Genomic DNA, 72,089 nt, shown 5'->3' on the forward strand with positions numbered 1-72,089 from the left:
GATCGGTAAAACTAGAAGGCGAATCCGGCTCAGTTAAGGACTAGATTCGTAGTCCTAGCAGAGGTAGGACTGATTGAGGTAACATTAATCCGGAGAAGGAAACCTAGTTCGAATAGGATTAGAACTCGGGCTCGGTGTTCTGCTTCTATAAATACAAGACATTCAGCAATGGAAGAGGCCCCACAAACATCAATACAAAATTGCCCTGCGCAAACTCTCACAACTTGAGATCTTTTTCTTTTCTTTTTTCGCTGACACATCTTCCGTTGGCATCAACAGCACTGTGGAAGCAACCGGTGATATCTTAAGTCGGCATAGATAGCTCTGTCACCGTAGAGTCGGTCGGTCTCGCAGTATCTTCCGTTGGCATCAACAGCACTGCGGCGAGAACGGTCGATTGCCTATCCAAGTCTCGGTCGAGAAGGGTTTTCGAATCCTTGTTGGTCGAGGTCATCTCATTAGCCTTCTCGGCGAGGTGAGGTGTTACAGTTATTACATTCGGCACATTGTAAGCCGAATTCGGTTCGTGAACTTTGTAAGAAATAGCAGCCTTGTCTTCAGGCTCGAGAACCCAAGAGGCCGAGACGCGTTCCTTTCTCGGCCGCAATCGCAAGACGCAGAAGTCAGTAGCGCGACCCAACGCAGCATCATCAAATTTACTCCTCGGCCGAGCCTCGGCCGACGAGTTGGCACGCCCCGCAATCACCGAAGGACGTAGTTAGCTTAGAATATATTCGGCCTGCGCGCCACGTAGGCTTTGTAATTTCTAGGGTCAACAGCTTCATAACCAAAATTGCTACAATTATGTGAATTTGATATTTGCCATGAATTGAATCTTACATATGTACATGCATTGAAACTATTATTTGCATATGCATCAACGTAAATATGTGATTCATTAGAATTATACAATATTTTTTGCATATACTTGTTGCATATTTGTTTGCATATATATTTGTGTTTGCCTGCAGGAATATATGAACCTGAAGTTCATAATTACTTTGAAACCCGAAGTTTCTTATAAACATGCCTTGTTTGAAAACCTGAAGTTTTCTCTTAAACATATCACCCATGAAAACCCGAAGTTTTTCATGCAAAATTAAACCAATACATGTCTATTAGAACTTGTATGTTCTACTCCTATGTGAATGGATTGATTTTTCTCCATTACACTAACCACATCTTGTCCATCTATTTGTGATAGGAACATGTCGAATTTGAACAAACTCAACTTCACCGCTTTGGAGGTCTCTGGAAGGAACTACCTCAAGTGGGTTCAAGATGTGAAGCTCCACCTCACTGCCAAGAACTTGCGTCCTGCTATTGAAAAAGCAACAACTGAACCTGTTGGCGAAGCTGAAAAAGCCACTGCTATGATCTTCATCCGAAGACATATTCATGACACTCTGCAAACTGAGTACCTTGCTGAGTAGGATCCACGTGCATTATGGGTCACTTTGGCTGATCGTTTCGATCACCAAAAGGACATATTCTTGCCTGAAGCAAGACACGACTGGCAGCACTTGCGCTTCCAAGACTTTAAGTTTGTGAATGAATATAATTATGAAGTTTGTCGAATCCGATCACTTCTCAAGTTTTGCAATGAAACTTTGACTGAAGAGGATCTCCTGGAAAAGACCTACTCGACCTTCTCTGCTTCTAATATTGTCCTGCAGCAACAATATAGAGCTCAGAAGTTCACTAAGTTCTCGGATTTGATCTCTGTTTTACTTCTTGCTGAAAAGCAGAACCAGCTGTTGATGAAGAATCATCAAGCTCGACCTACTGGGGCTACTGCTGTGCCTAAAGCACATTATAGCACTAATCAGCACCCAAAACGCCAAAAGAGGCGTGGTAAGGGCGGCCAGAAGCCATCCCACCAAGGTCAACAAAGTCAAGGCTCATCCAAGGGAGGAAACAAAGCCCAGAAGCGCCCAAACCTCGCTCCTAAGGCCCCGAACTTCAAGAATAAGGGCAAAACACTTGCCACAATGAATGACGATATGTGCTATCGTTGTGGTTCAAATGACCATTGGTCCCGTATTTGCCGTGCTCCCAAGAAGGTTGTAGATGAATATCATTCTTGTCGTAAGAATTTTGAATCAAACTTCATGCAAGTGGACGAACCGGAGAATACAAAGATGGAGGTTTCTGACTTTCAGGAGGATACCACTCCTATGGAAGATTAGAATCTTAGACATAGACTTTTTTTTTAGTTGAAATAAGACAATTGGGGCCGAATTCCACATAGTGGCCGCACCCCACCTTGTTTTTTGGTTGATTTTGAACAATTTTCCTTCATGTTTTGGATTATTAGTTGGCGATTTATTTTGGATATTCAGTTTTAGTCCTTGAATAAATGAACTTATTTTGAATTGATACTTGTTTTTATAAACTTTTATGCATGTGACAAATTCAAATTAATTTTTCATTCTAGGTATGACTAGTAGGAAAGTTAGTTGTCTGGCAGATAGTGCAACCACGCATACTGTTTTGCGTGAACGCATCTATTTCTCTAACTTCGTACCTAAGAATGCACCTCTGACAACCCTCTCAGGCCCATCCAACCTGATAGAAGGATACGGTAAGGCACGTATAATGTTGTCCAATGGTACAATCTTGACCATTGCTGAGGCACTCTATTCTCCATGTTCTGGAAGAACGTTACTAAGTTTCAAGGACATTAGAGATAATAATTACCACGCTGAAACCCACGTAGAAAACGGAGTTGAATTTCTGTGCGTAACTTACTACGAATATTGCCAGAAGCGTATTCTAGAGAAGATGGAGCGTAACCCGAATGGTCTGTATATTACGACCATACGCCCCATCGAATGCCACTATGTGGCCGGCCCTACCACAAGGACCGCGCACGAAATTACACTTTGGCATGATCGTTTGGGACATCCTGGATGAATAGCGATGCGCCGTATCCTCAAAACTTCACACGGGCATCCACTAACCCGAAGCTTAGGTTCGATCCATGAAATCGCATGTCAAACATGTTCTATTGGAAAGCTTATTACTAAGCCTTCTTATGACAAGATTCGTTCGAATCCTCCCATTTTGACTTTGCATTTCTCACGCATTTTTCCTTAGACTATGGATTTTGTCCCTACTTGGGTTTTTGCCATAGCTTTAGGGTTTTTTTTTAGTGAGACTTACTACTTATGCAAGTTCCTACCTTATTGAGAATAAGCGTTGTTACTTGGAATCAGTGCCGACGAGTCGACTTCCTCAACTTCTGCATGATGCTAAATCTGCCTTAAGTATTTGCACACTCAAGGGGGAGTGTTGTAAACATTCCTAGAATAAGTATGATTGTGTAAATCCTAGATTAGATTTGATTCTAGTTATCCTTTCCTATTACAACTTGTATTACTTGGAAGAGAAGGAATATCTTCTCTCCCTTTACTACTATAAATAAAGGTACAATGTAGGAGAGATAACAACACACACATTCCCCTACAATTCTACAAACACACATCTCTCTTCTCTCTCCCACTACCGCCGGCCCTCTCTATTTTGTCAGATAAAAATAGACCACAACAAAATGGGTATTAAATGGTTACGGTTAAATGGGTATGGTTAACCGTTTATAATCGGTTATGGGTATGGGTAAACGGTTATGCTGGTATGAGTATAAACGGTTATGGATAAATAACCGTGGTTATCTGCCACCATAACCGTTGCCCATCCCTACCCAGAAGTGGGGTTTGATTCCCTATGGCTTTACTTTGGAATTTTAATTTTTTTTGCATATTATAAATTTATTGAGCAAACAAATTTACACAAAAATATTCACCTTGTTTCGAATTCAAGACCCTTTGAAGATAGAAAAAAAAAGTCCTATAAAACAAACTTATTTTTTATTCCCTTATTTGTAATATTTCAATTTTATTGAATAAATTGAAAGTTAAGAAATAATATAAAAAAAATATACCGTTAGAAAATGAAGGCCCTTGTCTAAATTTTGCACAAGGCCCCTAAATTTTGCACAGGGCCCCTAAATTTTGCACAGCTTCCTCATAGATTTGAGGGTGCAAGGATCTTTGCTGGGCAATTATAATATACATCTGCCATGACATTGGATCATTGATACATGTTATCTACTGCACAGAGTATGCATGTAAAGTTGCATGGCAATTGGTACCTAGCTAGCCAATAAGGTTGCTCTGTGAGGACTTTTTACTGGTTTTTAATGAGGGATTAGTTTCATTTTTAATACGGATTATGATATTTTGTAGCGGTTCGACTGGCTACTGTTTATTTTAATTTGTACCCTTTAAGAGCACTCTCTATGATGTTCAGATTCGGAAATGCTTATTAATATGTTCTAATGTATGATGTCTCTCATTCTAAGTTCTTATTTATGATCCCACTAGAAACTACTTTTATTCTAGATAAGTTTAAAAAAAAAAAAAAAAAAAGTTCTTTGTTGATTGCATTTACTGTAAAGCTTGAGATAACGAGTGTTTCGTATTCTAAATTGTATATTTTTTCTTAAAAGCCGAATCGAAACCGTTTGAAACTACTCCAAACCAAATAAACAGTTTGGTTTCATTTCGGTTTGGCTTCAAAACTGCACTGAATTGAACCACAAAAAGTTTCAGTTTCAATTTTGAGTTTACTCAAAACCTCATTGAACCGAACCATGCCCACCCCTAACTTAAACTCGGAGCATATAGTGGTGAGCCCCAATCCCCAATTGCGATGGTGGTGGGCCTGAGCTTGGTCTCATATCAGTGATTCGTCCCCATATTTTTTATTTTCCACTCACCTCTAAGAGCTTTTCAGTTTGCTGCACCAAGTTTAAATTTGTCCCAAATTTATGCCTAATCCCTGACCCAAGCAACTACTTAGATCACCTTTCTTTGAGCATCACATGAGAACTCTCCTCTACCATCCCACTCCTCCGCCTACAAATCCCCAAATTGCCTGCTGGATTCTTGCTTTCGATTGAGAAGCCTCTATTGGCCACTGTGTTTGCTACCCACCTCGAGAGCGAGTAGTCTCTCACTTAAATAAGCTGTGCAAAACCGCTTTGAAGTTGGTTTGGGTCTATGCGCAGCCTCCTTCTACGATTTTGATGGTGTTTTGTCTTCTTGCTTTGTTGGCAGAAAATTATTCCCTTGTTGGTCCTCGGGTGGTGGAAGCGGTTGTTGGCTTTAGCTGCTTTTATCTTTTGTTGAGCTTTTTAGAGGCAAATTTATGTCTTCATTGTGCATCCTTGTAGTTGCTAAGTTAGGTATTAGATCTGTTAGTTTTGGTCTTGTTTGCATCTGTGGTTTTGTATTTTAGCCCTTGTGTTTTGTCGGTGCTGACCGCATATCGACTTACCCCGAAGTGCAAATTGGTGAGGTACATAGTGGTAATTGGGCCATCATGTGCTTTGCATAGGACTTTTTTTCCTAGGCTTACTAGCAGCTTTTATTTAATTTTATCACTTGTAACATTTACTTCCATCAATGAATGTTTGACGAAAAAATGGTTTATGGATTTTAAGCGGGGTTTGTGTTATTAAGTTGTCAAATATTTTAAGTCTTTGGAAGTTGTCAAATATTTTAAGTCTTTCGATCTAAATTAATAGTCTTATGAGCAATATGAATTTGATCGTCATGTGTCCTCAAATGAAGACCTTAGGTAAGCATGTAGGAGCTAAGGTTATCAGCTTAAATCCTCCTTATTACACACTTAAACAAAATTCTAATCAATTAAAAAAAAAGAAAAAAACAGAGAAGAAGGTTGCAAACTGCAAAACCCATCATCCTCGTTTGCATATCTAAACAAACATAGAACTAATGAAACAGAGTGTAAAAACCCAACAATCCCAATTCCATAAAACTCCAATAACTTTGCAACTCATTTCAATCGAATACTTCTTCAAGACCTAGACAACCCAATTACACAATTCAACCAGTTTCAAATAAACGCAATCCCAATCCCACAAATTCAATGAAATTCAAAACTCAGCACACCAAAAAAAGATTGGGATTGCTGAGTTTTGAAAATTGCTTTGCTCTTTTGCATCACTAAATCCTATTGGACTGTGTAACGCCACATGTATCTTCCCAATACGTTGTCGTTGAACAGATGAACCGTATTTAATCTTCAGTTTAGAGTGGAGAAACATGAGATGGGTTGCCACCAAGGTATAAAATATCGATGATATCGGAAATATCGGTAGTCTAAAAACACGGAAATTTCGATGGAAATATCAGGATATTATCGATATCGGTAAAAATTGAATAAAAACCACGGAAATTGTAAGAAAAACTTGGAAATTTTTATTGAAACTATGCAGGATGTTTATTTAGTCAATTATCTATTAGTTTATCACAAAAAAATTGAAAGGAAATGCATTGCAGGATAGATATAACTAATTTAAGTTGATTATATAGCGAACTGGCAAACATTGTGAGTATAGAAAATATGTAGTAATTAATGAAAGAAGTTTAAACACACCATAATCATTTATATATAATGAATTAGTACAATATTTTACACTTTATACATTGCATGGTAAGATACATGAGTGATTTAGTAAGGTTTAAAATATCGATGATATCAGAAATATCGGTAGTCCAAAAACACAGAAATTTCAATAGAAATATCGGGATATTATGAATATTTTAGACCATGGTTGCCACTGAATCTAATATATGAGTATGAGCCAAAAATCCAGTAGATACGAATCTAGTTACAAATCAAAAATCCAAATTGATACTTCCTCTTCTATAAATTGATAGAAGCCAGGTTTGTTGCAGAAATTAGATGACCAAAAAATAAACTCATTAAGTCTCGAATTTTAGTGCTTGCAAGTATACGATTCGGATGATAGTATAGCATATAAACACAGATATCATCCCACATAGATTGAATTGATCCAAGAAATCTTACTTACTATATTGAAACACATTATAATTGAGAAGCTTTAACGAAAAACATAGAAAATTTTGAATTAAAATGTAAATTAAATTAAGCATGAAACTAAACACATGGAAATAATAAAATTGAAAACATAAGATATGATATAGAGCTTCCGAATTCACCGTATACTTAATCCCCTTAATATGTTATGAACAAGTCTCCATATTAATGGTTGATTTTCCCTAAATTATTCAATGGCCATGTCATCTGAGTCATCAAAAGTATTCCTACGTGTCAATTCTCTATGGCATATAGACGAATTTAAACAAGTAAGAATCCATGTGCTACGAAAAAAGTGTTGGAGAATCACATAAACCTTCAAGTAGGAATTCATGGTATCGACTGTAAGAAGCTAAAACCCAAGATAAGTATGCATCTAATCTAACTTGCATCAAATCAACTTAATTAAAACCTAAACGATGATCAAGCATCTAAATAAAAACCAAGCACATAACAAATAACAAAGGATGCTCAATAAAGAAGAAAAACTTGATAATGAGAATGCCAAAAGAAAATTAAGTATTCATGATCAAGCCACATTGTAGCCTTAGCAAAGAAAAAAATTTGATCCCTTCCTCCTTGCCGCAACCTTCCTTTCCAATATGATGTGTTTGGTGGTTCCTTCCATCACAAGGATAATTAATCAATCTCCTTATATAAAACCTATGGCTAATGGGCTAGCAATTATGTAATTCAAATTCAACTTGGGCGAGAATCAAACTTAAGATTTAACACTTACCAGTGAAAATGAATACCGCTAAAACATAGTACTAAGTGGCAGGTACAATGGGGATCTTTTAGACTCACAAGTTTATTTATCCCTATATTAATCTAAGGGTCTGTATGAAATATGTCCTCACAGGTACTCAAAATGAGGACTTAAGGTGAGCACCATTGTACATTAAATATTCCTCTTTATTTTATAAGTTTGTACCCGTAAAAATATGCATACAAATACAATGATTCAATTTGAAAATCTTTTAGTTATTCATATGCATAAAACAAATAGATGATTTATCAGGAACATGCTACTTGTTCCAAAAAACTGTTGATTGATTAATACGTATGGATGACTAAACGATCACTAAATAAAATGATTTTTTGCAAGTATGAATTTTAAAATGATGATAAGGAGAATTAACAGTTCAAATTATAATATCCGTATTGTAAAGATACGCTAATTATAAAAGATGACAAGTAGGTTTCCCATTGGGGAAACACAAGTATTATCCTGATTTTTTTTTTGTGTTGTCAAACATTAGATTTTGTTAGATTAAACACCAGGTTTGAACCCACACTCTATACTCAACACTTTTTCACCATTGTGGTAAAGAGCCACTTTCCAAGTATTATCCTGATTTAATTACCTCAATATCTTCATCATATTTATTTACTAAATATTTTACGTTATATTAACTTATCAGTCTCCCCTGCAACAGAGAGATGGCAGCAACGGCGTCATTTAGGTGGATACTGCGGCTGCACAAGGACGTACCGAAAGCTGCTCGGTTCTATGCGCAAGGCTTGGACTTCACCGTCGATGTCTGTACTCTTCGCTGGGCGGAGCTGAAATCCGGCCCACTCAAACTCGCTCTCATGCAATCCCCCAAGTAATGCACACCACCTGTTTGATTATTTGCCTAGCAGAGTTGTTTCTCACTGGGTTTTTCCTCTGATCCAAAAATGTTTTCACTTTTTGTGATTTAATTTTAAAATAATTACGTTTGTGGAATTTATCTGCAATTAAAAGAAGGGGGAGATGCTAAATTGCTAATTCAAGTTTGCAGTGATCATGTAATGCAGAAGGGAATGGGAAACTCTTCACTTCTGTCTTTCACAGTGACTGACATTAATCAATCAGTGACGAAATTAATGGCATTAGGCGCTGAACTAGATGGTCCTATCAAGTACGAAATCCTTGGCAAGGTGATGACCAAAATTCCAACAACAAATTTAATATAAACTTCAATTTTCTACTGTTGTTACGGTGGGTGCAATGTGTGACCTAATAATATCTCCTGTCCAGGTTGCGTCCATGCGCTGTATTGACGGGCACATGTTAGGCCTCTACGAACCTGCCTAGGAGCTTCATGTCTGATTTATGCAACTAGATGTAGGTAGGCTGCTTGAAGCATTTGTTATGGCATCTTGAAATCTTCCGTGCACGTAGAGAAGATGTGAGAGATTTTTCCTTTTCTCGGGTTCCCTTCAACTATCGACAGTGTTTGTTCGTCCAAGTCTATCACGGCCGTGCATAGTGTATAAAGCAATGGACCTGGAAACTCGGCATGCAGTGTTACCACGAGTGTTTTGGAGGGAAGGAAAAAAAAAGGTTTTAGTTTATGTTCTAGATTACCTATCATGTAGATTGGATATTTCGGGTCATCCGTATCTCCTAGGAGAGATAGGAAATTGTCTTTCGATCTTTTACGTAGCGCAGCTGCTCTGCTTTGCCTTGCTATTGAGTTTTCATCTAGCAACTTCATTGAAACAACATGATTTACTTTGTAAGAACTGAAGAAGGTTGAACCATCAGTTTTATAATCTTTGGTGACCCTTCTGTGTGCTAGAATCTACTGCATTACACTGCCGATGCAAGTAAATAAGCTGAGGTTCAAAACATAGCTTCAAGCAATTCTTACCTGATTAACTTGGAGATGGAGATACATGTTTGCATGGAAGAATGGTGTTGCTCCAACCTCATAAATCGAAACCCGTTTTCTTGAAGCAGTTTCTACGTTCATAATTTTGCGTGTCCTCGTCTCGATCAAATTGTAACTATGTCCAACAGATACTTCTGATGATTTAATTCTCTGAAAGTGCAATCCACACTATTAAAACCTCGGATAATCAAGTGAACATGGTTTTGCAAAGAGCACTCAGACTAATGCGTCTTACACATAATGCGTCGTCGATGCTTGATGCTTCAAGGAGGTCCCGTGAAACAAAGTTCCTCCCAATGCCTCCGGCAACAATCTCATTTTCCGACGGGGGAACTGAATTCAGCGTAAAAGCCTGCAGTTTACGCATTCGTTTTTCTTTAGTACGAACAATTTTATTTAACTGATGCTGGAACAATTTGTTTCGGTCATTTCTTACCAGTCCATGAGTGTTGAGCCCAAATGCACAGCTAGGGAGCTCTCCTGCATAAGTGTAAGCCATGAATGATATCCCATTTGACAGAGTCCCCTTTATCAAGTAGCTGCAAAATTTCGAAAATCTCATTAGCTTTGCTGCTGCAATTTCCATTTCTTTTGGATAAATAGTTTGCTGAGATTTTAGAAGTGCAAGAGAGCATACGTGTGGCCAACCAGGGCAACATTTGCATCCTCATTGTGTGCCACAACTGCCATGGAATCACTAACAACAAGAACATCCGAGCAGTCATCCAGCGTATCAATATTCTGATTCATCGCCGTGGTCTTTGGGAGAAGCGGAAGAATCTCCTTTCTGAAGTTGATTAGTATTATCTGCACACATGATAATCAAACAATCATAATGCCACCAATAGAATTAATGGGACAATTAAAATGCTACCGACACTCCAAAATAGTCATTTTTACTCTTTCCATGAAAATACAGGTACAATTACCCAGCGAAAAAAAAAAAGAGATGAAAGAGTTGGAGAATAAGTGCATAACGAATATTTTGGAGCACCAGTAACTACTTTTATCCTCAGAACTCGCCCAAGTGTGTATTGTTATTACATCAAGAACTGGAACTCCACTTCCATCCGCAGTGCCAACGAGCTCCTCCCAATATCTCGGAAACTTGTTTCGGTTATTTTCTGTTAGAGACTGGAGAAGTGGCTGAAACTCTGGGGTTTGAGCAAAGGGGAGGAGTTGGTTGTGAAGAATGAGGTCTGAGGCCAGCCTGCTCTTTATCATGTCTGAAAATCTCTGGCCAATTAGGAATCCCATTGTGTAAGCATCTTCACAGGGTCCAACTTCAAACATCTCCAACCCTAGTTTTGCAGAGCTCCCCATTTTTCCGCTTCATGCAAAAGACGATTTTGGGAGGAGATAGCAAGTAGCTAGGGCCTTATCTTCTTTGATTTTCAACCCCCCACGTCGTTTGTTGGCTTTGCAGTTCCATTGTCGTATATTTTCTTTCCTTGTCGTACAGTCACCGTGTAGAAACGACATTCATTTAGGACAGTAGTTTTAGTGTGGAAAAGTACAACAAAAGCGTTATTGAGAAAACAAGAGAATCAAAATGTGGTTTCGATTAATAAATAATTTCATATTTTTCGTAAATCAATGAATACCTTATTTGCAGGATCTGGATCCTCTCCTGAGCTAATGGAGAGGATCCTCCTGATCAGTTATCATGAACCATTGGATTTTTATCCAACAGCTATAAATAAGGGGTTCCTTTAAAGTTATAATAATTATAACCGTTGGATAAAAAACCAACGGCCCATGATAACTGGTCAGTAGGATCCTCTCCATTAGCTCAAGAGAGGATCCAAATCCTTATTTGCAAACACCAGATCACTTAGAACAATATTTTTCCTCTTCAACTATAAATTCAGTAGTGGCCAAATTATTTCTTTATTGCCGTACGCGTTCCTATGTAGCCAAAGCTGATGACTTAATTCTAGTATCAATGAAGTTTCCCATGAGAACTCTCGAGTGATAAGACCAAATGATGAGCATTTCTAGTGTCAAAGGCTTTTGTTTCAGCCATCAGCAAGGGAAAAGTACAGTCTATAGCAAAGTATAAGATCTTGAGCCTCTCGATTAAGTTGACTACTTTCAAACAACACACTCACCAATCTACCCAGGATCATACGTCAACGAATTCATGGGATTAATGTGACTCGACGGACATGTCCAAGACCTCATGACCGAGGCAAACATGGTACATGCTAAATGCCGTACTGTTAGTGCATATCGATTGTAATTGGCATTTTCCTATCCTAAATCTTTATGATAAAGTTGAGTTTTAGATGTTAGGATTGGTTCTTTCAAGTTGTTGTAGATCGCACTAGGAAAAGAAAAAAAAAAGAACCTTTCTAGACGAAATAACTTTGTTGGGCCAAATATGTTTTCATCACTCTAATTTTGCCCGACAACATTCCGTCAGACAAAGTTCATCGCTCAAAACTCGTCGCTCAAATGCTTGCCTGAAGAAATTTTAGTATTTGTCTGGCAAATGGTGTTTGCTCGACAAAATAATATCATCGAGCAAATAGTGTTGACTGACTTGATCCGACGAATGAAACTTACCCGACACCATTATTAATTTCGACAGGTTTTTGAAAATTAAAAAATATTGGTTTCGACGAATTATTCATCGGCCAATTAATTTAAAGATAAAATATAAAAAAATACAAGAAATACATGCTCAATGAATGTATTCTCGAGCAAAGTGTTTAAATATTTTTTAAAATTTTGAAATTAAAACAATATTTATTTAAATAAATAAATAAATTCTAATTATATTAACCTAAAATGTTAAAATAAATCACAATATTAAAGAAATTTATTTATTTATAACAACTACCAAACCTTATTCTACTAAGTGGGCTTGATTGTTGTTAATTATATTAAAAATAAAATATTTGTACAATTGTATGTAAAACTACTAAACTAATTACGACTATTTGGGTAGCTGGTGGGTTAGCGGCTGAAAGTAGGTCAGAGGATCGTGTAGGCGAATGATAGAAGTTGACATTGCGTGGGCTATCCCAAAATGTACCGTAAAAGGCCCTTATCTCGTTGGCGCACGTCTACTTCCCAAGCTTCACTAGTACAAAAAACAATTTGCACGACACAAATACTTTCGTTGAGCAAAGTCAAAAAACGATGCCAAAAAATTAGCCCAATGATATCTTCGTCGCACGCAAACCGTCATGCAAAGGTCGTGAAAGTAAGGTATACACAACGTAGGTACCTACGTCGCACAAAAGGTCTTTGCGCAACGCAAGTTATTTCTTCATCACACAAACCCTTTTTTGTTTTTGACAAAAATATTTTCCATTTAATTTTTAAAAAATATTGTAATTAAATTATAAACAATAATTAATAAACCAAGAAAAAGTATTTAATTATAAAATATATGAAAATGTACATACAAGATGTCTGAACATAAAAGAAAAACTACAACAAGTAGTCGTCTAGGTTTGATGCATCGGCAAAGTGCCTAGAAGGTCGAAAGTGAAATAAGATCAGGTACTGGCATCGAGATTTGGAAGCCGAACATATGTAAGGCCCGTAAGATCATACTCATTTTCTCGTCCTGGATCGAAAACTAGGCTGCAATCTGGGCTTTCCAGGTTGCAATCTTACCCTTTAGGGTTTCCAAGGCACTCGTCTCACAAACCCGCGCCTTCCCCATACCCCAAACAACCTTGCCATGACGACGACCGAGCTTCTAATCCAAGATCTTAGTCACGATCTGAAGATCTGCATCCTCGGGTACAGTGACGTCCTCGATTGGGGTCTCCAGGGGAAGTTGTGATGCTGCTTCTTAGAGAAAGAAATAAGTGCAAGAAACGACGGAGAATTCTGCACCTTAAGAAAATAACAATCTAGAACGCTTATAAAGAGAGAAACTCTCATTGCAGGGAGGAGAAGATACCAACCAAGGTGGATTATTAGACTCTTACATCCTGGACCCACACCCGCCCCCCAAAAAAAAACACGACCTTCTCCACCCTAAGACCATCTCCAACCGAGGGCTGGCCAGAGGGCTCGTTTTAGCCCTCTGGCCCTCCAAGATATTAATATTTTAATGAACAGTACAATGTCATATTTGCCTCCGTCTCCAACCGAGGGTCAAAGGACCATAAGGCTCGTTTTAGCCCTATCACAAAAAATCGTCTCCAACCGTGGGCTAAGGGGTCAAACATAATTTATTATTTAAATTTAAAACTACAACTTAAATTCAAAAACTACAACTTATATTTAAAAACTACAACTTAAATTTAAAAACGACGAATTAAATTTAAAAACTTCAAATTAAATTTTAAAACTAAAAATAAAATTTAAAAACAACATTAACTTGAATTTAAAAACTACAACTTAAATTCAAATCCTACAGCTAAGTGACGTCAGCTAGCCGTTGGATTTGAATTTTTTTTTTTTTTTTTTTTTTTGCTATAATGGCTTAGGAAGTTATAGGAAAAAAATATAATTTAAAAAAATGAAACAAATTTTGTATAATAGAAGTTATAGGAAAAAAATATAATTTAAAAAATATATATAAAACAAATTTTGTGAAATAGAAGTTATAGGATAAAAATAGAATTTAAAATAAAATAAAACAAATTTTGTGAAATAGAAGTTATAGGAAAAAAATAGAATTTAAAATAAAGTAAAACAAATTTTGTGAAATAGAAGCTATAGAAAAAATGGAATTTAAAAACAATATGAAACAAATTTTGTAAAATAAAAGTTATAAGAAAAAAATAGAATTTAAAAAAAATATGAAAAATAGTAGTTATAGGGAAAATTTTGTAAATAAAAAATAATAATAAAACTGTCAAAAAAAAAAAATTCAAATGCAACGGTTAGCTGACGTCAGCTAACCGTTGCATTTGAATTTTTTTCTTAAGCATTCCTGTAGGTTATAACCGACAGGAAAGATGATTTTTCTGGCCAGCTTCGGGCTGGCTGGCTGGCTGCATACAACCAGCCCTCCAGCCCTCTTCGATTCCATGGGGCCCTCTCAGGTTCCACAGCCCTCTGGCCTAACCCTCAGTTGGAGATGGTTTTCGGGCTATTTTTAGCCCTCTGGCCCTCTGGACCCTTCGATTGGAGATGGCCTAACCCACTCTGCCCTTCTCAACCCCAAAAAAGATACAAAAAATAAATGTAAGGTGTGTATAGTGTGTGTGTGTGTGTGTGTGTAAAGAAAGATAGAGCAAACAAGGAGAAATGTTAAGAAAATATTTGGATAATCCTCTGCAGTTCCCTTGCCAATGTTCTGTGCTTCAAAAACATATCGATAAAGGCCAATCTCAAGTTTTTAACTTCATTTTTAAAGTCAATTGATGTCTTCTGCCTACTTGTGCCTATCAAAAGGGGCAGTATACAGAATATATGAGGAGTAAGTTTCAAAGGAACTAGATCATAACACATGACATTTGAAAGACATTTAATCTAAACTCTCACCATCTTCTAGAAGCTCTTTCTCAAGTGCATCATACAATGCATCCTTCCTTGCATTTGAAACTAATCAATTAGCAGCCAAAGTAATATCATATCCTTTCTTGCATTTGTTCACATATATATAAAGCAGTATTGCAAAGGTAGAAACAATACTAATTCAAAAGTAGTTTTTGTTGGTCAATTCCAAACACATGTTTTACTTGAAATAGCTGAAACAATAAATATAAAAATATACACACGTGTATAGTTTCATATCCTTTCTTGGCAACGGCAAATCAAAAGGACACTTAACAAAAGTGAAGAACCTTACCCCCAATCCCTGAATTAAGCTAATCAAATACCAATTAAACTCTAACAACCTCAATTAAGCCAAAGAACATGAAAAGGATGTACTACCAAAGCCGATGGGATTATCATATAACTCTCAAACTCCGTGGATGGCTATTTGAAGGTTCTAGATTTTAGTTGGGAAGAAAATTGTTAAACAAAGCAATCAAAATTTTAAGCCAACATTAAAAGCCAATAACGTATACGATTTTGAAATAATATACAGGGCAGGCAAAACAAACCCATTAGAAAACCTTAGTGCAACACATTTAACTTTCATACGAAATTCCATTAGACTGTATAATCCACTTACATATGAAATATAATAATATTCTAAAAGCATTCAATCAAGTGAAAATGAACATAAAAGCATTCAATCATCTGATTATTTTCACTTCCAACTTGCTCAGCAACCAAACAGGAAATTGAATACGTTGTCAAACAAGGTTAGAAAATGGCATCATATTTTTTATTGTGCACCAACAGAAAAGGGTAAGGGAGGTCGCACTTGGTGCGATGGCAAGTGCCTTCGCCCATGAGCGGTAGGTCTCGGGTTCGAGACTTGGGAGCAGCCTCTCCATAAATGGGGGTAAGGCTAGCCGACATTCACCTCTTCCAGACCCTGCGTAAAGCGAGAGCCTTGTGCACTGGTACGACCTTTTACCAACAGAAAAGGGTAAGCATTATGTCTTGGGCACGTTGTGCTCAGTTTTACCAAACACGGGCCAAATAACAAAGAAACCAATTACCAATGAACAGGCTCTAATTCTGAACATTCTACAATCTCACTATCTTCACCAAGAAAGCAGTCTCCGACTGGCTTCCACATGAATTTTGTTTATTACACGAACTTTCATATCCACCATAACCGCAGCCTTTGTACAAAGAAAGCTAAATAACAAACAAATCAAACTCGCTGCCAAAACCAGAGTAGAAATCTCAAAATTTGTCACTCTATCAACCGAAACCACCCCAACTACTCATATTACCAAATCCCAGCTCACAAATCTCACCCTAACAACAAACCCACCATTACCCACTTCCCCAAATCACAAAAATCACCCACTCTACCAAAATCAAAACCCTAAGATGTCACCAACAAAAAACAACCCACCAATTAAAAAATTCACAAATTTGCAACCATTCCATTCCGAACTAAATCACAGATTTGCAACCAATTAAAAAAACATTGGGAGAGAGAGATGTGAATGGACCTTCGGAATTGAGGAAACAGCGAGGAATTCCGACGGAGGTTGGAGCGGAGGAGGAGCAGATGGGTGGGTAGTGGCTGTTGTCTTTCTTCATCTTTGTCTTTGTCTAACGGAGGGGCAGAAAAGAGCGAGACGGAGTGAGAGAGAGGGCAAGATGAGCGAGAGGAATTTGGGAATATTTAAAAACAGCGCCTATTTTCTTCGATTGCACGGCCAAAATTTTAACAAATTGCACGACGCGTATATACATTATGACGCCACGCTCTTTGCGCAACAATCATAATATGGCGTCGCGCCAGTTATATATATTTTTTAAAACAATTATTATAAAATTTATTGAAAATATGATTTTACTCCCTTCAAATTTAATTTTCTTTTTTTACATAAAACCTACAATAATATATTTTTCTAACAAAAATCCGTTCCGAACTACAATAATAAATTTAAGCAAATTTTAACAAAAAACTCCCGATATTGTTCACTTTAACAAAAAACCACATTTTTACACTATAAAGTTAATTATGATACTATTCACTCTACCCTTTATTTTATCATTATCTTTAAAATTCAAAATTTTTAAGTTTTTTTTATTAGTTTTCCTTAAATTTAAAGTTACTTAATAAATATACATATCATTCAATTTCTTAAGTGTTATATTTACAAAATAAAAAAAATTTAAAGCTACTTAATAAATATATATACCGTTCAACTTGATGGGATATGCATTCTACAAAACTAGTTTCAACGATCCAACCGTTAAACTTGTTTGTATATACTTTGAGATCGCATACGCCAAAAAATCGCAAAATACAAACATTTAGAGATCAAGCAACTGGAAAAAAAAAATTTCGACGGTTATTTAAACTCTAATTTTGATGATTTTTTATAGCTATACTCTTTGACCCTATATGAATACAATAATTGTATTCGATCTTCAATTTACAATATTTACACAAGTGGATACCACAAAATCTTATGTTATACTTAATAAAAGCATAAATAAACTCCCAAGTGTTAGTGAATATATTATTTGATTGGATACGCTATCTACGAAACTAGTTTCAATGATCCAACCGTCAAACTTGTTTGTATATACTTCCACATCGCATACGCCAAAAATCATCAAAAACAAACCTTCAGAGATCAAGTAACGGGACAAAACTTTTCGACTGTTATAAACAAAAAATCAAGATTTAACGGTTATTTTAACTCCGATTTTGATGATTTTTTATAGTTACACTACTTGACCCGATATAAATACAATGAACGAATTCAATATTCAATTTAAAATATTTACAATAGTGGATACCACAAAATCTTATGTTATACTTATGAAAGTATAAATAAACTCCAAGTGTTAGTGAATCTATTGTTTTGATAGGATACGCATTTTACGAAAATAGTTTCAATAATCCAACCGTCAAACTTGTTTGTATATACTTCGAGATCACATACACCAAAAATCGCAAACAACAAACATTTAGAGATCAAGTAACGGGACAAAACTTTTTGACAATTATAAATGAAAAATCACAATTTAACATTAGTTTTAACTCTGATTATGATGATTTTTTACAACTACACTATATGAATACAATGAATGAATTCGATCTTCAATTTAAAATATTTACACTAATGGATACCACAAAATCTTTTGTTATACTTAATGAAAGTATAAATAAACACCAAGTGTTAGTGAATCTATTTTTTTTATGGGATACGCATTCTACGAAACTAGTTTCAACGATCCAACCATCAAACTTGTTTATATATACTTCGAGATCGCATACGCCAAAATTCGCAAAAAAAAAAAAAAAAACATTCAGAGATCAAGTAATGGGACAAAACTTTTCAACGGTTATAAACGAAAAATCACGATCTAACGGTAGTTTTAACTCCGATTTTGATGATTTTTTACAGCTACACTCCTTGACCCTATATGAATTCAATGAATGAATTCGATCTTCAATTTAAAATATTCAAACTAGTGGATACCACAAAATCTTATGTTATATTTAATAAAAGCATAAAGAAACCCTCCAAGTGTTAGTGAATCTATTGTTTTGATGTGATACGCATTCTATGAAACTAGTTTCAACGATCAAACCATCAAACTTGTTTGTATATACTTTGAGATCGTATACGCCAAAAATCACAAAAAACAAACATTCAAATATCAAGTAACAGGACAAAACTTTTCAACGGTTATAAACGAAAAATCACGATTTAACGGAAGTTTTAACTCCGATTTTGATGATTTTTTTACAGCTTCACTCCTTAACCCTATATGAACATAATGTACAAATTTGATCTTCAATTTAAAATATTTACACTAGTGAATAAAACAAAATCTTACGTTATACTTAATGAAAGTATAAATAAACTCACAAGTGTTAGTGAATCTATTGTTTTGATGGGATACGCACTCTATGATAATAGTTTCAACGATCCAACCGTCAAACTTGTTTGTATATCATTTGAGATCGCATATGCCAAAAATCGCAAAAAAAAAAAAAAAAAAAAAAACAAAGATCAAATAACAGGTCAAAACTTTTCGATTGTTATAAACGAAAAATCAGTATTTAACAGTGGTTTTAACTCCGATATTGATGATTTTTTACAGCTACACTCCTTGACCCTATATGAATATAATGAATGAATTCGATCTTTAATTTAAAATATTTACACTAGTGAATACCACAAAATCTTATGTTATAATTAATAAAAGTATAAATAAACTCCAAGTGTTAGTGAATCTATTGTTTTGATGGGATACACATTTTACGAAACTAGATCCAACCATCAAACTTGTTTGTATTACTTCGATACCGCATACGCCAAAAATTATAAAAAACAAATATTCAGAGATCAAGTAACGGGACAAAACTTTTCAAGGGTTATAAACGAAAAATCATGATTTAACAGTAGTTCTAACTCCGATTTTGATGATTTTTTACAACTACACTCCTTGACCCTATATGAATTCAATGAATGAATTCGATCTTCAATTTAAAATATTCAAACTAGTGGATACCACAAAATCTTATGTTATACTTAATAAAAGCATAAAGAAACCCCCAAGTGTTAGTGAATCTATTGTTTTGATGAGATACGCATTCTACGAAACTAGTTTCAACGATCCAACCATCAAACTTTTTTGTATATACTTTAAGATCATATTGTAAACACGGGAATTCCTGCGATGAACAAGACAAGAACACGTGTACAAAAAAATATTTGTATTAATGATTTAAGGGTTACAATCTCTTCTACAAATTTAGCCTCTGATTCTATCTTTGTAATGGGTAGATTTGATGTTGTTGATCCAAAGGGTCGTCGGGGCTTGATCTTTAGGATAAACAGATGATGAATGATGAACACTTTCTTCAAGGGCCATTGGGGCTTGATCTTGAATTAGTGAAAGTTTCTTCAAGGGCCGTTGGGGCTTGATCTTGAAAGAGGATTTTGACGAAGAACGAAGAGGGCTTTCTTGATTCTTCAGGATTTGCTTGAGAGCTTTAGAGTTTCGAGGCTTCAAGGCTTTGGTGTGATGTGAATTCTCTTCCAATTTGGGAGTAGAGAGAATGTATGTAAAAAATCCTCCCTCCTTTGCTTGATGGATAAACCTATTTATAGGTTTTGAGAATGAATCACCACCATCCATTTGTTTGGTGAAGTAAGTGGATGTTGTAGGTGGGATGAGTGTATGATGTATGTGAAGTGAGTGTATGATGTAGGTGAAATGAATGAGGGGTTGTAATTTTAATACAATTGTTAATACTTATTTCACCGAAATTTCAATGTCTACACGTATAGACCAAAAATCGCAAAAAAAAAACATTCAAAGATCAAGTAACGAGACAAAACTTTTCAACGGTTATAAACGAAAAATCACGATTTAACTGTAGTTTTAACTCCGATTTTGATGATTTTTTTACAGCTGCACTCCTTGACCCTATATGAACAGAATGAACATATTTGATCTTCAATTTAAAATATTTACACTTGTGAATACCACAAAATCTTATATTATACTTAATGAAAGTATAAATAAACTCCTAAGTGTTAGTGAATCTATTGTTTTGATGGGATACGCACTCTACGATAATAGTTTCAATAATCCAACCGTCAAACTTGTTTGTATATCCTTTGAGATCACATATGCCAAAAATCGCAAAAAAAAAAAAAAAAAAAAAAAAAAAAAATCAAAGATCAAATAATAGGTCAAAACTTTTCGATTGTTATAAACGAAAAATCAGGATTTAAAGGTGGTTTTAACTCCGATGTTGATGATTTTTTACAGCTACACTCCTTGACCCTATATGAATATAATGAATGAATTCGATCTTCAATTTAAAATATTTACATTAGTGAATATCACAAAATCTTATGTTATAATTAATGAAAGTATAAATAAACTCCAAGTGTTAGTGAATCTATTGTTTTGATGGGATATGCATTCTACGAAACTAGATTCAACCGTCAAACTTGTTTGTATTACTTCGAGACCGCATACACCAAAAATTGTAAAAAACAAACATTCAGAGATCAAGTAACGGGACAAAACTTTTCAAGGGTTATAAACGAAAAATCATGATTTAACAATAGTTCTAACTTCGATTTTGATGATTTTTTACAACTACACTCCTTGACCCTATATGAATACAATGAATGAATTCAATCTTAAATTTAAAATATTTACACTGGTGAATACCATAAAATCTTATGTTATACTTAATAAAAGTATAAATAAATTTCAAGTGTTAGTGAATCTATTGTTTTGATGGGATACGCATTCTACGAAACTAGTTTCAACTATCCAACCGTTAAACATGTTTGTATATACGTCAAGATTGCATACGCCAAAATTAGCAAAAAAGAAACATTCAGAGATCAAGTGACAGGACAAAACTTTTTAACGGTTATAAAAGAAAAATAACGATTTAATGGTAGTTTTAACTCCAATTTTGATGATTTTTTTACAGCTGCACTCCTTGACCCTATATGAATACAATGAACGAATTCGATCTTCAATTTAATATATTTACACTAATGGATACTACAAAATCTTAAGAAGGTCAACTCAAGAAGAAGAGGAAAACTAGATGAACCAAATAGTAATACAATTTGCTTCTTTGTCATTTGGTGTGTCTCAAAATTCAGGTCTACCACAACAAATGTAATTGGAAAGAAAAACTATGCTTGAATAAACAAGAAAAATAGGGTAAGCACAACGAATGTGTACTTTCGTCGTGCAATGTTGGGAAAAAAACGGTTGAAGTCTTGGTTTGGTGCAAAAAATTTGCATGACGAATATACCACCTCATGCAAATAGTCTTTTGGCGCCAAACCAAGACTTTTACCGCTTTTTTCCCAACATTGCGTGACCTAGGTACACCTTCGTTACACTAAACTGTTTTGCGCGACGTCAGTCTTCGTCACGCAAAGTCTTGTTGCACAAAATGACCTTGCGTGACGCTTAGTTGTCAACATTGCACAAAATGTCCTTGCACAACGTAATTTGCTCCATCGTGCAAGTATGTTTTTGTACTAGTGCTTCTTGATGGAGAGCTTCTTCTCTAGCTTCTTTTTCTCGCTTGCCCAAGATCACTAGCTCCTTCTCCAACTGTTGTAGTTTGAAAAACATCCTACTTGTAGTACAACTAGATGAAGAAGATCCCTTGAGGTCAAGAACCCGACCCGCTCCTAAGCTGTGGAGTTCTTTATCTTTTCATTGCTTGACCCCATCCATCAGCAATTGTAGAGAGACATCTAGATCAGGTGTTAGCTCCTTCATTGGCGTGTCCGGTTGCTGCTGAGAAAGATTGGTGACGTACTAGTCATTCTTTTGCAACATAGAAGCCTACAAAAAAAAAAAATAAATAAACAATAAAGATTATCGATCATAATTTTGAATTTTTTATGTGTAATGAATTTTGAAATTAAAATCTTGAACATAATACTTACATAAATTGTAGTCACCTAATTGCCATAGTTGGCATGCATATGGAAAAATGAACCTTTATCACGTTGTTCCTCTACTCGAAAAATGAGGGGCCAAGAACCAGAGTTATGAACGTAAGACTTCACTTTCCCGTTAGCTTTGTTTCCCAACAATTTCTACTGTAAATTAAACAAGTTAATTAAACTGAAAAAAAAAATTAAACATAAAAAATGGAAAATTAAAATTAAAAAAAAAAAAGGAAAATTAAAAAAAAAAAAAAAACTTTATAGAAATGCCGGACTCTAAAAATGACTGCACAACCACTCCACCCCACTCACCAATCCTCTTTGCAAACTCTAGGGGTGGATCTGTAGAAGCTTCAGCAGGAAATGCACAAGTCTTGTAGTATATGTGCATCTTGGAGTTCCACTCCTTCTATCGCTCAATCCACACCCAGGGTATATACCCTTTTGAACCTTGGTGTTCTATGTCGATGGAGAAGTTGGTCTGAAATAGACAAAAAAAAAAAAAAACAAGTGTGTTAGTTTAAAAAATACATTAAATAAGTAAAAGTAAAAAAAATAATAAACAAAAAAATATTCACATCTACCGAAATCTATCACATCATATTGTCATGTGCCTGTGGGACAACTTCTTTCGTGGAAGAGTGAGCATGGGGCACTTGGTGCGGACGATGGCACCCATGTCGTGAGTGAACAAGCTATTGACTTACTAGCTCGTTTGCTAATGGAATGAGTTGTAATTGACCATGATCCGATTTTGCAATAAGCGGGTGATCTGGTTAGAGGTTACATCTTTACAAATCCCTGCACTTTAACTTTCTTCTTGGTTCAGATCTGAGCATGCCTAGGAAATCAGGGCACCCACCTCGATGCATTAGATGTACTGGTCTTGGCCGTCAACTTGGCAGTGGCTGCCTGGGTGTTGTTGGTTTATTGTACTGTCGGGTCACTTTAAGGTAAAGCGAAGGCAGAACGGCGACTATTGTTGATCAACCATGATGACATCTGTGAAAAAAAAAACACAATAATTTCTACTAGTTTCACATATTTCCTACAAACGCCACATATTTCATAAATTTCATTTATTTCTACATTTTTTACAAATTTCATATCTCCTACAAATTTCACATATTTCCTATAATTTTCACATACTTCTACAATTTTTATAAAATTTCTCTATTTTCCTAGAAATTTCACATTTCTACAACTTTTACAAATTTCCCTATTTTTTCACAAACTTCACATTTTTTTTTAATTCACAAATTTATGTATGTTCCTACAATTTTCACAAATTTCTACATTTTCAACAAATTTACCTATTTTCCAACAAATTTCTACAACTTTTACAAGTACCTTATAATTTTCACAAATTTCTACATTTTCTACAATTTTTCCTGTTTTTCCAACAAATTTCTACAACTTTTACAAATCTCCCTATATTCCTACAAATCTCACAAAGTTCCACAATTTTGATAAATTTTCTCTATCTCCTACAAATTTCCTAAATGTTTAAAAATTTCTATATTTTCCCACAAATTTCACATATTTCCTATTTTCATAAGTATGTACAATATTTTTACAAATTTTCCTATTTTACAACATGTTTCTACAAGTTTTAAAAATTTCCCTAATTTCCTACAATTTTTACCAATTTCCCTATTCTTCTACAAGTTTCACAAATCTTACAAATCTACAATTAATTCTACAATCCTACAATTTCACAAATTCTAAAATTTCACAATCCTAACTTCACAAATCCTATAAATTCTCCTCCAAATATTAAAATCTGAAACCAAAGAGAGATGACTTATAGTTGCCGGAGAAAGGAAGGAAGGAGAGAGCGAAAGGTTCGTCACGATGGAGGAAGGACAGGCCAGAGGAATGATGGTGCAGGTCCGAGATGGATTCTGGCAGAGAGAGAGAGAGAGAGAGTACAGAGAGTACAGAGAGACTAGAGAGAGAGTAAAAGAGAGAGCATAGATAGGGTATAGAGAGTTCAGCACGGTACGAGGACGAAGAAGAAGAGACTCTCGATGTTATAACATATTAAACCTTTGCCTGATGGAATGGTTCATCTAGCAAAGGTTTAAAAATGACACATGTTCAAAAGCCTAAAATTTCGTTAGGCAAAGGTCCATTAAATATGTCAGTGCAGTTTAATTTTTGACGAAAAAATTGGTAGGAAACAAAGTTTGCTTGAAGAACCTTATAAGGCAACCCCTTTACCTGGTGGAAATTTTGATTTTTTGAAAAACAATGTGGGGAGGGGGAAACTTATACATTTGCTTGACGAAAATAATACTGTGAACCAATGAATATATGTACTTTTGCTCCACAACCTACACCCATTCGTTGGGTACACCTCTAAAATTTATTAATTTTTATTTATTTTCAATCTATTAAAAGATCATCTAATTTGATGATCATGTCCCCTTAATCTGTGATTTTACTCTCAGTTAGCGTCCTTAAAAAAATCATCAAAATCGTAGTCGAAATCACCATTAAATCATGATTTTCTGTTTCTAACCGTTGAAAGATTTCGTCCCGCTACCTAATCCCGGAAGTTTGTGTTTGGTGATTCTTAACCTTTGCGATCTCGAAGTATATACCAATAAGTTTGATGATTTGATCGTTCAAATTAGTTTCGTAGACTGCAAATTCCGTCAAAACAATAGATTTAACAAACACTTAGAGTTTATTCTATATTTCCATTAAGTGGAACCTAAGGTTTTGTAATAATCACTAGTGTAAATATTTTAAATTTATGATCAGGTTCATTGTTTGTATTCTTCTTGAGTCGAGGATTGCAGTTGTAAAAAATCATCAAAATCGAAGATGAAATTACAGTTAAATCGTGATTTCCAATTCTAACCGTCAAAGGATTTCGTCCCGTTACCTAATCCTATATATTTTGGTTTTGGTGATTTTTGGTGTATACAATCTCGGAGCATATACAAACAAGTTTGATGGTTGGATCATTAAAATAGTTTCGTATACTGTGTATCCCATCAAAACAATAGATTTAACAAACACTACGAGCTTATTCTATACTTCCATTAAATAAAACGTAAGATTTTGTGGTAACTACTAGTGTAAATGTTTTGAATTTATGATCGGGGTTCTTTCATTGTATTCTTCTAGGGTTGAGGATTGTCGTTGTAAAAAATCATCAAAATTTGAGCTTAAATTACCATTAAATCGTGATTTTCTATTTTTAACCATCGAAGAATTTTGGCCAGTTACCTAATCCTCAAAATTTTCTTTTTGGAGATTTTTGGCATATACGATCTCGAAGTATATGCAAATAAATTTGATGGTTGGAACGAAGAAATTAGTTTCATAGACTGTGTATTCCGTCAAAACAATAGATTCAACAAAAACTTAGAGTTTATCCTATACTTTCATTAAGTAGAGCGTAAGCTTTTTATGGTAACTAGTAGTGTAAATATTTTAAATTTATGATCGAGTTCATTCATTTTATTCTTCTAGGGTCGAACGTAAGCTTTTTGTGGTAACTAGTAGTAAAAAATCATCAAAATCGAAGCTGAAATCATCGTTAAATCCTGATTTTATGTTTTTAACCGTCGAAGGATTTCATCAATACCTAATTCCCAATTTATTTTAATGATTTTTGGTGTATGCGACCTCAGTATATATAAACAAGTTTGATGATTGTATTGTTGAATTAATTTTGCAGACTGCAAAAAGTATCAAAGGAATTGAATACCAAATTGTCCTTCACCTTTGGCTGACGAAATAGTATATATTTTTTTCCCAACAAAACGTAAATCCTAAACCCTAAACCCTAAATCATAAGTTTTACTTTTGCATCACGAACCTTAAATTGTTCGTCATGCAAAAGATGCCATATTACGTAGAAATTTTTTCCTTTAACGCGAAAACTTTACACAATGAAGAACCCTTTTCCTGCCGAACGACATTCGTCGGATAAGGCGTCTGAAGGAACCAAAATGTTGACCATATTTGCCCAACCAATGATTGTTGTTCTACGATAACTAAGTCACAAACTAAGTTTGGGACGATAAGTGAAACTTATAGATACCACATGCATTCTTGGGTAGCTTGATGCATACAAATGTTTTTCTGCATGTATAGGATTGAAGTGTCGTTTCAGTCCTATGGTATCTGCAAAGTAATGATGTCTTATTTGAATTAAGCTAATTAAGTTATTTTATATAATTATATTAGCTATCCTTATTAGACTAAATAGAGAGCATAGATCATAAATATTGAGAGAACTCTCATATGTTTTAGTAAGAAAATACTTTGAATGTGTTAAACAATTTCTGAGTGAGTTCATATGCTTATTATGTTCCTAAAAGATCTGCTCCGTGTTTCAAATCTTTCGAAGGTTTCATCACAATCCCATACAATCCCATATCTTGAGATTGTGTGCACGATTTTCATCATGGAGAAAGACGATGTAGCAACTTGTAAGTCCTAAGAGTCTTGGAGGGTGTTCTTGGGTGCTAGGCTTAAGTTGCGTCATGGTGTTTGTGTAAGTCTATTAGGTGACCCTAGTAAAGTTATTTTTCTCATAGTGGATTTGTTTCACTGGTTGTGTGTTCAAGACGATTCCCCATGTGTTGGAGTTTTACTTCGCCAAATCTTGGTGCACTGTGATTTAGATTATTGTAGTTTACTTATTTGTGTAACATAATTGATATTTGCTTTCTGTCCTACACTGATTATTACATGTATTCACTCATTACACTTGTTGATCAACATATTCTTTTTTTTTCATTGCATACTTGATCAGCGTGATTAACAATTGGAAAAATTAGTATTCAATCCCTAGACACTAGTGATTCTTGATAAAAACATTATTGGCTTTAAAATTTTGATCGCAGTTCTTTGATTTATATCCATGCCATATTTTAAGATTAATCAAATTCCATATCAGAGTTTACTTGTTTATTATAAAAAAAAAACTCATTTATTGATTTCCTTTTATGTCACTGATTCTGTTTAGGATAACTGATTATTTTCATAATTTGAGAGATTTTATTGCAGCTAGATGTCCCTAAATAGTTTCGTCTCGTTTATCGTTTGATTGAATTAATCCATCTTTTATTAGAATCATGGGTATTGTTGAAAACTTACCTAGTTTAAATCTGATTGTGTAAATCCTAGATTATATTTGATTCTAGTTATTATTTTCTCTATGGACTTGTATTCCTTGTGGATGAATGATCTCTTCTCCATCTTATTACTATAAATAAAGGCACTACATAGGAGGGAATAACACACACATTCCCCTCCAATTCTACAAACACATATCTCTCTCTTTTCTCTCCTTGCCGCCAGCCCCTTTCCTATTGTCAGATAAAATAGGCTAAAATAGGTTATAACACGTTATCAGCACGCTCCTACAACTGCACATAGGAATCTGATGTGGAAGTTTTATGCATCACACCAGTTCATCCATGTCATCACACAATTAGGTTCTTCCAAAATAATGGTTTTTATCTAGATATTTTTTTTAGCCCTAATAGCATGAGCATTCACCATAATACATGACCCAACTTTACGTTTTTCGAATTTTAGATTCTACATAAATTGTGTATGCATTATATTCATAATTGTTGAATTATGTGAATTTGACATTTCCATAAATTGCATCAAATATATGTTCATTCATTAAACTACTTGATTAAATATGCATGTATTGAATTAAAATTCCATAATCTGGAATTAAGAAAGAAAAAAAATTAGGGTTTTGTTAGAAAACCCTCCCCGTCGCATGATGAGTCGTCGGCTTCGACGGATACCCACACCCAGTGTTGTTGGGGTGGCCTGAAGATCCCAACCGAGCCCTAACGGGCCTCAGATTCCATTCGGTTCATTCACACAAGACCTTTGTTTTTTGGCCTACTTGTGCCAAGAGTTTTGACCCACATCACCAGCCCTTTGGGCTTTAGCGATAGCCCAGCCTGAGAACCAGTTGAGCCTATATGGGCTTCTACTGTTTCTCACATGCACTGCATCACACAAGATCCCAACTTCTACTGGTATATATGTGTGCCGCACCGAACCCCAGCTTCTCTGGTGTATCCATGCTCTCGTGTCTGCATCACAGCTCATATGTGCCCTTCACATGCCTTTATTTTGGGCTTACGCATGCAGCCCACTTATTTTATGATGTTGGGCCAGCTTGCATGCTCGGCCCAAGACCAAACCTGCCTAATATTTGGGCCTGGGACGCACAACACCTATTTGATTAGCCCATTCGTGGGATTTGGCCTATTATTTTGGGCCCCGAGTTTATTCGCCTAATTATTTTAGGCCCAATGGGTTTTATAATTTTAGGTCCAATGGGTTTCATAATTTTTCACCCACACTTGAAATTTGGCCCGAAGTCCAAATAATTAATTCAATTATAATCCTAGACCCGAAGTTCTATTTGCATATTTTCTTGTTGCATATTTTTGTGTATATATTTGCGTTTGTATGTAGGAACATATGAACCTGAAGTTCATAATTATTTCGAAACCTGAAGTTTCTAGAAACATGCCTTGTTTGAAAACCTGAAGTTTTCCTTAAAAACATCACCTATTAAAACCCGAAATTTTTTCATGCAAATTTTAACCAATACATGTCTATTAGAACCTGAATGTTCTACTCTTATGTGAATGGATTGATATTTTTCTCTATTGCACTAACCACATCTTGTCCATCTATTTTGTGATAGGAACATGTTGAATTTGAACAAACTCGACTTCACCGTTTTGGAGGTCTCTGGAAGAAACTACCTCAAATGGGTCCAAGATGTGAAGTTCCACCTCACTACAAAGAATTTGCGTCCTGCCATTGAAGATGAGACGGACAACCGGTTGGCAAAGCTGAGAAAGCCATTGCTATGATCTTCATTCGAAGACATATTTATAACGCCCTGCAAACCGAGTACCTTGCCGAGGAAGATCCACGAGCACTATGGGTCGCTTTGGCCGATCGTTTTGATCACCAAAAGTACATCTTCTTGCCTGAAGCAAGACATGACTGGCAACATTTATGCTTCCAAGACTTTAAGTCTGTGAATGAATATAATTATGAAGTTTGTCGAATCCGATCACTTCTCAAGTTTTGTAACGAGACTTTGACCGAAGATGATCTTCTAGAGAAGACTTATTCAACCTTCTCTGCTACTAATATTCTCCTGCAACAACAATATAGAGCTCAAAAGTTCACTAAGTTTTCATATTTGATCTCTAATTTACTTCTCGCTGAAAAGCAGAATCAGTTGTTGATGAAGAATCATCAAGCTCGACCTACTAAGGTGACTAATGTGCCTAAAGCACATTATAGTATGAACCAACACCCAAAACGCCAAAAGAGGTGTGGTAGGGGCAGCCAGAAGCCACCCCATCAAGGTCAACAGAGTCAATGCCCATCTAAAAGAGGAAACAAAGCCCAGAAGAACCTTAAGCTCGCTCCTAATGCCCCAAACTTCAAGAATTAAGGCGAAGCACCTGAAATTTGGATGCAAACATGTGCTATCATTGTAGTTCAAATGACCATTGGTCCCGTGTTTGCTGAGCTCCCCAGAAGGTTGTAGCTGAATATCATTCTTGTCGTAAGAAGTATGAATCAAACTTTGTGCAAGTGGACAAACTGAAGAGTACCAAGATAAAGGTTTCTGACTTTCAAGAGGATACCACCCCTATGGAAGATTAGAATCTTAGACATAAGCTATTTTTTTAGTTGAAATAGACAATGGGGCCGAAATCCACAGGAGTGGCCGAACCCTCCTTATGTTTTTGGTGAAATTTTGAACAGTTTTCCTTTATGTTTGGATTATTTGTTGGTGATTTGTTTTTGGATATTAAGTTTTTAATTAATATCCATCCTTGAATACTTAAAATTATTTTGAATGGATATTTTTTTAAGAACTTTTATGCATGTGACCAATTCAAATTAATTTTTCATTCTAGGTATGACTAGTGGGGAAGTTAGTTATTTAGCAAATAGTGCAACCACACACATCGTTTTGCGTGAAAGCATCTATTTCACTAACTTCATATCTAAGAAGGCACATCTAACAACCCTCTCAAGCCTATCCAACTTGATCGAAGGATACAGTAAGACATGTATAATGTTGTCTAATGGTACAATTTTGACCATTGATGAGTCACTTTATTCTCTGTGTTCCGGAAGATGTTGAGTTTTAAGGACATTAGAGATCATAATTAACATGCTGAAACCCACGTAGAAAACGGAGTTGAATTTATGTGCATAAGTTTCTACGAATATGGCCAGAAACGTATTTTAGAGAAGATGGAGCGTATCCCGAGTGGTTTGTATATTACGACCATACGCCCCATAGAAAGCCACTATGTGGTCGACCCTACCTCTGGGACCGCGCACGAAATTACACTTTGGCATGATCGTTTGGGACACCTTGGACGAATAGCGATGTGCCATATCCTCAAATCATCACACAGGCATCCACTAACCAGAAGTTTAGGTTCGATTCAAAGAATTGCATGTCAAACATGTTCTATAGGAAAGCTTATTACTAAGCCTTCTTATGAAAAGATTCGTTCGAATCCTCATATTTTTCTATAAAGGATAAGGAATACATTTGTGGACCAATTCCATGATGACCATTTAGATATTTTATGGTTTTGGTTGACACTTCCACACGTTGAGCTCAAGGCTTACCACCCTGATTATCTGATCAAATCTATTTGATTGGATAATGTTGGAAAATTCACATCTAAAACTTTTGATGACTATTGCATGTCGGTTGGGTTTGAAGTTGAACATCCAGTACCCCATGTTCACACCTAGAACGGCCTGGCAGAAGCATTCATTAAGCGCTTACAAACGATTACTCGATCGTTGGTCATACGTACCCAGCTCTCGATCACTGCTTAGGGCCATGCAATATTGCACACAACCATGTTAATCCGCTTAAGGCCTGTTGTGACCCAACCATATAGCGCCATTCAGTTGGTTAACGGATACGAACCCAACATATCGCATCTGTGCGTTTTTTGTTATGCGGTCTATATGCCGATTTCACCACCCTTATGTACAAAAATAGGGCCTCAGCGAAGGATAAGAATCTATGTCGGATATGATTTTCCTTCGATCATTCGTTACTTAGAACCTTTGACAGGCGATCTGTTTACCGCTTGTTTTGTGAATTGTCACTTCTACGAGACAGTTTTTCGTCGTTAGAGGGAGATAAGAACGTCAGAGTTCTTGAAGAATGACGCAAATTATCATGGATGACTCCCAATTTGTCTCATTTAGATCCCCACACCGCTCAGTCTGAAACTGAAGTACAACATATATTAAATCTTCAGAGCATAACTCACAGCATGCCAGATGCTTTCACCAATCTAGCGCGAGTGACAATATCACATATTCAAACTATGAATGTGCCTACAAAGATGGATGTACCAAATGTATGACAGACTTCCCTCCTGGAGATCCGGGACGCCAACTTTGGTGATCCACGTACATTAGGGGCTAGCCAATCATCTGCCCCTCAACACAAGCGTGGCAGACCTCTTGGTTCAAATGATTCACACCCACGCAAGAGGAAACCCACAACATAGGCACCTGAAAAGCCTACTATGAATTCAACTGTTGCTTACTCATTCTATCCAACTCCTGAGGAAATTCTAGATTACAGAAGCATCCTTGAAGAGATGAATCCACCTCCCGAGAATCGTGAAATTTCGGTCTATTATGCTAGCTTAGATGATGTATGGTGTAGAAATGAAATGATTATCGATGGTGCATTAGCTACTGAGATCATGTTGAGCGATGGCATTGAACCCCATTCTGTTGATGAATGTCAACGTAGAACCAATTGGTCAAACTGGAAACAAGCAATCCAAGTGAAACTCGATTCGCTTATGAAACGTAAGGTGTTTGGACCCGTAACTCTTACTCCTTCACATGTGAAGCCCGTTGGCTACAAATAGGTTTATGTTCAGAAACGTAATGAAAAGAATGAAATTATGCATTACAAAGCTCGTCTTATTGCGCAAGGCTTCTCACAATGCCTCAGGATTGACTATGACGAAACTTATTCACTCGTTATGGATGTGATTACTTTTTGCTACCTTATCAGTTTGGTAGTTTCCGAAAAACTAAGTATGCAGTTAATGGATGTAGTAACTGCGTAACTCTATGGAGATCTTGATACGGAAATTTATATGAAAGTTCCCGAAGAACTTACATTGACTGGATCAAATATTTCCAAACCTCGGAACACATTCTCAATTTCTGCTGAGGCGTTCACTCTATGGTTTGAAGTAATATGGAAAAATGTGGTATAACCGTCTGAGTGAGTATTTGACTACTCAAGGATATGTGAACAATGAACTATGCCATTTTGTGTTCATTAAGAAGTCGTATTTCAGTTTTGCGATAATTGCAGTGTATGTTAGTGACATGAACTTTATCGGAACTCCTGAAGAGCTCGCAAGAACTGCTTCGCACCTGAAGTTAAAATTTGAGATGAAAGATCTAGGAAACACTTGATACTATCTTGGTCTCGAGATAGAGCACTGTTCAGATGAAATCTTAGTACATCAATCGAATTACACCTAGAAGGTGTTGCGCCGCTTTAACAAAGATAAAGCAAAGCCTTCGAGTACTCTTATGGTCATTCGATCGCTAGATGCAAAACGAGATCCCTTCTGTCCGAATGAGGATGATGAAGAGATTTTGGAGCCTGAAGTTCCTTATCTAAGTGTAATAGGCGCTTTATTGTACTTAACTCAATGCACTAGACCCAACATCTCTTTCGTTGTTAATCTTTTGGCAAGATACAGTAATGCATCAACATGCAGACATTGGACTGGCATTAAAGACATTTTTCGCTACCTTAAGGGTAATACGGATTTGAGCTTTTTCTATCCCTATAGATCATCGAGTGATGCCACACCCCTTGCTTCTCAAGTCAATTCTCGTCTTGTTGGTTATGCCGACGCAGGATACTTATCTGATTTGTACAAGGTGCATTCTCAAACGGGTTATGTCTTTGCCACTTCGTCTAACCATATTGAAATTCTCACCTTACATGAAGCAACTCTAAAATGCTTTTGGTTGAGAGCACTTGTGGGCCATATTCAAAGCTCATGTGATTTTTACCCCGTTGTTGACGTCCCGACGACGATCTATGAAGACAACGCATCATGCATCTAAAAGCTCAAGAAGGGTTACATCAAATGAGACAACACCAAGCACATTGCGCCGAAGTTCTTCTTCTCACATTAACAACAAGAGAATAAGAAGATTGAAGTCACATAAATCCGTTCACAAGACAATATGGCCGACCTCTTCACCAAATTACTACCGAAGGCGATGTTTCAGAAACTTGTTCAAGAAATTAGTATGCGTAAACTTTCTGAGTTGTAACATTGCTAGTTCTCTTTGGAATTATGTCAAACTCAGGGGGAGTATTCTGAAGTATACTTGCTTGATCTTAATGTACTCATTTTCTCTATGATTAGGAGCATTTTTCCCACTGGGTTTTTGCTACCTAACTAGGTTTTGACAAGGCACCCACCTTGGGTTAATCATATCCCTGATGACGTCCTGTAGATGTTTCTTTTGACTTTGCATTACTCACGCATTTTTCCTTAGACTATGGATTTTGTCCCTACTCGGATTTTTGCCATAGCCTTAGGGTTTTTTAATGAGACTTACTTCCTTATGCAAGTTCCTATCTTATTGAGAATAACGGTGTTCTCAGAATCAGTGCCGACGAGTTGACTTTCTCAACTTCTACATGATGCTGAATCTACCTTGAGTATTTAAATACTCAAGGGGGAGTGTTGTAAACTTTCCTAGTTTAAGTGTGATTGTGTAAATCCTAGATTAGATTTGATTCTAGTTATTCTTTCCTATATGGACTTGTGTAAATCCTAGATTAGATTTGATTGAATAATACACACATTCCCCTCCAATTCTACAAACACATCTCTCTCTCTTTTCTCTCCTTGCCACCAGCCCCCTTCCCCTTGTCAGATAAAATAGGCTACAACAGGTATATTATAATTTCTAGAACGCATATGGGTACTTTTTTTTGTTTTTTTTTTAAATCTAAATGGGTACATTCTTTTGAAATTTATAACTATGAATAACTACGAACAATTGTAGTCATCTAATTATACAGGTACTTTGTTTTTATAAAAAAAAAACAGAAAAAAATGTAGGGGTACAAACATATTTAAACATTTTTCTTTTGGAAAGATGTTGGAACTGTACCATAATTATACATGGCAAATATATGGTACATTCTCTTACCCAAGGTCTAAAATATCGATATTATCCCGATATTTCTATCGAAATTTCTGTGTTTTTCGACTACCGATATTTTTGATATCATCGATATTTTAGACCTTGATAGGAACTCTATGTGGTACTAAGTCACTCATGTATCTTACCATGCAATGTATAAAGTGTAAAATATTGTACTAATTCATTATATATAAATGATTATGGTGTGTTTAAACTTCTTTCATTAATTATTACATATTTTCTACACTCACAATGTTTGCCAGCTCGCTATATAATCAACTTAAATCAGTTAAATTCATCATTCAATGCATTTCCTTCGAATTTTTTGTGATAAACTAATAGATAATTGACTAAATAAACATCCTGCAAAGTTTCAGTAAAAATTTCCAAGTTTTTCTTACAATTTTCGTGGTTTTTATTCAATTTTTATCGATATCGATAATATCCCGATATTTCTATCGAAATTTCCGTGTTTTTGGACTACCGATATTTCCGATATCATCAATATTTTAGACCTTACTCTTAACAAGTAGCTATTATTTTATCATCTGTATTAATGTAATGGGTACAATTACATTTGCTTTTGATGAGTTTAGAATGTACCCATGTATGAGTTGAATGCATTTTTTAGTCTCATGGATATATTTCTATGCAAAATGGACCAATATATGTATTTTTGTTGGTTTGCAATTTTCGTTTTGGATACGTGTATATGAGGACCCAATTATATGTGTACATTGTTTTTACGTTGGAGTCTTGGGTTTAATGCTCTGTGTTGGTGAGTCTGCTTGAATGTGGCCACGAGTATAGTAAAATTCCCTATAGCCTATTCGGGTCTGGAAGAGGTGGATAACGGTAACTTGCCTCTAGTTCTCCCTCTTTTTTGAAAAAAAAAAATTATATGTGTACATTGTTTTTATGTGTTAGGATTTAACAGCTTGATTAATGGTAGATTAATGTTTTGTTGGTTTCAAATCTTACTATATATCGTGTTTTTATATTTTTTTTAGGAAATAATTTATTACAAAATTTGAAGTCCATAAATTTAAGGAATTTTAAATATAAATAGCTTACATGGAAATACAATAATGTCAATATGAAGAGATGTACAAAATCAAAGAACTTTGATAAAAACAAATGAAAACTAATACGATTTCAGTCAGATAATATTAGTGATTAGGGACCACATCCAAAGTCTACCTTAATATTTTTTTTTTTTTTAACAAATGATATTATCTATATGTAAGGGGATAGGCTTAGCCTCACGTGGCAATGCTGGCTAGCTCCCTGACTCTGATATTATGTAGAATTTTCAGAGAGACGGGTCAAAGGCCCACTTCCAACAACATCAATTTTGTCTTCAACTTGTTAATTACCACCTACACGGTCGACAGGTGTAGAGTTTTATCACAAAACACCTCGGTATTAGTTAGAGTGAGGTTTGAATATTTAAACTCTTCTTTTCTCATAAATACGGTCGATATGGAATACTTCAACATTGTGTTGCAACCTATAGCTTTTTCACATACCCATGACAGTGAGTGTGGATTATGGAGAGATAAGGATTATGAGACTTATACAAGAGTTCAGCTCCCATATAAGGTCAACAAAATTCACAAACAATATGGAGGACAATATTTCAAACTTTATTGGAATTTGCTTGAACACCTACTCATCAAATTGAGAGTCAATATTTTCTCGCATGTACGCTCTTTTTCTTTATTGTTAACAAGTGAAGGCGGTGTCGTACTTCTCTAGAGGCATATAAAGTATTAATTATGTTTAAATGGTTCGAAAATTTAACGTACTGCCAGTTAATTTTTGTAAGTTTTTGAAAGTAAGCATACCAAATGATGGTCTATCCAAGAAGGTTGCTGACTGTATGCAAGTGGCAAAGGTTGTCGATGCATTGAGACCTCCCTGCAGGGTCATCGTCATCGTTATTTGGAAGTTTGTGTTCACTGTCTCAATCTGTTGTGGCGACTTATGTAGCGAAGTCATTACCCGTAGATGTGACGAGCTCCTGAAAGATCCTAATCTGGGTTGCCGTGGTAGGATCCATGACCAAGATTGTAGCGTAGATGATGGCAACATTAAAGGTTTGATGCAGGAACCTGACATTGTGAAAATAAGATTCAATTTTCATGGGATACTTAAGGTAATGGTGGGGATTTTGGTACATGACCAGGAGGTAAGCTCTATGAATTGTAGCTTCTCTGGGTTTATAAATTCTATCTCTAATCTTTTTATCTTTAAACAAAATGAGGATAGATGGATAGTTACCTCTAGCATTAATTTTATTGACTCTATGTTTGGTGATGATGAGTTCTTTATCATGTCATGTGACATGATATATCCATTGTTAGTATAATTTCTTCCTCTCCGAGATATATCCATTGTTTTGTGAAGGACTTAGTTACAAAGTTAGAGCAATTAGTTACTTTCATTTATGCCTTTCCCCAAAAACATCTGCAGTGTGACCTGTAGGAGGAGGTCCTCAAGTTAGATCCAATTCATAGTCCTTGGTGCTTAGTTGGAGATTGTAACAATATTGTTGATCTTTCAGAGAAGGTTGGAGGTAATCAATCCTATACCACGGACATGAACAATTTTATCAGTTTTCTTAATTGTGGCAACCTCTTGTCTTTAAATGCGTCTGGAGTTCCTTTTACTTGGACTAATTGTCATACGGATCATACGGTTGTTTTCGAGAGATTGGATAGGGTGGTGGCTAACCTTTTATGGTTAAATATGTTCCCTAATTATCATTTACATAACTATCCTATTTTTGGTTATGATCATTGTCCTATTTTATTATCTCTAAATTCTAGTGAGGAGAAGAATAACTACTTCTCGTTTAAATTTGAGGCTATGTGGCTTAATCATCCTTTGTTTAAAATATTTGTGCAAAATTCTTGGCATTGTCACCCTACATTAATCCTAAAGATAAATTAAGAGTGTGTGCTGGTAAATTTAAATTTCTAGTTTGTAAATGGAACAAGGACACTTTTGGCAATTTAAAGGAGAAAAAGAAAGAATTGTTAAATGAAATTGACAAGCTTCAAAATCAAATTATGAGTAACAACTCTGTTGATTTGATGATGGAAAAATCTCTTCGAGATGAATTGAATCATGTGTTACTTTGTGAAGAAATTATGTGGGCCTAGAGAGCTAAAACTAATTGACTGCAACTTGGGGATAAAAATACTAAATTCTTTCAAACTGTGGCTACTATTCATAAGAAAATGAATGAAATTACAAAAGTCAAAGATACAAATGGTTTTTGGTGGTCTGTTGGTCAGGGCCTTCAACAGGTTTTTGTACACGATTTTAAAAAGCGCTTTTCCTATGACAGTCCTCCCTCGGGTGCTGACCTAAGTAATTTAGCGGATATCATTCAACCTTGTGTTTCTAATCATCATAACGAAAGTTTGTTGTCTCTTGTTACAAATGAGGAGATTTGGGATGCTGTGAGTAGTATTAGAGCTCTTAAAGCCCCGAGTCCTGATGGTTTAAGTGTGGCATTTTTTCATGGTTGCTAGGACCAAATTAGGGACTCTGTTTCTTATCTGGTCAAGGATTTTTTTTTTTTTTTTTTTCAAAATGGTTCCAACTTTAGACTCATAAATCATACTAACATCGCTTTAGTTCCTAAAATAGATAATCTGGAAAATGTTAGTAACTATAGGCCTATTAGTTTGTTTAATGTTAGTTATAAAATTATCACAATGATCATCATTAAGCGACTAAAACTTTTGTTGGATCTTTGCATCTTTCAAAATCAAAGTTCTTTTGCTCTGGATAGAGCCATTCAGGATAATATTCTTCTTGCTCACGAAATGTTTGGTGGTTTCAATAGATGAAAGGAAGAATTGGAGCAATGGGTGTCAAGCTGGATATGGAAAAGGCATATGATTACTTAAACTGGGATTACATTCCGTATGTTCTTCTTATATTTGGTTTTGATAATTGTTGGGTTGAATTAGTTATGGAATGTATTACTTCTCCTTCCTTCTCTATGCTTATAAAAGGGCGACCTCATGGTTATTTTTATCTGAAAAGCAGGGAATTAGACAAGGGGACCCCTTGTCCCTTTATATTTTCATCATTTGTATGGAACTGTTAATTAGACACCTCAATACCTTAACAAATAATCAGAAGTCTCATATTGGTATTTTGTCCTCACCTAGAGATATAAAATCTCAAATCTAGTGTTTGTTAATGACTGTCTCCTGTTTGCTAAGGCCACACCAAGGGGTGCGAGGAATATTCTTGAAAACCTTAATATGTTTTCTAAAGCGGCGGGCCAGCAAATAAACTTTCATAAGTCGTCCTTGTATTTTTCCAATAATGCCACTTCTCCAACTAGAATTGATATTGATAATATTTTACATATTCAACATAAAACTACTATTGGTAAGTATCTAGGAATTCATAATATTGTTTTCTGGAAATACCAAGTTAATGCTAATGAGCTACTTAAGAGGGTTAAACAAAATTTAGCTGGTTGGAAAGCAAGCACTCTTTCAAGAACGGGGAGGCTTACTTTAGTCAACTCTAATCTAACGGGTATGTCAAATCATGTTATGTTTTGCTGTAAGTGTCCTAACAAGATTGTCAATAAGATTAATAAAGAGTGTAGGGATTTTTTTCTAGGGTAGGGACAATAAAATAATCCCAGTGGCTAGGGATTCGGTCTGTGCTCCTAAGAAAATGAGAGGTATGAGAGTCAGAAAACTTGATCATTTTAATAATGCTTGTCTCGCTAAGTTGGGTTGGAAGGTAATGACTGAGGAGGATAACTAGTGGGTGAAGTTAGTAAAAAGTAAGTATCTTTGAAAGGAAAATTATCTAGATAATAAAATTAGACAAAATCATTCTTTTGCTGGAAATGTATCTTGAAAAGTAGGGATGTTATTCTTAAGGGTATGAGATAGAGAGTGGGTAATGGTAAGGACATTTTGTTCTGGTCCCACAATTAGGTTTTTCCTTACTCATTGTTCCATCTCTTACCCAATATTGACAACCAAAACATTAATTGGGACTTGAAAGTTAATGAATTTATTGATAATTATTGTTGGGATAGAAGAAAGCTTTCGCGAATGGTTAGTAATGAGATTGTGAGGAAAATTTGTAATATTACAATTCCCTTGCAGGATTCCAGAAATGTGCTAGTTTGGGGTTCAAATACCAATGGTAAGTTCTCTGTTAAATCAGCTACTTGGATTTAGAAAGGGACGTTGACTCAATCTACAAAGCATAAGTTAATTAATAAGATGTGGAAACTTAATATTCCTCCTAAAGTTAAGATGTTTGTGTGGTTGTTCATTCGTGATAGACTTCAAACTAGAAAAAGATTAAGTCATATTGTAATTAATAGTGATAAGATGTGTCTTTTTTGTAATTCCGTAGATGAGGACCAAATGCATTTATTTTTTAATTGTGGTGTCACTAAATTTATTTGGGACCTTTGTTCAATTAAGTCGGGCAATTTCACTAATGCTAACTTCGACTTGGCAGTAGACTAGCTAAATTCTTTAAAGCATGTTGATAAGGAAGTTCCTAGTGATTTGAGCTTGTGTTTGCTCCTTTGTTGGCAAATTTGGACTGACCGTAATAATATGGTGTTCAGGAATGTTTTGCCCATCTCGACAAGATCTAAGTTATTGGCTATATTTATGAGTGAGCGATATCTTAAAGCCAATGGTAAAGGTTTGAGAAGAAATACCGATGATACTTCCACAATTGTTAAATGGCATCCGTCGGATAAGAGTTTTAAGTTAAATTTTGATGGTTCGGTGGTTGGGGACAAGGCGGCGGTGGGATTTGTCTTAAGGAATCATAATGGGCAGATTATTGGAGGTAGAGCTTTAAATTTGGATGGTGCCACTATTTTTGAAATGGAGGCTAGGGCTCTTAGAGATGAAAGGCTATACAAAGATTATGGTTGAAGGTAACTCTAAGTTGGTCATTCGGTCAGTGTTGGACCGGGGTGCGACACCATGGAAACTGGTTCTTATTATTGAAGATATAAAGTGGACGGTGACCAATTTTGATTGCATTGACTGGAAACATATTTATAGAGAGGCTAACTTTGTGCCAGATGCCTTTGCTTACCAAGCCCTTCTTATTACTGATTGTCATATTTGAGATCATTATGTTCCTTCATTTGCTCTTCATGCTCTTCAGTTTGATTCTGTATGGAATGGTTGTACTTGTGGGTTTTCCCTTTAATATATTTTTCTTGATTAAAAAAAATGATGGTCTATTGTCTATTCTGAGAAGACAAAATTCATAAAGATTTGATTGAATAAGAAAGCACTCAATGAAGATTTGGTTGTGCTCAGTATATCAAAATACAATGAGTGGATGGGTCATGCACCCTAATTAAAACATGGAGGCAGATTCTGTGCTCTCCCACTTCCCGTGCCTTCCTGTTTGTGTGGTCACGGTTAAGTCACGTCAACATTTTATATTACTATTCATTTTTGTCTTATTATCTCTATAAAAAAATAATATAAAATATTGACACTTAACTGTGATCACACAAAATTGGAGGGCACGGAAAGTGGAAGGGCAGAGAATTTGCCTCCTCAAAACATAGCTAGTCTTAACTACTAAATCCACGTTATTAATCAATTCTACAAAATTCTAATCCGCCTTACTTTCTTTGTATTCATAACCATTAGAGATTAATTCTGATTAGATTGGATTCTTCCACAGCTGCTGATTAGGCATGTAAACCAAGTTGAATAAAATAAAACAACCTATTAAGATGTGCTCTGAGCGAATTAACTAGAAGAAAAAATAAGTAATATGTTAATGTTTAAATGCATTAAATATAAATTTTTAAGTTGCATGTAGCGTTTCTAATATTTGAGAATCCTCATCATATAGGCAAAGCATCCCATCATATAACAAAGACAGAAGCATCACTATCTCATTGTTTTCCAGAAAGATTTAATTTGCTTCAAATCTTAGGAAATGCTAATCAACCAATTAGTTGTGATTAAGAAATCACCAACACTAACCCTTTTCCATATGGGTTGGAACATCCAGGACCCAGAGAATAAAGGGATCATAGTACTTTTCAATACTTGGGATTTTAATAAAGTAAATGCATAATTCCTCTTCTATTCCAACTATGAGCACAAAATTTGGACCCCTTAGAAGCATCAGTAGGCAATTGACACATGGAAAATTCCCACTAATTCACCAAACATGTACATTCCAATAATGAAAATAAATATAATGAAAAAAACAATGACAAAAACAAAGGCACCACTTATGTTTGTTAAAGATGGTGCAATAATCAATAAAAGCACGAGAAAAGAACCGTTGGATTTTGAAAAAGGGAGTGAGATAAAGAGAGAGAGAGAGAAGTAAAGCTTGTATTTATATTTGGAGTTGGAGAGGTAAGAAAAAAAAAGAAAGGGAAAAAACAAATGAAAGGCAGCTCTTGCACTGGTAGAAACATCTGTGATTGGGACTTGGGGAGTATATTTTCTATTCGGAGATTCGTTGTCGGGAAGGTAAGTGTAAGAGCAGGTGAGGCACCTGTCACTCATTTGCATGTAGTATGCCGGGGCCCTGTTACGAAGTACTAGATGAAATTAAACCCTCCTCGAGCCAAATAAAACAGAAACACATGAATCACCTTAATTCGATCAATGTTGCGTATGATTTACTGAATCTCTTCAAACAATATTTATTTTCCATTCCAATTGGATTTGTAATTAGTTTCTTGTTTAAATAAAACACATGCATCAACCGATCCTTGGAGAATTATTTTAAGACTGGAATAAGATGATTTTTAGATTATAACTCGAAGAGTTTTGTAATCCTAAATTTGATCATTCTTTTAAAATACAAATGTTAGATTTATGGTGAGATGCAATGATATTCCAAACATAGAAAAAACAATTAACACCATACTTATATCAAGCATAATTTTTGCTTCGAGTGATTATGAGTTTTCTATTTTTTTCGTTTTTATAACAAAGTTTTGCATTGTATGTTAGTATTAGTATCATAATGTAGGTATATTCATTTGTCTAGGTGTCATAATGTAGGTACAATAGTCCAGGTACAATATTGGCTTATTCGGGACGCTAGGTATCGTACTGTAGATACAATCATACTTACGTAGAATTTCTCTTATGATTGAACTATAATAGGTTTTTTTACATGGATTGACATAGTGAGCCGAATATAAAATGGATTAAATTTGGAAGGAGGATCAAAAGTAGTTTAGTTGATGCTCAAATATGTGAAGTTCAATCTAATTAACACAATGAGAAATCAAGCTATGAATGAGATTTTGCAAGAGTAATGTTTTTTTTTTAATGAAAACAACAAATTTTTTAAAATGAATTGTAATCTTGATCAAAAAAAAGAAAAAAAAAGGAACTGTAATGTGAAATATGAATGCTTACATAAGTACAGGGTCAAATGTCAAAGGATTATATTCAACTTTTAATCTTACACAAGGGATTTATCTAAGTTTGTTACACAAGGGTTTATCTAAGTTTGAAACTTTTCAAGGATTATAATTTAGTTTTCTAAGTTATATTATAGATCTTGACTATTGAAACAGAGACAGAAAGAACACATTCTGCACCGTGTATAGTCGAATATGCAGGCACTCAATATTTACATATTATAGATCTTGACTTTTTTTTAGTACGTCGATATTTTTACACTAAGGAGATATATTATAGATCTTGACTTTTTTTTTAGTACGTCGATATTTTTACACTAAGGAGATAAAGAGTTTGGCTAAGTTATACAATAGACAGCCTAATTTGGTATCGAATTCGCCATCCACAAGTTTCGAACCTAAGACCTCTCACTTTCAAATGAAGAGGAATACCACCAAAGCGTAGTATTAAGTGACTATAGATTTTGACTATTGAAACAAAGAAAAAAAAAAAAAAATATATATATATACAAATTAAAACCCCATGAAATTGTGAACATTATTTTTAACAATTTTCTAGCCAGCTCAATATAAATAAATATATACACACACATATATAAGAGGACATTTTGGTAATTGGAGTACAGCCTCTCGGAGACATGTCTGGGAACTTGTTGCTGTGGGAGAGCCAGAACCAAGAAGCTAATGTTGTAAAGCGTGTGAGCGTGTGAGCTTTGTGGGTTTCCTCTCTTCTTCTTCATGCCTTGCCTTCAATATTTTAATCCTCTCAACTGCAGTCCACTGATTAGCAGCATCATTCACAAAACCCTAACTGCAAAAGAACTCACAGATACATAGACTTCCTGGGATAAAAAGAAATTATAAGTGCTTATTTGTCGACCAATATGTTGGATTTCAAGTTAAGAAAATAAATAAACATATATGGCATAACCCTAGCTGAAACTGAAGTTAATGATTACTTTATCCATATATTCAAAGCTAGGCTAGATATATATACACACACACACACGAGTCGATAGCTAACTGAACTACTTTATATAAGACAGTAATATATATAGACCCTTTTTCAGTTAGCCTACAAGATAAACATAGGCAAAAAGTCAAGCTCCAGATATGGGCTAAGCATAGTTGAGAGGATAAGTTCAAGCTCATTAGTCATGACCTTATCTCAGCTTTGAAATATATGAGTAGGGATAGAGGTACTGAGCTGAATCTTTCCATGGAAAGATTAAACATGTTAAAAATTAGTAATATACGCTAAACGGAATTTTTTTAAAGAGGAAATGAAATAATTAATCATGTATATGTACTAATTAAAGCATGGTAACAAGTTAAAGAAAGAGGAACTGAAGTAATTAATTAAGGGAGCTCCCTTCAGTCCAAGTACAGGAAGCTTAAGATCCAATTTGTCTCCCGCTTCATTCACACATTTACTGGATGTCATCCTACTAATAACCCAGTATTTGGATGAATGACTCGGCAGCTAATTAAATCCTACCGCCACCCATGAGTGGACTGAAGAAAGCTCTCTTCACCACTGCTATTAGATTAACCATAAAATGAAATCTGACGATAGAAGATTGCCCATGTCTCATAAAACCCTAGCTCAGAGAGAGAGAGAGAGAGAGAGAGGCCTAGGGTTGAGGGGTCGTGGATATTTGTACTAGCTAGGGGCTTCTCCTATGACTTTGCCACCTCAAGCAAAGAAGTCATGGATCTTCAATTGGAGGAGAATGGCTTTATATAAGCAAAAAGAAAGGCGGATATCGGGGTATAAATATTTTACAATTTAAAGGAAGCTATTCATATTCTTTTTTCCCTTCATGTTGCCATGTATTAACAGTTCTACCAATCCCTTACATCATGAAAAGCGCATCACTTATTTTTAGTTATTCGTTAACATGCGCCCTAGATTTTTTTTCTTTTTCTAATAATTTCATTTTAATTAAATTTGAGATCAATGGTGTTTTCACTATAGTATACTACTTGAGGTGAACTGGTTGAGCTTTGTTGAATCTACTATTAAATGGTGCTTCGAGATTATAAAGTGATTTGGAGCTTTGATAGCCTTCTTCGTAGAGTTCAGATAGAAGCATAGCATTTTTTTGGTCTCACAATTAATTGGCTCGATAACTTGTACCTATCATTTGATCTTGTAGTACGAGAGTTATTGGCTCCTACGGATCTTTCATCACTTTCAGTTTCTTGCATATGTTAGAGTTTCAGATTTTTGTTTGCAAGTACCCTCCTATTTTCTCCATGTTCTTCATTTGTATTAGGTTTATTTTAAGCTTAAGTCTCTTAGAACTTTATTTTGCTTCATGTAACTCAAAAGTCACCACTTTACTTCTTGAAACTCAAAATTCGTTACACTTTGACTTGTGGACTCTCTCTTCTCCCTGAAACGTATAAGTGGCCTCCGGAAACGTTGTGAGACTCAACACCTAATAAGACTATGCCAGATGTGCAATAAATTTGATTATAAATCTTCATTATGCGTTAACATTCAACAATCAGACAATATTAAGTTTAAAAGAAATTGAAGAGTTGAAAAAAATAAAAAATAAAAAATGATTAGCCTGAGTCACCCAAATCCAACTCACATAAGAAATTAACAGATCTAAGGCACTATGGAGCAAATTTTTAAAGAGACGACTTTCAAGTTTTAGGGATCAAAATCGAGTTCCAGGGGACAAAGTGGATCAAACTTTAAGTTTCAGAGACTAAAGTGATGACTTTTGAGTTATATGAAGCAAAATGAGATTAAAACCGAGTTTCAAGGGTCGTAGCTAAAAATAAGCCTTTGTATTAAATCTTTTATGTTCCTCTTTTATGAATGCAATATTGGATTTTCCTTTAAAAATTCATCTCTCAAACACTCATTGTTAATTTATGCTATTTGATTGTCTTCAATTCATATTTGATATAACAGTTAGAAATTGAGATAGTTGTGTAAAAAATTTAAAAAATAGTTGTGTGAATAGCATAAAAAAAAGAAAAAAAAAGAAACAACGAATATGCCCTAATTCTAACCCTTATTAGCGCTCTGTACATACATTACGAGTTCATTAATTAATAATCTAACTTGACAAGACAGACAGATGCAAGAATAATTTTAGAGGTAGATTGGTTTGTGTTTTATATTGTTGGACAACGAAGCAGTTAATTTGGCACCCATTGATTTGATAGCAGAGCATTTCTTACAAATTTATAAAAAGAAATTATTCAATTACTGTACTTTATTCGTGCTGTAATGAAATCTGAAAACATACATGATCGTCAAATAGTAATGGTATTATGTACTTGTAAGTAAGTACGGTAATTAGTCTCACAAATAATATTAATAGAACAATTTTATATGGGAAGAGAAAAGGATAAAAAAGCATGCTTTAGACCATCTCCAACCCTGGGCTAAAAGCCAAATTACCCCCCCCCAAACACTCTCCAACCCATGCTAAAATTTTAGACTAAATGTCAAATGCTATTTCTGGACCAAATACCCCCCAGCTTTCCCCCCGGGCTAAATGCGAAATGTTTATCGGAATTTAAATTTTTTTAGATTAAAATGTTCATAAAATTAATTTACAATAATCTACATATTTATTTTAAAAAAAAAATTGATTTAAGAAAAAAATTTAGGCTAATTTCATTCTTTAATAATTCCGGGCTAAAATTTTAGGGTAGAAGGGTTGGAGCAGAAAAGATGTTTCTGGGCTAAAAACTAAATTTTTCGGGCTAAAAAATTTGGCTTTTAGCCCAAGGGTTGGAGATGGTCTTAAAGACACCATTTAAACAACTTTTTTTTAATATACTAAACAAGAAAATTAGGTTGTCTCACAGTGCCTTCAAACCAAAGTTCTAAAAAGTGGCATGTGTTAGTCAGGTGGTGGGGAGGGACTTAGCGTTTAGGTGTTTATGTTTTTTTATATTTTAGTTAAATTTATTATATAATATAAAATAATGTCTACTTATACTTAAAAAATACATAATTATATTACATTACATAAATTGTAAATTGAATGACATATATATTAAGTATTCAACAAATTTCTTAGAATTTATTGAAAAAATAAAAAGCAAAATGAAAGTTATTTATTTTCTGTTTAAGCGAGAGTTTTGACCAAGGTGGGCAAGGTGGGATAGGCGGTTGCCTAGGAAAGTTGAGGCGCCCTTTCTTAATTTCAAATGCCTAGATATTATTCAAGGTGGTGGTCAGCTGCCTAGAGTGTAACAAAGCCTAGACAGTGCTGAGCGAGATTTTTTAGAATAATACTTCAAACATCCGTAAATCATATGTTTTTTATTTTTTTATGTTTTCAACAAAGAAAGCTTCTGTTTGTAGAATGGGACTAGTAGCTAGAGATTCATGTAAAACCTATATCTGCTTAGCTAGGGTTTCATGGATACAAGCCTAATTGACAAAATCCTAGAGTCCATTTTGTTTTCTATTTGAATACATGCGCGGGTCGGTCCAACTTGGTGGATTATATTATATAATCAGGACGGAGTTAGAATTTTTCTGAATGGGTGCATCTTAAAACAACAAAGTAAAATTAAAATGTGCAACACAATATATAATACTAAAAACAAAACACTTAAATGTTAATTCATAATATTTACGTGCAATACATTACAACTTTCCTCCATTTGCTTGATATTTTAAGAACAATCCAATGTTATTAAATATCTCTTTCCCTTTATTAAACCATAACATGGTTATAGTTTAATTATTCAAAGAATTCATCACAATACATGTAGCTGATTATTTTACTTATGTATGTACTTTTGATGTCACGCTTCGATCTCGATATACGTTTAGAATTGACACACAATGCTCGACTGTACAGGATGCAAGGAAACACTAACAAGAAATACTGAAATTGAAATTAACAATATTTATAATGTAACGGTGTCTCTACCACAAATCTATAACAACTACACAACAAAAGCAACTAACCCTCACTAGGGTGAAACGCCCGTAGGCTCCCAAAAGAAAGTACAAGAAAAAATATACAGGTAACCTAAGCAGTCTAAACTCTCTGACCTTTGTCTGCTATCCCAAGGGCTCCTTGTATCAACTAACCCTAGTCACCTGCACAATTGCCCCTAATCGTGGGAATAGTGCACCGGGTAAAGCAACAACCTGGATAAGCTGCGAAGCTCGTGTGAGCGACAATAATCCTACGTATGTGATAATAATAAAACATATCCATTGATCACGGTTTATAAACAAAATTCATAAAATCATATTTTTTAAAATCATAATCAAGCTCACCGAAAATCCCAAAGGAGTCACCTTTATAAAATCATAACAAATTGCTGAAAATCCCGAATGAGTCACACATGTGGATGAAAATTTCCGCCTTCTTCCTCTTAGACAAAATTGCACCTACAAAAAAATTAACACCTTAGGTCAAGGCCAAGAGCCTCACGCGCCCACGATAAATGGGGGGGGCTTTGGCCGAAGAACCTCCGATGCCAAAGTTGGAATTTAGAGAGAAAAGTATTTAGAGAGTTTTTGGGAGTTTTGCAAGAGTATGAAACTAGCTTTTTAGAAGAAATAGGGTCATATATAGAGGGAATGGGGTGTGGCTGGCCTTTAAGTGTGTTTTGGGGTGTTATTTGGTGATTCAATTAGCAATTAATATATTAATTCGGTATAAATATATTAATTGGCTAATTATCATAATAAAAGAAATGTTTTGGGAGGTTTTGTAATGATTTCCTTGTAGAGGATATGGAGATGAAATAAATTTGAACTTATTACCTATTTTAGGCACTCTTGACTCGATTGATGGATGATTCTCCACTGCTCGCGTGTAGGAAACCCAGTGTGTCTCGAGGGCAATTTTATCTTCTTCACCCAAAAATCCACGTGTCGCCTTGTGATTATTTTTGGCTAAACAAATGCCCCCACACCTACTAGGCTGCTCGTAGGAAAGGGCAGCAGGTGTAGAGATCTTCTTGCTTTAGAAAACGTAGGACTACTTCCTATTTTGATGTAGATTCCCTCTTTAATAGGAAATTAGGTCATTCTAGGAAAAGGAAATAAATTTCTCTCAAAGCCTATTTAAGTCTACCTTAAGTGGGTTATTAAATCAACTTTGTAGAGCGATTTATTCTACCCTACAATAGAGAGAGCTTAGAGGTTATTTGTTCCCCCTCCTTTAGCAATCTTCTACATCTTGCCCGTGCAAATGACCGTCTTTCGTTGATTTCTTCGTCTTCTCCGTGCCGCACCGACGTAAGAAAAATTTAATTTTTTCTTGTCTTCTTCTTGAATTTGCCTCTGCTGGGGCAGTGGAACTTTCGACTGCCTCCAATCATGACCTATGGGTCTAGGCTGCTTTTCCCTATGCTCGACTCATCCATGTCGCGGCTGCGGCGCATGTGGCATGTACCTACAGGCGAACGGGTTGTTCACAGGCTGCCGGTTGAACTTGAGTCGGATTGAGTGATTGCTTCTCTCTGTCTACCGTGCTGCATACTTTGATGTGAGGTGGAGAATGCTCCTTGCAAGCCTAGTTGTGAATAAACATTTCGCCTGGAAGGTTTTCCATGTTGATAATCGGAGTGTGACCTCAACTGTGAACGTATGCTCGTCCGTGGGCTTGATTAGGAATGCACGCTCCTCCGCGAGCTAAGACGAGAGTATACGCTATCCCAAGGACCTAGCGTAAACTGCCAGAACGCTTGGAACGTGGCTGGTTAAGGGGTTGTTTGCCGAGACGCTGATAGAGTGGTTTATCTGCCCTTGTCCTACTTCAGGACACTTCGTTCGGGGCATGTTGGATCTTGGTGCGTTGCAAGAGTTGATTCACCAAGGCTGTCTGTTATGCAAGGGTGCTCGTCAACTCTATGACTTGTTGAGACAAGTGTTGTTCACCATTTGGATTGGAAGAGCTTGGAAGGAATGTGCCTCCTTGAGCAGTGGAAGTGTGGTAGACTCCGGGTGCAAGATTTGAATCGGGAAATGTTAAATCCGCGGAGAAATATGGTGAAAATGCCCCCGACTCGATGGTTGCTCCGGATAGTTGAGATATTCTCGGGCCAACTTGAGCTGCTTGGGAAACCATGAGAGGCAGGGCTGTAGAAGCAGGCTAGATTATGGGAACAGGCTGGGTCACGGGAGCAGGCAGGGCTGCAGGGCTGCAAAAGCAGGCTGGATTACGGGAGCAAGTTGGGTCGCGGGAGCAGGCAGGGCTGCAAGAGCAGCCTGGATTACAAGAGCAGGCTGCTCAATGCGTGGTGCATGCGAATGCGAGGCTTGGGCTTAGGCCTGTGTAAGCTTGGATGGCATGGCTTTGCCTCATGGATCTCCGCGATCCCATTTCTTGAGTATTGGAATTTTCACTTATGGAATTTTCTAAATTTCTAGCCATAATATTTTTCTTATACGTTTTATCAAAGAACCTTTGCAAATAAAAATTCTAATAATAAGAAAGTATGAAAAATATTCAAATGGACTAGAAAATAGAGAAAACCCCTTTTTATGCGAGAGTCTTATATGAGTATAGATTTCAGCTCTCAATGAAAGCACCAATTTGTGGATGCAAATTTCCGCCTTCTTCCTCTTAGACAAAATTGCACCTACAAAACAATTAATGTCTTAGGTCAAGGCCAAGAACCTCACTCGCCCACGATTAATGGGGGGCTTTGGCCGAAGAACCTCTGATGCCAAAGTTAGAATTTAGAGAGAAAAGTATTTGGAGAGTTTTTTGGAGTTTTGCAAGAGTATGGAACTAGCTTTTTAGAAGAAATAGGGTCATATATATAGGGAATGGGGTGTGGCCGGCCTTTAAGTGTGTTTTGGGGTGTTATTTGGTGATTCAATTAGCAATTAATATATTAATTCGGTATAAATATATTAATTGGCTAATTATCATAATAAAAGAAATGTTTTGGGAGGTTTTGTAATGATTTCCTTGTAGAGGATATGGAGATGAGATAAATTTAAACTTATTACCTATTTTGGGCACTCTTGACTCGGTTGATGGATGATTCTCCACTGCTCGCGTGTAGGAAACCCGGTGTGTCTCAAGGGCAATTTTGTCCTCTTCACCTAAAAATCCACGTGTCGCCTTGTGATTATTTTTGGGTCCACAACACAGACATCCATAAGCCTTTATAAACCAACCACAAAGGTTCTCAAGTATATCATTCAGAAATACATTGAAAACTAGGGATATAGTGACTTAGTTCAGCCGAAGCCTAGATCTTCTAAGTTTTCGCTTTCCAGACCAAATCCAAGGAATCAACAAACCAATAAAGACAAAGGATGCAATTTTGGACCATTGAATGAAATCCAATGAAACGGGTTACGGACCACTCAACGGAACCAAACAGAATACAATTTCAGACCACTCAACGAAACCGGGGAAGTATGAAGGATTCTGGACCACTCAATGGTATCCGAACATGATACAATTTCGAACCACTCAATGGAATCGCAGAGTATGAGGATTCTAGACCCTTAATGGATTCCAGATGAAGACAAATGGATGGATTCTGGACCACTCAACGAATCTATATGGAGCAGGGAATCATAAAACTCAATGGTATGCTAGCGGAACTAGTTCCGGATCACTCAATGGAACCCTAGTAGAACTTGATTTTGGGCCACTCAACGGAACTGAGCAAAATCCAAGGAACATAATTTATAACGGCTCAACGAAACAAGACATGAATCAAGTTCAATGCAACAACTCGGTTCTCTACTAGCCCTCACGTTTCTCAAATATTTCAAATATGCATTTCAAATTACATTTCAAGTATGTATATCAATCATGTTTCATAAAGTAGATCGATGGCATTTAAAAGCAACAATTTGAACAAAATACATTTATAAAACCATGTCATATCCACTAAGGATACTAACATGTGGATTTTCAAGATAATAACCGTTGCCAACTATGGAACTACGTTAAAACAATGGAATTTCATTAAACGGTTGCCAAAAATGGATTTAGAGCATCAAAATTAGTCTAGGATAACATTTTGGGTTTTTGGCCCCAGGTTGCCACCATGCACTACCATGTGCCACCGTACGTGCCCATACATGTGGGTTGGGATTTGGCAGGAATTTTTTGTCCACGAACAAAATTTCCATTAAAAGTAACGAAATATTATGGAATATACCTTAATGATGTTAGGAAATATTCCAGAGGTTAACGGAATATTCCCTTTTCTTCTCCCTCAGTCTGGTTGCTGACGGCACTGCCTGCCGCCATGAATCTTGCCAATTCTGCTGAAACTCGAGGTTTTCTTGGTAATTTTCAAATCATCATATCTTTCTTGGTTCTTAACCAAATTCGATCCACATACCAAATGAAGCTAGAGAAGAGCATAACATGATTTTACATGTTTGAAGTCCAAAAGATAGTTGGAAATGGTATGAAATTGAATGGAAGCTCTTGGTTAGTTTTGAAGCTCTAGAACTTCAATTTCTCTTCATCTTTTCATGAAACAAAATCCATGATTGACACGATCACTATAATGTTGTTTGTTTGTCAAATTTCACTGGAAAAATAGAGATGAAAGAAATGGAAAGAAACAAGAAGAAAATGGAGAGAGAGAGAGAGTGAGTGAGAGAGGGCTCCATAAAGGTGGGGAAGAACCCTACGTGGCACACAAACCAATATCTGAAATAAAACCACGTGTCTAAATAATGGCATATTACAAAATGCCCTCGAGTTCCAAGCTTCGAAAAATCTTCGTTCTAACTCCAAATTCTATTTTGTTTGCGTTCACGCATTTGTATTGACACATACTATCCAAATATACTAAGAAATATGAAAAAAAGAAGAAAGGAATCAAATACATCCACGTAAAACTTCCCATAATTCAACAGGGGCATTATCATCCTTTTACTTATTGGAAAATTTCTACCTTGTAAATATAAATGTGTCGTAACTACATTCAAAATCCCACAAATTATTAACTTTAAACAAAGTCAAATAATATTATTATAATATAATAATTACTTTAAAATCAATAAGTACCCACGTAATTATTTGTATTTTAACTATTGATATATTTAAAACATAAAATAGCATGGGTACATTCACTAAAAATAATGGTACAAACTAAATTAAATAATATGGGTACATAGTAAAGTTTAAGGGCTCGTTTGGATGTGCATTTAAAATGACTAAAAGCGGTTTTAGAGAAAATAATTTTTTTGTTCCAAAAGCACTTAAAGTGTTTTTGGCAAGAAGCATCAGTTATGTGCTTCTTCTAGGAAGCACTTTAAGTGTTTTTTCAAAATTTACTTGCATTTTTATTAAGAATTGGTTTAAAAAACATTTCACCAAAAGCGCTTTTAGTCATTTTAAAGGCACATCTAAACGAACTCTAAAATTATGGGTGCAAAATAAAACTAAAAATGTCACATCCCAATCTCGGCTCCGTCGTAGCACGATATTGTCCGATTTGGGCCTTAGCCACGCCCTCACGGTTTTGTTTCTGGGAACTCACACGAGAACTTCCCAGTGGGTCACCCATCTTGGGAATGTTCTCACCCAAACTCGTTTAACTTCAAAGTTCCGATGGAATTCAAAGCTAGTGAGTCCCCAAAAGGTCTCGTTCTATAGGAGGTGGGCATGTACATATAAGGCACATCACCCCTCTCCGTAGGTCAATGTGGGATGTTACAATCCATCCCCCTTAGGAGCCCGACGTCCTCATCGGCATACTCGCACCACACGGCAGAGTGACTCTGATACCATTCTATCACATCCCAGTCTCGGCTCCGCCATTACACGATATTGTCTACTTTGGGCCCCAGCCACGCTCTCATGGTTTTGTTTCTGGGAACTCACACGAGAACTTCTCAGTGGGTCACCCATCCTGGGAATGCTCTCACTCGAACTCGCTTAACTTCGGAGTTCCGATGGAATCCGAAGCCAGTGAGTTCCCAAAAGGCCTCTTGCTATAGGAGGTGGGCATGTACATATAAGGCACATCACCCATTCTCCGTTGGTTGATGTGGGATGTTACAAAAACGAATATTGGTACAAATTAAAAAAAGGGTACAAATTAAAAATAAAAATATTTTAAATTACTAAAAAGATATATTTGGAAAAGATTAATATGTTTAACATTTTCAAAATTGACATATGTTGTGACACACCCTGATCCTAGAATCAGGGCGTGCTGGCCGTCACGTGGGCGTGACGTAACCAAAAGTGCGACGAGGAAGCAATAGAGAAATACGAAGGAATAAAAACCAACTACTAGTAATAATATCCAACTAGCATGCTAGAGTAAGTTTAAGTGTGAAACACACATATTCAAAGCATAAGTACTAGGTGCAGTCAAGTAGGAACATTACTAAATTACAACATCCGAAGGTGAGTCCTACATGAGTAATCTGTCAGAATGCCGTGGGAATCCTCGTGAGTCACCACGCCGCTAACTAGAACCTGGATGGGCGCAAAACAAAATTAAGTGGGTCAGTAAAACAAAGCTTTTCGAAAACATTTCAATTAATAACATTTCTAACCCCTCGCTGTAAAACCTGTATACTTTCCCAGAAAATAACATAATATGCATATAAATCTTCATATATCTCAAATCACAAATCTTTATAAAAAACCAGAAAGTATAACATGCTATAAGCGTCAATAACAGAATAAGGATGCAACATTATAACAGGTGAAATAATGAATTAACCGGAGACCCTGCAGTTGGTCCTGTACGGTTAATTCTATAGCTCAATATCCAATCCAACCGGAGTCACCAACGGTGACCTGTACGACACTACTCTGCACATAAATCGGAACTACCTGAAGTAGTCTGTACGACAAGAATGGTGTAACAATACGCTTTAGTGCTTCTCTCATCAACAGTTGTATAATAATCTAAAGTCACCTACAAGTCGGAACCACCTCTCATGGTCTGTACGACATGTCAGAACCCTCTAATGGTCTGTATGACATCCACCTACTTGGATCCAAGGTGAGCGTGTGGTGTGGGGTGAATAATATAAGCACTAACACCAGGGGTGCATGTTATGAGCTCTCAACGCAATTCACATCATCGATAAACCATATGAATAACATAAAACTCACCTGATACTCACATGTGCGTCCACAGCACCAATTCACATATATGCATCAAATACTAATTCATATATTTCATATAATATGCATGCATGGCATTTTAGAACATACTTTCATTTAAATTTAATTTCTGGGAAAAATCAGTAGTATATAGGTAAATACAGAAAATACTACCCACTCACTGGTAAGTCGAAGGGTTGTAACCCCCGTGACGCCCTTGAATACGCTCGTCCTCGGGATAGGTATCACCTATATACGAAAGAACTATAAAAATGTTATTTAAAGCACATAACTGACAATACGTAATAACTTCTCATACGATGCTCAATTTGGGTATATGAATATACCACAGTGACTTACTCGACGTCACGGACGTCGAGGAATTTTTAGAAAAAATTTTGGACTTGTCACGCGCCCCCACGCGCGTCATCCCCTACCTCCAGTCGCCGGACTGGTTTCGCCGGTGCCGGAAAACTGGAGATTTTTCAATCTCCTTGTTCTCCGTCATTTCTCAACCATTTTCTACGCATTTTATACCAAAATGAAGCCCTAAACATATAGAATCACGAGGCACTACTTTAAGGCTAAAAAACACACGAAATCTCACTGGAGAAAATCCAAGAAAACCGGCCAACTTCGAACCCTACGATCCCGACGTCCAAAACCTTCAAACTAAGTACTCTGAGCTTCCTTGAGACCTCACTAAGCTCCCTGTAAGCTTAGAATTCCCTGAAAATCCACATTTCACGTGTGCATGAACAGTGATTTCAAAATGGGTTACGGGTTCGACGTGATTTCGAAGGTTTCCAATTCTAAAAATGGTACCATTCAACTCAGGAGGTTGCAAGGATGAAGAAACTCACCTTTTTGGCGTCGATCCGTGAAGATTTGAGGGTTTGGTGCCTTGTCCGTATAATTCGAAAGGAGGAAGAGAGAGTGAACTGCGAGGGAGGAGAGAGAGGGCACGGGGAGGTGTTTGTCCCGTGTGTGTGTGTGTGGTCCACCTAAACAAACCATACTTGAATTCCCTAACCACACAATTTGTAAACAACTTTCAATCCACTTAAAATTTTCCAAGAACTTAGGAGAGTATGAAATATTCAAATAAACAAGTCCCACTTACCTTAGTAGCCTTTAAGGGCAATTCCGTCATTTCACATCCCCGACAAATAAATTTCGGGACGGGCTGTGACATGTTGACATGTAAATAATTTATATTCCAATAATAACATAGACAAAAGTCAAAGGACGTTGATAAAAAATGAACAGGAAAATAGGGATGGGAACTTAATTTATCCTTTCCAAAATAATTTTTTAGATTGCTGGAAAAGTGTTCGGTCACCAGAATATTAATCGGCCCGTCGTCGGAAAGTTTACCAAAAACTCATTGGAAAAGTTGGTAGGGTTGAGTGGCAAAGATGTGATTATATTGAAATATAATAGTAAGAGGTTTTAGGTTTGATTCTCACCAAAGGCGAATTTGAACCACATTATATGGCTAACCTAGTGTAAGGCTTAGCCTACTCCCCCACACTATTAGGGTAGATAATATCGGTTGTTAAAAATAAAAATAAAAAGCTTATTATTTTACCTCCAAAGTACATCCATGAAGAAAGTTAGTTAAATTCGACATCGCTTAGTTTTCTAACAATTATCTAATAAATAAATGAACCATGTTATTTAGTTAACATACTATAATTATTATCGCTTTTTGATTTAGTTAATTTTGTAAAGAGTTGATCTTTTATTTAATTGATTTTGTAAAGAGTTGATCCTTAAATGGGGACTAAAAATCAAATAACCTTGTAGAATCTTATAAAGTAATGAAAATAAAGAAGGAAGATGTTGCCACTTAGTACAATGGTATAGTAGTATTTATCTTCACTAATCTATAAAAGATCTTAAGTTTAAGTTTCATGAATAATAAATTTGATACCAATTTAGTACGACAGATTTATCATGTGCTTTACTCATTCATCAACACTTGGATAAAAAAGAATCTAAAGGCGGGAGTTGGTAGCATTTCTATGCTAGTATCTCAAGTTTGTTTTACATACCGATATTTTAAGAGAGGGGGATTCTCTCCCATCTTCATTTTCTTCTTAATTAAATGATTACGATTAAACCACGTTAATATTTTTTTTTTTATAAAAACAATAAAACAAAAAGTAAAATGTGAGAGGAGGAAAGAAAGAGATGTGAATAAGTAAGAGGGTAGAAAATCCTACTCCTATTTTAAGCATACAAAATTGTTCAATCTGGATCGCATAAAATTGTTCAAAACTGATCAAGTAGAGTCTAGTACACGGAGGCAGATTGTCTGCCTTTCTGTTTGGGTGCCCTTTCCATCCCCTCATATATTTTGCGATCACGGTTAAACCACATCAACATTTTATATTATTTTTTTTATAGACATAATAAGACAAAAAACAATAAGAATATAAAATGTTGACATGGTTTAACCGTGACCGCACAAATATAAGAGATAAAAAGGACACCCAAACAGGAGGGCGGACAATCTGCCTCCCTAGTACACAGGTAGAAACCAGTGATGGTCACTATATATCATTCATTGCCGATGAAAAGACAAGTGAAAGATGTACTGGACATTTTTGTGGTAACAACTAATCTAGTTTAAAAATTCTCTATAATCATTTAATTTAAGGACCTGGATTGTCTGCCCTCCCCATTCCATATCATTCTCATCTCCTTTTATTTATGTGGTCACGGTTAAGACACGTCAACATTTTATATTGAATTTTTTATACAAATAATAAGACAAAAAACAATGAAAATATAAAATGTTGATGTGGCTTAACTGTGACCACATAAATAAAATGGGATAGGAAGGGTATGAGATGGGAAGGGCAGAAAATTTAGGTCCCTAATTTAAAGGTAACAAAGAAAAATGGATTTCAATCTTCCTTTTCAACCGAAGCTATAAACTTTTTTCCCTTTCCACCCCCTTCAAGTTTGTCATTACAGGAAAGGCAAGCATGCAATTTTTTAAGTTTAGCTTGATGTAATTTGATTTAATTTGTGTTTGGAGTCAGTTTGATTCTTGGAGTATATGCATATAAGTTAGTTTGATTTAGGTAAGAGTTGTGCTAAAAAGACTACTAAGGCCAGTTTGAGATTGTTGTGTTTTGAACAAAAAAACTATTTTTGTTATGCTTTAAAAATAAGCAGTTGTAAAATGAAAGCAATTGAACGTTTGATTAACTTTATTCTGAAAGCAATGTGCTTTAAGAATAATCAGCTGTAAAATAAAACAATTGATTGTTTAATAAATTGTATTTTAGTGACATGAGTATTAAAAATAATGTAAAAATAATTGATAACTTTTAATGTAAAAATGTTATAATTGTGTATTGTGGTGCTCTTATTTTCGTTTTCTCTAAATTGTAATCTTATCAAAGACTTGAGTGTGAAAAACTCAAATAAAAGTACAATTGTTTATTATACATGGGAGCTCGTAAATGGTTGAAGAATCGTCTGAGCGGTTGTTATCGTTTATACATTGTCTATGAAATCAAGTTGCATCAACAATTTACAAACTCACACAATAATTTTGCTTCTTTTTTTTAGAACTATAATTTTGCTTCTTAGCAACTCCTATTAATATATTCTTATTGATTACTTAGCTACAAGCGTACACACTACACTAAATAATTTTCACACACATATTTTAGCTTTTAACATAGCTCTTTTATTTATAATTATTAAATTAAAAAATCCAAAAAAAATTAATAATCATAATTAATCAAAAGTGGGTAAGAAGTTAAAAAAATAAAAAATAAAAAATGAAAATCACTTCCTATAAGATATTCAAAGCTAATTTTGTTTAATTTAAAAAAAAGGCTTAATATTATGGAAGTTTTAACTAAACACTTTTGGTACTGTTATTTTTTAACGAAAAATCAAAATTTTAGCTTTCTTTGGTACTATTTATTACACATTTATTTATTCTTTTTCATTAAATTAATTTTTTTTTAAATTTTTCGTTAATTTTCTTTAAAATTATTAGGAAGAGAGTAGGGGAACCACCAAGGAGCCAAGGGGAATATGATGGGAATGTGGAAATAACAAAAAAACAAACTTGTCATCAGATTAGATTCATCAGATTCTCAGTCACTTGCTGAAATCGGTGTCTTATCAACCCAAAAAGGCTGCCCTACGGAATGAGAAACGGTACCCCTTCTCTCCTTTCTCTTCATTTCATTTTCATCTGTCCAATCACTACTTTCTCTGTCTACTCCCCCCTCGTCTCCTCAGTCCATCCATCTTTCTCTTCCATCCATCTAATCCTTTAGTGCATCAATTGCATGCACCTACTGTATATTTTTTTCTCAATACCATTATTCAATTCTATTGTGCACCGTATATGACATGCACCAAGTAATGCAGAATAATAAAAACAAATAAACTAAAGAATCAAACATCTAAAATTCCATTGGATACCATACTCTGGTACATAATAATAAAAACAAAAACATTCATTATCACAAAGATAGATTTAAAACTTTGCATGACAGGTAATGAGCAAAAGAAACAGAAACAAATAACTGAGGAGGCATGGACCAAACCATTTGTCCGTAACCATAGTATCTAAATATATAAAAAAAAAGTTAACAATAATATCAGCATGAATTGAAATGATCGATATGAAATGCCGCTCTTTCCACTGCTAAGTGCTGAACATCTCTGTTCACTCTCTATCTCATTATTAAGCGTATCTTTGCATTATTATTTGAAATATTAAAAAACTAACCATAAATGTTTGGCAAGGCAAGTAATCGTATTAGTTTTTTTTTTTTTTTCGAAACCACAAAATCTTGTTGGTTTTTTTCATGCTCTATTTTTTATTTCCTTCTTGGTTTGAGCCTGATCATTCTTTCCAACTCTACAAGTTTCATTTTTTGTTGCTTTTAGACATTGTGTTAAGGTTGAGTTTCTTTATCTCTCTAACTTATTGTACTTTTACTTTTTATTTTATCGATATATTCACAACACGTACATAAAATGGGTGTAGCGGTGATGATAACACTTCATTGGATGTTTGGGCACAAGACAAAGGATAAGATTAAGAATAAGGATATCCGAGGTAAAATAGGAGTAGCCGAAATTAAAGGAATGAGAATAAATGTTGTGCTTTTTATACAAGTAGATTTGATAATTTCTTACATGACCCATTAATACAACACAAAAATAACGAGTTTCAGATTCATACGATAACTAATCTGGTCATTATCGAATCACTAGTTAAGAACGCGTTATTAATGGGTTCTTAACGAGTTTACATGCGGACCCGTTATTAATGAGTTCTTAACGAGTTTACACGCGGGTAACCTGTTTCAATCCTTTAAGAAAAAAATTATTTTGATGATTTTAAAATTAAACTACTAAAAAAAGACAACAGCCATAGTCTTTTTCTTTTTGGTCAACACAACACAGCCATAGTGTATGTATTGTACTTTTGATATGTATTAATATATTGTATTATTATTCTCTATAAGTTAAAAAAAATTATGTTTTATTTATTTATTTATTTTTATTATGAGAGTTTTTTACTATCATTACTGGAATAAATTTTACTTCACTTGTTGTCCAAAATTCAAATGAAATGGTATAGTAAGTATAGGCAAAATGATAGGCTTTCAATTTTAGAATCAACGACCTAACAAATTTTTTTACTCTGTCTCATACTATCATGCTCATAATGTCTTATCCTCTTAAAATTGAGATTAAAACATTTTAAAACACATTAAAAATTAAAAATATCAAAGTAAGTTAAAAATACCAAACACATTAAAAATTATAATAATTAATTAACAAATACAAAAAATATTAAAAGAATATGAAAACGCTTGTGATCGCATCCCTTATGCTTTGAGAATTGGGACATTGTCATTTGAATTTTTAAAACCCTACAAACCCTCGTAAATAGTACTTTAGGGGAGCTCAAAATAAATAAATAAACAATAATTAATGTACAAATGTGAAAGAATATATAAACTCTCGCGATTGCATTCTCCATGCATAGACGATGGTTACATCGTTGTTTAGATTTTTAAAACCCTCCAAACCCTCATAAATAGTGTTTTTTTAATTTTAGTGCAAAATTAATAAAATTCATAATAATTATTGTAGAAGTGTGAAAAATGTAAAAAGAAAATATATAGTCACTCATTAGGACAAGTTTTACAACTTTCGTGAAGGGGTCAACTCTAACCACCATAATCCATAAATCTTAGATTTATATTTAACCATTGATTGTCATTTACGGTTTATTCTCCTCATCAAATTTCGTTTTTTCCGATTTTGTTTTTTGAAAACCATGAACTTTTAGTGGATGTAAAAAAAAAATGAACGGTTCTGATCATAGATCAAAACATTATGTCATCTAGGGTTTATGGATTATGGTATTGGATTTCAAAGTTGAGCCGTCATGAAAGTTGTAAAACTTGTCATTACAAGCGATTGTATATTTATTTTATTTTTAACATTTTTCACACTTCTGTGTTAATTATTATGAATTTTTATTAATTTTGCACCCACACAAAAAAATATTCATAACATGAAGGTTTGGAGGGTTTTAAAAATTTAAACGGCAATGTAACCATTGTCTAAGTGTAGAGGATGCAATCATGAGCTTTTACATTTCTTTCGCATTTTTTTCGACTTGTACATTAATTATTATAAATTTAATTTTTTTTGAACCCCCCTGAAATACTATTCATGTTGTTTTGTAGGATTTAATGTGCTTTGGTATTTTAAATTGCTTTGTATTTTAATGTGCATTGGAAATTTTTAATCTCACTTATGTGAGATTAATTAGTACTATGGCTATTGTAGCCACTAGTAATGTTTTTTTTTAGTAATTTAAAATTATCAAACTAACTTTTTTTCTTAATGGGTTGAAACAGGTTACCCGCGTGTAAACCTATTATGAACTCGTTATTAACGGATTCTTAACGGGTGACCTGATAACGATTCGATTACTTATCATGTTGACCCAAAATCTATTATTTTCGTGTCGTTTTTGTGTCGTGGTAACGAATCGTGTAAAAAATTGCCAAGTCTATGCCATATCATTCAATTATTGATTGAAGTATTCACAAAGGAAAAAAAATGAAGTAATTGATTGGATTATCACAATTTATATAACAATATATGATAAGTGATTGTAATCACCTCATCAATTAGTTATTTTTGTTATCTAATTGCATGTTAATTTAACACATTACATATATAGTATAAAAATGTGATAATTTTAATATTACTCGATAAAATTTTCAAAATGCCAGGGAGAATAGTTTTGTATCACATAAGTGTATCATCTAAAGTGACCATTGATGTGTATATATATCATTTCAATTAATGAGTTTAATCTCATTGATGTCGAGAATGAATTTCACATTAATGGAATGAGAGACATTGCATGGAGAGATTTTTTCAAGTACAGAGATCAAGCGGTACTCCAAATGTCATAATGAAATGAGGGAGATGATATATTTTTAATGTCTTTCCACTTTATAACATATGAAGTACCCGCTTGGGTACCAGATACTTGAAAAAATCTCTCTCTTATATATGGACTTATAAATAAGTTAGGCTACTTTCAATATTATTAATTAATTTTATAGTAGATCTTCAAATTTTATTCGTAAATGTTGATTGCATGTATAATTTGTCAAATCAACACTAGTCGGAAAATTTTCGTTACAAGAATCATGCATTTTCGGAAATATACCTGCCCACTGTCTCTTCATCTCTGCGTTTATGCTCTGGCTTTGATGGTTTTGTTAGTTTTCTAGCTCTCCTTTCGATTTTCTTTCTCGTCTTTCGACCTTTGATGTGATGAAATACAAATCATTGCCTTCTCGGAGAATAATATCGTTCGCTATAAACTAAAAAATATAGAACCTTTTCTTCTGAGAATAATATGTGAATTATTGATGAAGAGAATCTATATACATAGTGTTTTTATTCTTAAACTTATTGAAATAATTTGTAATATTAATTTCGTGAGCCATAGAAAAAAGTCAGGCACACATTCGGATTATGTTCCTTAAGATCTATATGACAGGTTGTTTCGATAATGGCATTGTGAACTTGATGACATATATTGGAGGGAACTTGGATAACAAACCTATTTTCTTTAATACATCAAGCTCCTCTTGTTCGAACTCACCTACAGACATGAGCAATCCTTGAAGTCTTATTTAGTGGTTCAAATTTTGAAATTCGAAAAAAAAAAGGTTTAAAGTCTTCAACATGTCTAAAGACTAAACAATTGGGTATTTTTCCAAAATTTATCGACTCTTGGGTTCAATTGGGGTCACAAGAGAGGCCGGCTTTACTGCATGCTAGCTAGCAGTTCTGAGGTCTTTCAAGAAGGTCTTGATGGTACTCATAGCGGAATTACTTATATGTTTTATTCTATTTTGTTGGGTTTTTGATGTGAAAACTTTACATTTTTCAACATCTTTTATCTATTCGAATCCAAGGCTTTAAGCATAAATGATCGATGATGGTTTAACATTTGAACTTATAAGTTCTAGCATTTCTACAGGGGTGGAATAATAACACATGGTAGTGCTATCAACACACGAATGTTTACATCTTACGCACCTTTCTTAATTTCCGACTGTCGAATCAAATTAATTAAAAAATATCAATAAAAAAAATTAATAAAGGTACGTAAAAAGTAAAAACAGAGTGAATCGCACTACTCATAACAAAATACACCTCTTAAGTTGAGGGTCAATTTTAATAAAGGGTGGAACCGTTCAATTTTTTCAATTTCCTGCTCAAGGGTTAGCAATTGAAACCACAAAATCTCTAACTGTGCTGGTCTTTCATTAACTGTTAGCCCGTACCTCGTGAGTGCATTTTGTGGTAAAAACTATGATAAAAAAAGTGGCTTGCCCTTAAGAAGTAAAGTGATTCTTACTAGGGGAGTGATATTCATGCCTTTTGTTCGTGATAATGTATATTCAAAAGCTTATAGGCAGACATAATACTATTCATAGAGGTTGCCTAGCTAGCTTTGTTGATATGACTAAACAAGCATATCCCTGCAATGTTGAGATGCTTAGAGATTGATATAAATTGCATAAACAAGATGAAACTTTTGGTATTACGCACGCATGGTTTCAATTCCTCATGCCGGGGTCGGCAATAAAGCTAAAGATTTTCCTAATATAAACAAGTTAATGATTCATACTTGTTGCTACTTTCACATTGTTTAAGAACTAATTAGAGAAAACAGAATATTACTTTCTCTGTTGAAGCACCCATTTAGCAGATATTAATCATTTTCAATGAAGTTAGTGAAAGTTAGTGATGTATTTAACAAAAGAAAGATTCACTCGTTTTAAATGAACAAAAGGTGTTACTACAAGTCTCTAGCATTTTAGCAATATTTAAGATTGTGTCATTAGCTTGTATTTGGAGACTAAGAGTGAGGAAGCAACACGAACATAATCTTATTTTCTTTTCCATTCTTTTAGACGTTAAATCACAATCAAGAACATAATAATTTTGAGTTATATTCCCATTTAACCAAAAGTTCTAATGCTTAGTGCTTACTAATTAGATGGTTGATTAGTTATGACGGGACTGTTTCTTTCCCATGGATTTAAAATTTCAGAGAAAAATTTCAGTAGGGTAAACAATGCATAAACTGGTGAACACCAGTCATGTTTACTGGTACTATCACAAAACAACCCCACTAAAATTTTTCTTTTAACTTTAGACTAAAACCCAAAAAGAAGTTCCTCCAGATATCACTTGCACATAAATGGAGGTTTATTCCGATTTCACCAAAAGGTAAAAACAGCATATCCCATATTCGGATGTTTGAAGGAATGGAACAAATATTTACTGTTTGAACTTGTATATTTCCCTTCTGTTACTAAATTTACAATTTCATCATTCCCAAGCTATGATGAGCTGGTGGACTTTTAAATAGCATGACAAGGTTTGCTGTGCCAAAGCTCCACAAGTACAAAACTTTGTCGTCTCAATTGGCCAAGTTACCCTTCACCCTACAATAAACAAAAAATTATTATAGTTGGAATCTAATTTGGTGTCTCAAGTATTACTTTTCTTCTATTAAAAGTATGAAGTTTTAAGTTTGACTCTTTTAAAACAAGTTTGTTGTCACATTATTGCTAATCTATTTTGTGACTTTGCCCAACCCTCATTCTTAGATATCATTGTATAAAAATTAAATTAGTGTTGAGGATATACAAAGGAAAGGACACTACAAAACCAGAGGCAGCATCACCCCCTAAATACCCAAGCAAAAACCAACTCAATGAGGACAAGATAGGCCATCTGTTCGTTTGGAGGAATATCCGATGGGGACGTTTCCTGGCCAACGAGCACACAGCTCCCCAAGAGGTTGGCGCCAGTTGATATTGTCTGTCTGGCTTCTGCTTATTGGCGGGCTGTAAGAGAAGGATAGAGTTAATTCTGAAATGTGCCTTTGTGGGATCTTAGGTGTAGGCCTTGAGGCTCACAATCAAAATTAACTTTAAGTGTTCAAGCGTGCCACTGCCATCTTTAGCATGACAGATGTATGTTTAGTTTAATTGTATATGCCCGAGAGACCAAGTTAGCTATGAAAGGTGCCTTTGTACGGCCTTAGGTGTAGGCCTTGAGGCTCACAATCAAAACTAACCAAGTACTCGAACATATAGTGGTTGTTTCATTGTTGCGGAAGTATTACAACTGTTATACTTTAATCACCCGAGCCCGAAGAGCAGAATGAACCCAGATAGGTGCATTTGTAAGGCCTTAGGTATAGGCGTTGAGGCTTCCTATCAGAATTAATTATATACTCAAGCGTTATGTGGCAATCATAATATAACATAAGTAAAACTAAGAAATAAGCTTGATTACTTGCGCCCCAAGTAGCTTCGGACTTCTTGTTATCAAGGATTGTCGTGGATTGGTTAAGTCCACATAGAGTTCTTTTTTATGCCTTGAGACCAAGGACTTTTGATTGATCAATCTCGTATGCCCGAAAGGTTAGAACTTAGATCTGGTTAAGCTATGAGTGCGGATTCCAACTTTACTTTTACATGGTCGGGCACCATTGAACCAACCAGATTCAAGAACCAAGACGCCTTTTAATCATAAACTTGGTAGAAATAACTTGAATACAGATGGAAGTATACATCATATTACTAGATTTATGAATGAAAAGATAGAACAAAGAGGGTCGGGCAAGATTTCACCTTGTCGGGCAAGGCTGATCGTCTTACAGCTTCCTCTCTTCGTGATTTACAAAGGGTTTGAGAGCTAGAAGGGGGAATTGGGAAATGAGTTTACAGAAAGGAATCGATACTACAACAAGATTCAGAAAAGGTAGCAGAGCTTTTACAAAGGCTTTTGGTGAAGGTTGATCCTGAAAAGGATGAAGGCTTGGTGCTGACTACAGCTTCGTATGCAAATCTGGCTTGAGCAGAGTGTGTGTATTTGTTTGTTTGATTGAGTATCTTTATCTCTGATTTGGCTTGGCTGTCTGCGGTACCAATCTTGCCCGAATAGAGCTGAAGGGTAGTGACTCATCAGCTTTTTACTTGTACTGCCATTGTAAAGTACTTTTTGGGCTGATTAGATGGCTAGTCTACACTACTTGACTTCTAGGTAGGTGAGAAAGTGGCTTAAGTGATCTGCACTTAGTCGGGAAAAAGGCCTCTTCCTCCTTTTGGGCTTCGGTTGAGCCTTGGGCTTCCTTTTTTCTAGACCTTCTTCTAGGTTAACTTCATTTTAAGCCTAAAGTTCCAGTTTTAACCCAAAAACCATCCTTATTGAGAATGTAAAACATCGAACATGGGGGCTGGTTGACCCATGTAAAAACGCTCATCTCCGAGTTTTTAAAAACACCAACCAATCCGCTGCCTTATTAGCTGATCTGAGAACTCAAGACCAATGACAGACCTAAATGCTTCCCTAAGTTGAGCAACTTTTCGAATGACAGGGAAAGCCTCCCATCTGCCAATATGGAACGATATAAAGAACTATTTTGTTTGAATCCGACGCCATGATGATCTTGTGAAATCCAAGCTGGTTGGCAAGTGACCAACCCTCCAAGACAGCCAGAGCCTCAACCACCTTAACCCTTGGAGCCTTGAACTTGGATTTCCTAACTGCAACGAAATTGCCTTCAGAATATCTGATCATGACACCAGCATTCCCTAACTAGATATTGTATTCCAGCTAGCATCCACATTAACTTTGTAAAAAGAGGGTTCTAGAGGGGACCAAACAATGCAACGATGGGTATCACCATGTTTGGCCCGATTGTGTGGCTAGGATCTATAATTTGTCCCCAAGAAAGCCCTAGTGGCATACTTAAAGCTGGTTTGGTATTGTTATGCTTTAAAAAATAAAAATAATTTTTTTTTTTAGAAGCAAGGTAAACCCTATTTCTATTTTTCTGTGCTTTTCTACTGTCATTAACATTAGTTTTTTTTATTTTTTTTAATTTTTTTTATGGAAAAAGCTTTTTTGTTTGTTTTACCAATCACATTTGACATTCAATTTTTTTTTAATACGCTATTTTTAAGGTATTTTTATAAAAGCATAACAATCCCAAACTAGCCGTTAGTTTCATGGATAACTTACTGTTGACCCTAAAAGCTACCAAGCCTACGTGGCGCGCATGCCAAGTAACTAATGAGTTAACTACATCCTTCGATTGTACGCGGGGCGTGCCAACTCGTCGGCCGAGCTCGGCTGGGGAGTAAATATATTGATGCGGCGTTGGGTGCATTGCTGACTTCTTGATCTTGTGACTGCGGCCGAGGAAAGAACACCTTTCGGCCTTTAAGTTCTGGAGCCTGAAGACAGAGCTGCTAGTTCTGCAAAGTTCACAGATCGTCAGCGCCGCATTCTATCACGGTGATTATATTCATAAGGGTATAAGCACGCCGAATCGACACCAGAGAATAGGGACACAGATACTCAAAGCAAATATGTCTTAATTGTGAATGTGGTTCGGCTGTCGGAATGCCAAAATCTGAAGTGGTGATTGACGAACTACCATCGTCAATCACTTTTCAAAGACGCAGTGCCATCGTCCATCACCAACCTCTTCAAAGACCACTGCCTAACACCCTTGTTGCAAGGGTTTGATTGGTCGAAGTGGTGCCTGACGAAGCCCCAAGGAGCCTAGCTTTTGACTAACGCGACCTGGGCGACTTGGGTCGAACAAATGGAAAGATTATTCGACAAAAAATGGGAGGCTCTTGGCATCTACGATGCCATTAAACTTTCGACCATGAAGATTGCCATGGATAAATAACTCCTTATGGCAGCTCTGAGCTTCTGGTGCTCGGCCACCAACACCATGATCCTTCCCTTCAGCCCTATCAGCCCTACCATCCTCGACATCTTAGCTATCATTGGGACTTCTCCCTCTGGCATCTTAATAGATGCCTCCCTTTTTGGGTGCTTGTCAAATCTCAACCTCAAAGCACTATTTGACGAACAGGCCGTTGAGACGTTGAGCCAAGAAGGTCAAAAGCCTTCAAAAGAAGAAGTTTAGAAGTTGCACAAGAACTTTTTCAACTACAACACATTCATCCTCCATTTTGCTAGCCGAGGGAAGGCGAGTCTACGGAAGGGAGAGCACGAAGCCTTCCTATTTTACTGGTATAACAAGTTTATCTGTTGTACCAAGTCAAATAAGTACTTGGTCGAAAATATACCGATTGTTGAAGCCCTGGCTAATGGTCAATCCCTAGCGCTCAATCCAACTATCCTCGCCAACCTCCTGTGCTGCCTGGCCAAAACAATCATTAACAAGATCGACCCTCACCAGAACGGACATCTCTAGGTATTCTAACTCTGGCTGTCGGTCTATTTTTCCACATTTCGGCTAGAGATCCCCAACTTTCAGTCTGCTGCAGTTCTCTGCCTTCAGTTGGCCTCTCGACTGGCGCCTTCTCACCGGGCCGAAGAAGTCTTCAAATACTTCTTCAGCCTAGATGTCCTATTCGATTACGAATTTTTAATATGTCGTTGTCAAGAGTACCCTTTTTCCATCAGGCTTTCGACATCAACATGGAGTGAAAGTGAAGATGTTGGTCTTTGTTAAAATCGGGGGTTATTCGTATTAACATGCGACCTTCGCCTTGGCTACGACTCTCGTCGAGCAAGCTGGGAGGTCTACCACCCCCACATTGCTGCCCGATAGCTCGGCTACCTCCAAGGTTACCCGGTGCCTCTACTTACTTCCCGCTCCCTCCTAAGTCGAGGATGCCTTTCTGGTTCCTCAAAGAGGGAGTGCAGAGATACCAAGAAAGAGTTTTAGGAATGGTGCAAAAAATTCCACCTCCGACCAACTATTCATGAATCTTTCGGCACTAACATCTTCGGCGACTGATGGGAAGGATACACTCATGACTTTTTTGGCGCTTTGGTCGAAGACGTGGTTAACAAAATTTTTGGCGACCGACCCAAAAAAACTCCTGCCCCTCAATCCAAAGAGACAACCCAAGGTATATGGCTATTTCTACCTTTATTTTCCAAACGCTTACTCGATTTTCCTAACTTGATTTTGCTTTCTCAGGCGGTCGAGTAATGAAACAAGCAGACGTGATCGATGTGGCTACAGCCAGGAAAAAGTTGGCCCATTCCTAAAAAAAAACTAAAATTGCCGCGCAAACCCCACCGAGCAAACGGCCTTGCCAGGAAACTGAGACGGCAGGTGAAGCTCTTCGTCCCATAAAACACGTCAAGAAATTGGCGAACAAAGGAGAATGGGAGATTCATGTTATCTCCAACCAGACCACGGGAGTGACTGCTCCTAGTGCCTCTCCTCTTGCTCCCGTTGTCCAGGTCTCGACGGAGAAGCGGCCAACTCCAACTAGCCCAGCACTCCAAATTTAACCCATCCCTGGGGTCCATGAGGTCTTGGTTAAACCAGTTGCTACACCGTTGGTCGAGAAACCTGTAGCTCTGGGGCCGACAGTTGCATTCGTCTTGGAGGAGGTAACCCTTTTGGTCAGGAAAAAACTTCCTAAAAATCCAAAACAATCAGCGATCATCTTGGAAGAGGTATGATTATTTTGTTGGTAACTCCCTTCTCTCATTAAATTCAAAAGTGTTAACAGCGTTTTATTTCAGGATGACGAGAATGACGAGATTCCGCTGGCGAGTTACCCTCGACCAACCAAACCTCCTTCCATCGATCCTCCCCCTGTGGTTGAGGCAACTGACCATGTCGATTTTCCTGCAGCCGATTGTGGAAAAAAGCCTCATGTTGAGCCTAAAGCGACGGTAGAAACACCAATTCACCTGCATGATCAAGACCTCAGCATTCCCCCTTAAGAAGCGACTTTGACTTTTGTAAGGCTCGATTACTTTTTCTTGTTAACTTTGCTATAACGAGGCTAAACCAAGAAAAATATTAAATGTCAGGTGCCCAATCATTCATTTCACCGAAAATTCTATGCGCCGAAGGGTGTTATCTATATTCCTGGCCACCTGAGTGGCCGTCGAACGTAGATAACCTTCATTGGCCGCGTGAATTGAGAAGCAGTCTAAAACATTGAGCTTTGGCCATTAAGCTCTCTAGGTTCAAGAAATAAACTAGGAGACATGACTGAAGTCTCATCTTGGCAGATCTAAAACAAATTATCTCTGCTATATTCTTTTACGATTTTCCTTTTGCCTAAATTTTTTTCATGTGCAGCTTTCATGGGAAGTTGAGTTCGATGCACTTCTTTCAAATACTTCGGGAACAGCTGGCCCTTCGGCGGCTACAATCGGGCCCTCCGTATTAACAGCCTAATCAAATGCTCTTATTAGGCTGCAGGAGCTCTTGTCTCTCTCAGCTTCATAAGTTCTCGAACGCCAGGGCCTCGACTCAGTGGGTGCATGTCTGAACGATCTCGCAGCTGATGGTCAATTGAGCACTGAAGCTATCACTCGAGCGTCTTCTACCCTGGAATGAACCCGAGAATATTTTGGTATTTTTGAGAAAGCTCTTCTGGTTGAAGACGACTTGAAAGCTACAACGATCGTTCGAGAAGCTCTTCGTCCAAAGGTCGAAGTTTTGAAGGCAAAAAAAGAAACACTGGCCGACCTTGACCGTCAAATTGCCGAACTCCAAAATTGAAGGTCGGTAGTTGCTTCTGAGCTTGCAAAGGATTTTGAGTTGGGCGGCACATCTTGCTTAATCGAATACGCGGCTAGCATAAAGCTGGTTGAGTAGCTGAAGATGGATAAGACGAATCAGCAAGCTGAGGTCATAATGGGCGAGGTGAGGTGGTTGGAGTTGAAGGCCGTTCTTGAATCTCTCATTCCTTCGTCACCCTAGAATTTTTTAGTTGTAAACTAATCGACCGACTCTATTTGTACACCCTTTTGCGAACTTAATGGAATGAACTTTTATTCTCGCATCTGCCATGTGACTGGATAATATTTCTTTAAAAACTTCCCGTTGATTGGCAACTTGTGAATTACACCAGTTTGAGCCCGAAGATGGTTTACCCCATTGTCGAGAACTTTATGAATAATGAATGACCCTTCCCAATTCAGCGACCACTTGCTGAACCTGGGGTCTTTAATTCCTACGGGTAGTACGGTTTGCCAAACCAACTTTCCTTCGTCGAACGTTTTTTGTCTGACTCATTGATTATAGGCTCGCTCGGCGATCTTCTTTTATGCCACTAATAAGTTATAAGCATCAAACCGAGCTTCTTCTAAATCTTTTAACTCTTGCCTC

The 72,089-nt window shown here is 35.9% G+C and overlaps 2 protein-coding genes and 2 long non-coding RNA genes across 7 annotated transcripts; 1 reads left to right on the forward strand and 3 right to left on the reverse strand.

Moving 5' to 3' along the window:
- Nucleotides 1–8,140: 8,140 nt before the first annotated feature.
- LOC103411912 (uncharacterized) lies at nt 8,141–9,484 on the forward strand. 3 transcript variants are annotated; one of them, XM_017325905.3, is made up of 4 exons: nt 8,141–8,276; nt 8,370–8,540; nt 8,718–8,856; nt 8,957–9,484. In XM_017325905.3, the coding sequence occupies exons 2-4, from the start codon at nt 8,374–8,376 to the stop codon at nt 9,011–9,013; spliced, it is 363 nt and encodes a 120-aa protein (XP_017181394.1). In that variant the 5' UTR covers nt 8,141–8,276; nt 8,370–8,373; the 3' UTR covers nt 9,014–9,484. The 3 variants fall into 3 exon arrangements, with proteins under 3 accessions (XP_017181394.1, XP_008348748.1, XP_070668061.1); XM_008350526.4 differs by having other exon boundaries at nt 8,147–8,257; XM_070811960.1 differs by having other exon boundaries at nt 8,153–8,214.
- Nucleotides 8,698–11,086, reverse strand: LOC103411913 (uncharacterized). 2 transcript variants are annotated; one of them, XM_008350528.4, is made up of 7 exons: nt 10,638–11,086; nt 10,231–10,400; nt 10,030–10,132; nt 9,829–9,945; nt 9,573–9,743; nt 9,287–9,410; nt 8,698–9,205 (listed from the first exon to the last, which is right to left on the reverse strand). In XM_008350528.4, exons 1-7 carry the CDS (start codon nt 10,914–10,916, stop codon nt 9,069–9,071), a joined length of 1,101 nt encoding a protein of 366 aa, XP_008348750.1. In that variant the 5' UTR covers nt 10,917–11,086; the 3' UTR covers nt 8,698–9,068. The 2 variants fall into 2 exon arrangements, with proteins under 2 accessions (XP_008348750.1, XP_008348749.1); XM_008350527.4 differs by having other exon boundaries at nt 10,572–11,008.
- A 3,728-nt stretch (nt 11,087–14,814) lies between these two features.
- LOC139191316 (uncharacterized) lies at nt 14,815–15,190 on the reverse strand. Its single transcript, XR_011575326.1, has 2 exons — nt 15,051–15,190; nt 14,815–14,950 (listed from the first exon to the last, which is right to left on the reverse strand). It is a non-coding gene; the product is annotated as an uncharacterized lncRNA (long non-coding RNA).
- A 452-nt stretch (nt 15,191–15,642) lies between these two features.
- Nucleotides 15,643–16,783, reverse strand: LOC139191315 (uncharacterized). The gene is made up of 2 exons (XR_011575325.1): nt 16,589–16,783; nt 15,643–16,031 (listed from the first exon to the last, which is right to left on the reverse strand). It is a non-coding gene; the product is annotated as an uncharacterized lncRNA (long non-coding RNA).
- Between the last annotated feature and the right edge of the window lie 55,306 nt (nt 16,784–72,089).

The sequence above is a fragment of the Malus domestica genome, chromosome 14 (assembly GCF_042453785.1).
Source record: "Malus domestica chromosome 14, GDT2T_hap1".
Classification (NCBI taxonomy): domain Eukaryota; kingdom Viridiplantae; phylum Streptophyta; class Magnoliopsida; order Rosales; family Rosaceae; genus Malus; species Malus domestica.

Coding starts and splice junctions, on each gene's coding strand:
- LOC103411913 (XM_008350527.4), bottom strand. CDS start 10,916: ATGGGGAGCTCTGCAAAACTAGGGTTGGAGATGTTTGAAGTTGGACCC. Junction 9,946..10,029: donor GGCTCAACACTCATGGACTG/GTAAGAAATGAC, acceptor CGTAAACTGCAG/GCTTTTACGCTGAATTCAGT. Junction 9,411..9,572: donor TCCATCTCCAAGTTAATCAG/GTAAGAATTGCT, acceptor GTTTCAATGAAG/TTGCTAGATGAAAACTCAAT.
- LOC103411912 (XM_017325905.3), top strand. CDS start 8,374: ATGGCAGCAACGGCGTCATTTAGGTGGATACTGCGGCTGCACAAGGAC. Junction 8,541..8,717: donor GCTCTCATGCAATCCCCCAA/GTAATGCACACC, acceptor TCAAGTTTGCAG/TGATCATGTAATGCAGAAGG. Junction 8,857..8,956: donor AGTACGAAATCCTTGGCAAG/GTGATGACCAAA, acceptor TCTCCTGTCCAG/GTTGCGTCCATGCGCTGTAT.